The sequence below is a fragment of the Gossypium arboreum genome, chromosome 12 (genome assembly GCF_025698485.1).
Source record: "Gossypium arboreum isolate Shixiya-1 chromosome 12, ASM2569848v2, whole genome shotgun sequence".
Classification (NCBI taxonomy): Eukaryota; Viridiplantae; Streptophyta; class Magnoliopsida; order Malvales; family Malvaceae; genus Gossypium; species Gossypium arboreum.
Genome location: NC_069081.1, coordinates 99,956,760 through 100,025,524, shown reverse-complemented (window position 1 = coordinate 100,025,524; position 68,765 = coordinate 99,956,760). Strand labels below are relative to the sequence as shown.

General features: G+C 33.8%; 3 protein-coding genes and 1 long non-coding RNA gene across 4 annotated transcripts; 1 reads left to right on the top strand and 3 right to left on the bottom strand.

Annotated features, from left to right (window-relative positions):
• Positions 1 to 2,999: 2,999 nt before the first annotated feature.
• LOC108478638 (cyclin-dependent protein kinase inhibitor SMR6-like) lies at positions 3,000 to 3,666 on the bottom strand. Its single transcript, XM_017781108.2, has one exon. It carries the CDS (start codon positions 3,527 to 3,529, stop codon positions 3,194 to 3,196), a length of 336 nt encoding a protein of 111 aa, XP_017636597.1. The 5' UTR covers positions 3,530 to 3,666; the 3' UTR covers positions 3,000 to 3,193.
• Positions 3,667 to 25,528: 21,862 nt separating this feature from the next.
• Positions 25,529 to 29,332, top strand: LOC108476805 (AP-1 complex subunit mu-2). The gene is made up of 11 exons (XM_017779143.2): positions 25,529 to 25,909; positions 26,125 to 26,271; positions 26,411 to 26,473; positions 26,598 to 26,774; positions 26,890 to 26,993; positions 27,829 to 27,936; positions 28,064 to 28,160; positions 28,287 to 28,384; positions 28,504 to 28,645; positions 28,726 to 28,848; positions 28,974 to 29,332. Exons 1-11 carry the CDS (start codon positions 25,781 to 25,783, stop codon positions 29,070 to 29,072), a joined length of 1,287 nt encoding a protein of 428 aa, XP_017634632.1. The 5' UTR covers positions 25,529 to 25,780; the 3' UTR covers positions 29,073 to 29,332.
• Positions 29,333 to 42,771: 13,439 nt separating this feature from the next.
• LOC128285350 (uncharacterized) lies at positions 42,772 to 44,174 on the bottom strand. The gene is made up of 2 exons (XR_008275858.1): positions 44,044 to 44,174; positions 42,772 to 43,002 (listed from the first exon to the last, which is right to left on the bottom strand). It is a non-coding gene; the product is annotated as an uncharacterized LOC128285350 (long non-coding RNA).
• A 2,119-nt stretch (positions 44,175 to 46,293) lies between these two features.
• Positions 46,294 to 64,726, bottom strand: LOC108477593 (alpha-glucan water dikinase, chloroplastic-like). Its single transcript, XM_017780122.2, has 33 exons — positions 64,620 to 64,726; positions 64,008 to 64,313; positions 62,379 to 62,423; positions 62,128 to 62,237; positions 61,899 to 61,977; positions 61,724 to 61,815; positions 61,476 to 61,629; positions 60,731 to 60,952; positions 60,220 to 60,555; positions 60,018 to 60,125; positions 59,811 to 59,909; positions 59,575 to 59,715; positions 59,372 to 59,460; positions 53,056 to 53,190; positions 52,773 to 52,935; positions 52,600 to 52,689; positions 52,348 to 52,533; positions 51,993 to 52,055; positions 51,852 to 51,914; positions 51,702 to 51,761; positions 51,465 to 51,617; positions 51,221 to 51,304; positions 50,779 to 50,955; positions 50,550 to 50,656; positions 50,146 to 50,359; positions 49,968 to 50,071; positions 49,704 to 49,833; positions 49,397 to 49,522; positions 48,238 to 48,348; positions 47,661 to 47,933; positions 47,493 to 47,585; positions 47,099 to 47,214; positions 46,294 to 46,849 (listed from the first exon to the last, which is right to left on the bottom strand). Exons 2-33 carry the CDS (start codon positions 64,287 to 64,289, stop codon positions 46,645 to 46,647), a joined length of 4,410 nt encoding a protein of 1,469 aa, XP_017635611.1. The 5' UTR covers positions 64,290 to 64,313; positions 64,620 to 64,726; the 3' UTR covers positions 46,294 to 46,644.
• Between the last annotated feature and the right edge of the window lie 4,039 nt (positions 64,727 to 68,765).

Below are 68,765 nucleotides of genomic sequence, written 5' to 3'. Positions count from 1 at the left end.
TGGTTTGAGATAACATCTTGGAAGAGACTTTTTGTTTTCGTTCCAAAGCTCGAGCCATATTCATTGCAACTCCAAGGTTTTCCGGTTGTTGCATCTCGATATCAATTCTAAGTTCCTCTACCAATCCGGCAGTAAAAAGGTTTACTTGTTGTCGAGGTTTAAGATCAGTAGTCCTAGCCAGTAGAGATTGAAATTGGCGTTGATATTCCTATACCGTCCTATTTTGTCTCAAGTTTGCAAGTTCCCCCAAGGGGTTATTACTCATAGGTGGCCCAAACCTGACATGACAACACTCTCTAAAGCGCTCCCAATCCAGATTTGCCTCCTCTTCCTCGATTTGATCAAACCACAATTGTGCTTCTCCTAAGAGATGGAATAAAGCTAAGCCGACTTTGTCTTCTTCGTTGGTCCGCTAATTGCCAAATAAAATTTCGCATATTTTTAACCATCCTAAAGGATCTCCAACACCATCATAAGTGGGAAATTCCATCTTAGAGTATCTTTGCACCATGCCCCCACCGTGTTGCGAATCTGAATTTCTTTTTTTGCCTCCACTGCTGCCTTGTTCTTCATTATTTTTTTCTGAATTCCCTTTCATTGTCTTTTGGACCGAAAGAGATAAAATCGCCATCTGCTCCTCTAATGCTTGTTGCCTTGTAGCCATTTGTTCCATAAATGCCTCCACTTGGTCATCAAAGTTTTTCGTCACCCATGACGGTGACTCGATACTAAGTTGTTATGCGCCTTGGCGTAAGATCTAGTCACAGTCTAGACGAGAAAGTATCATTGCTTCGACCTATGGTTACTCAAAGGCGATTCGTCTTTGATGAACCCCTTCCCAAACTAACGTTTGTGATAAAAAATAAACTCCCCTTTATTTCATATTGGCGCCTTTTTATAGGTCATTAATTACAAAGGAAAATCTAATCTAATTCCTAATTTAAAGTCCGATAGAATTCCTAATTTAAAGTTTATAAGGAAATAGAAAACCTAGTAAAACTAAAACTCCTAAAGAAATTAAATAAATATAAAACTCTAATTCCTATTCCTCCGTTGATATTGTTTTCCAATGAAAACATCTATATCAGAAACTTGGTGAGCCATAGTTCATAAAGGGTTGGTATATTGATATTGAAAATTTTAAGCGACACTGAAAGAACTTAATTTTATTTTATTTTATTATTACAACTTAAAAAGATATGTGTCATAAATCAATTAAACATGGAAGCATGCTATAAAATTCAAATTCCAACATCCAGTGAGAAATGCAAAACACCACATGATTCTCATTGTTTAATACAATAAATTTATAGTGATTATGGGTATGAATCTTTTAAGTATCCGAATGTATTTAAGTTTTGATTCAAGTGAAGTTGATATTCAAATATACTATACAAATCTTATCTTATTTATACCATAACAACTTTGAATTTTTATTTGCCTAATTGGTTCTTGTTTAATTTTATATTACTTATTTAAAATTGATTTATCAAATTTGGATATTGACTGATTTAGATATCTGCTGAATATTATTTTTAAAATTAAATGTATATTCTAATAATAATTGGGTAATAAAAATTTGGATTTTAAATAAATTAAATGAAATTTTATACAATATTATGAGTGGGAATAGGATAACACGATTTAAACTTATGCCAATCAAGTGTCTACATAAACTTTAACTATTACTCTATGCAAGTTAAAATAAATTTAATAAAATTAGATTTGAATATTTAAAAGTTGTACCAATATTATATTTATGACTTTTATGTGCTACATGTTATATAGCAACTCATTTGTTTAAACTTCATATAGAGATTCTGCAATAATTGAAGCAAAAACTACTTCAGAGTTCAGAATAAGTAAAAGAAAAAAAATCATGATGTAATGTGGTTTTGGAAATAGCAAAAGTATCAAAGTAAATTGATCCATATTCATATTCTTGCATGATTAGGCCCATTGCTCCCTTGTCCCCTTCAATGATACAAGTGGAAAGGCATACTCAACAAGACAGAATTTAAATTAAAAAAAAATATGACTAACAGGTAGAGGCAATGACAAAGTAGCCACCATGGGCGGCAGACATTGCTGAATGAATAAAGAATAATATTATTATAAATATACAAGGTGTCGAGTCTGGACTCTCCATGTGGTGTCCAATAATGCCAGTATGCAGGCGGGGAGGTTGGTTTAGTGAAGAATCTAATCCAAAATGGATTGATTGGCAGCCTTTATTAGACGTGTTGGATTGCTTCAATCTCATAGCTCTAATCCCGAGAACGCTTTGTTTTTTAAGTGTACAAAATCAAACTCCAGATTACATGAACTCCCCTTCTCCACTTTTTTGAACTACGGGTTTGGATAGATGCTAGCTGCTTCACATTCTTCACTTATAAACAATTGGATTTTCCCACTTATTTTTAATTTTATAAATGAGTCTAAATTTTGTCATTTACTTTTTTAAATTTATAAGTACAATTTAAAGATATATCAATCTAAATAGAGTTAAAAATGTTTGCAATTAGTAGTTGTAGCAGAAGGATTAATTTTAGAAATGTAAATGCAAGTGAGAATATGGTCAATTATTGGAGGGGTTGGGTTGGAAGTGGAAAGAGCAAGGGAAAAAGGAAGTGGGTGATTGGGCAAAGTAGGAAAATGGATGTGGCTGGTGTGAAATGTGAAGCATCCATGCAGCATCTTCCTTACCCTTAGAAAAGGATTACTTACCTTTACTTTGGGTTTAACAACTTTTCGTGTAAGATATAAAGTAACCTTAGTTAGATGTTGACTTGAATGTATCACTTCCACGCATGAACATGAATAGTTTTACCTACTGTTGTTTCAAAAATACAAAAGCCCACATTACTTGTCTGAAATTTGGATGCTTTAGAATTTCTCGATTAAATTTCCAGTTCTAGTGGTATTTAGATTCAATACAGAAGCCAGAAAGAATACTACTCTATATAGAAACCTAAAAAGTAAAGTAAAGAAGCTAAAGATTTCCATCAATGTTATTAATTTATAAAGTCCCATGTACATAAACTTCTGACGATCATCACTATAAAACACCCTAAAACAGATGGAATTAAAGAGAAAAAGGAAAACTAAAAGAGTAAGAAAAGTTGATAAGCAGATGACAAGAGGTGGGGAGGCAATTAAAGCTCCTACAAACTTGGGGTTGATGAATTAGTCGTTAACTAGAGCTTTCCCTTTCGACATGGCATATAAAGGCATTCTCCAAATCGGGAGGAGTGAAGAACTCTCTAACACTTCTTCCATAGCTACACTTCAAAGAAGGCTTTGGCTTCCTAGGAGCAGGCGGACACGTCAAAGAGGTTTGAATTTTGGCACCTTCACCCGTTGGAGTGGTGGAACATGAGTCGTCACCTTGTTCATCATTATTTGTCTTCAATGGACCACTCGTGTATATAGGCTTCAATGGAGCTCGTATAGAAATCACAGCTAAAACCCATTTTTGGCCTTGTGAATCTAGACCCTCATCCACTTTTGGCTTCCCTGAAACCCCCATTTCCTTGGATCGAACTGAATTTACCCACAGCTTCCAACTACAATTATAGCTAGCCAGGAAAGAATAAGGGAATAAAGAAGGAGAAAAAAAGGAAAGATGTAATTCTTTTCTTTTCCTTTTGTGGAGAGAATCAAAAGGAAAGCAGAAGGAAAGTGGTGGGAATGGAAAGGGAATAGAGAGGTTTTGGTTAGCAAGAAAGGAAGAAAGAAGGTGAAGGGCGATGAGAGAAGAGAAAAAATGTTTGCAGTCAACTGCAAAGGGCTTTAAATAAACAAATCAATATCATCATTATAATAAATTCAAAGAAAGACGTAGCCATGAATGTTGTGTTTATACCAATCAAAACTTCAAAAAGAGAACCCGAGGAAACTCGTGACATAAGCATTGAAATTTATATAATTAAAAAAAAAAAACAAACAAACAAAAGCCCAAAAGGCCGAAAACAACTACTTGGATTTTGGCGCCAAATTGTGTGCGACAGACATGACATCTGATTTCGCATTTTCATTGTATTTAATTATGTTATTTTTTAAATTATATATATTTAATTTTTTTTCTACAATACAATTTTAAACTCATACATCCATTTAAACAATTATAGATCCTACCTGTAATCTGATCTCACGATCTCGAAAATATAGTAAACACCCTTAATTAATAAATTAAATTATATTTAAAATCTTATATATATTATGACACATTTTAATTATTATTTTATATAATCATTAAGGAAGTCGATTTTTTAAAACTTTCAACTTATTATTCATCGAAAGTTGATACACTCTTCAATGGATTGATATTGCTTTCGGTAGGAGTTTTATTTTTTGACTCTATTGAGAGTTTGAAAGTGTCTATTTCAAGTGGTAATATAGCAGTCCACAAGTGTCATATATGTTTTAGGGCACGTGCTCAAACCCTACCAAATACAAATACTCACATTTTTTTAATAGGTGATCGTATACCATACATAGCCTGATCCGATGAGACATTTCTATTTTGTTGACTCACCATCTTTTCAGATAAACTCAAGCACTTGAGCTATTGTCCAAATTGAGAGACAACTCTAAAAATTTCTTTCTAAAACCTCTCAACAATAATATAATTATATTAAGTCAAAATAATTTAATTTATACCATCGCGAATGTTATTTTTCCAAAAATTTTTAATTTTTCCTTTTACATTAGATGAGTTTGCAAATTTTATGTGTTTGATAACTTTGCCCATTGTAGTTTGTAAATTTCCTTTTTTAATAAGAAAAATATAATAAAACCTAATTCTCTTAATTTGATATAAAGGGGAAAAAAAAAGCCTAATTCTTTAAGAGGCTTTGTCAAAAGAAGGCTTTTTCTTTTCCTTTCATTAGCTGGAAGATAAAGCCTCATCCAAAGAAAGGAAATGATCCAAACAAAAACGTTTAAGTAAAGTTTAGTTATGAAGGTTTAGATTACAATTAAATAATTTGAATTTATTAGCAAAGTAGGCTTTTAAAATTTATTTTAAGGATAATGTTTAATATTTTAATTGAATTTGAATTCTTTCCTAAAATATGAATTTTAAAAAAATTCATCCAAGATAAAAAATTATTTAAAAAGATTTGACAATACATTCACATTTGTTTGGATAATAATGGTAAAAGTATTACAGAAGTTTTTGTATTAGTAGTCGAATTATATTTTGCCCCATTTATTTAAAAAAATGAACAAATTAATTATTATACGTTGGATCAAAGAGCAAGCGGGTCATTTTGTTAAAAAAATTATTCACTTCTTCTATTAAAAATTGGTCTTTGTATGTCAAAATGAGGCATGCGTGGCACTCCATGAAATGAATAATTGTACGGTTATTCTGTCAGTCACGCTAGTTTTTAATAGTAGAAATGGAAGAAATTTTTAACAAAAAGGACCAATTTGCTCTTTGATCTAACCAACAGGGACTACTTTGCCTATTTTTTGAGTAAAGAGAGCAAAATACAATATGACTCATAATACAAAGGTCTCTATGGTACTTTTATTGATACTAGTACTAAAAAAATTCTTTACTAAAAATAAAAGAGTAATATATAAAATTTTATGACTCAATTGGTTGATTTATTAATGCATTAACAAGTATTAAGATGTAATGATATGTGTTGAGGGGAGGTTGGACTCTCTCTTGGGAGAAGTCTAACGATGGAGATATTGTGTCAGGGGCATTTATGCTTGGTTTTATCCTTGACTTCTGTCTCCCGACTTCGTGGAGAGCCCTCGTCAGGTTCACAGAGTGGGATTGCCTCGCCCACTAAGGAAGCGTGTGCTTAAGTGGTACCATTCTTACCCACTAATATCATATAAAGGCATGAGTTCGAATCCCACCAAGGCCAAATGCTCACATTTCCTTGGTGGGTGAGGCGCTCCCCTTCCGTGAACCCACTGAAGGCTTTCCGCAAAGTTAGGAGACAAAGTCTAGGGATAAAACCGAGCACAAACTCCCCAAACACAATACTTCTATCGATGAGGAGTACACCTACTCCTAACAAATGACACTTTGAAAATTTTTCCCAGTAAAAAGTTTTGACCTCTCCTCAGTAATCCTTAAATATCATTGTTAATCTTTTTTAAGCCTCTAACATGTCTTGATTTTGGATTCAGTAACATTCTCTCGCCTAAAAATTTCTCCTTGAATAGCAAAAAATATTCAAAAAATCTTTTATACGATATTGAGATGGGTGACAAGGCTTGAACCTATGTCAAGTGGGTGTTTGACAAAAAAATTAATCACCATCCCATACAAATCATGATAAAATTCTAAAACTTAAATCATATAAATTATTATTTTTTATCATTATCTTACTCTAGATGAGAAGAAAAAAATGATTATGGCTAGTAATTAGTTCAAAATTTTTTTCTGAATAATGTTTTTAAGTTGTTATTGTTGTTCATATTGAGGCATTGGGGGGATGGAATGGATTGATTGTGTAGCCAACTCCACTCCCCAGTAAATATTAATTAAAAGGTGGGCACAATGGTAAAGAACCAATAGCTTTCAGTTGGCCTTTCAATCAACTCGTGTTTTAGTTTTCAATGCAAAAAGCAATGCATCATCTTATTGATTTCTTACAAACCTGATCCGAATGAAATTCAAATAAACCTCTTAGTTACTGAAAAATATAAGATTTCAAGGTTTATTATTATTATTATTATTATTATTATTATTATTATTGTATAAACAGCCTTAGGTTTGAGGTTCCAGGCATAATTTGATGCAAAATGCAGGCTGTCTGTCTCTGTCTTTACTAACCCATAGAATTTCAGTTGGATCACCTGCAAGTTGCCAAATTATTCCAAATAATTAAAACATAATCATAAATTAAATTGTGGTATTTTCAATCACTTTGCAATTTAGTACATGTAAAAAAATAATGAATACTAATGCAATCAATATCAATGATGAATATTTAAAACCCAAAATATAAATAACTCCAAAGTCAGCGTTCGCAAAATTCGCAGCTAAAGAGAAGAAACTTGTTGTACATTCGCTTCTTTAAATAATCCAGCTAGGAGCTTGGCATAAATGTCAACTCATGGTATAGCAGCAACTTGTTCAAAAACCAGGCGACTCGTGCATGACAGTGGCAAATCAACTACGTTGCTATGGAGAGATTGATGTATGTCCTTGTAGGAATTTTCTTCCTGTTAATGCTTCACATCAGCATCCCTTCTATGTCGTCATCAGCAGAAAATTTTCCAGGTACGTATTGTTTCTAAAGAAGTACTAGTAGCAGTATTGTATTTGAGATGCAAAGCACACCGTTTTACAACTGCCTCTTACCGGTTTTTTTCTTTATTTCTTGGAAATCGAAGGCTCACAATCTGTGAACAACACATGGATATCATCAATACGGGATTCCAGTTGGGAGCAGGGCAGGTTAATGAGGAAGTTACTTTTGAGCAGAAAATTTGAGAAGGCGATGGTTATAGCGAGGAGAGGCTATTTACTTCGAAACCGAAGCCTAAGAGGCACCAAAGTATCAAAGCCACCCTCACCTTCTCGAAGCTCATCAAGGATTTTCGCACACCGTGAAAATATTCACCGACACTAACATTACCATATAATTAAAAGCCATGATATGAATGTACCATGGACTTTTCCACTTCCGTTAAATCCAAAGCAAGTAGATTGTCAAGGGATAATTTAATTTAAAGTTGCTTTCCAGATCCATTTTTCAGGTTGATTGAATTGAACCATATGCAATGTTTTAATGTTGAAAACAAATTAATTCGTCGATTGCATAAGGTTATAGGTTACAATTTTTTTTAACATACACCTTGTCCTCTTTTGGGTATATTTAAAAGAATTGTCAATTTAAGGCATAAGATTCCAACTTAAAAGTAATTTGAAAAATCAAAGTTTTGGAGGAGAACACTTTACAAAGTCAATCATAAGGAGATATACGACAAAGCATGATAGAAAATGGCAAAACCAAATAACAAACATAAACATACTAAAAGGACTAAAAAGCATAAACATACTAAAATATCCATCCAAGTAGCAAAGTTAAAAAATCCAATTGAAATAACAAGTACCAATGGTATAATGCAATAAACACCTACATCCAAAAGTCTACCAAACATTAAAAGCAAATCCAACCCAACAAGAACATCCCAAGTACCAAAATAAAAATCACTCGACTGATGGTGGCATCGATATCGAGCCATAAGATGTGCCATGCTCTCCTCCAAAGCTGTAATACGAAGCACCACATCATCGCAAAAAGTGTGAACTGTCACTGTAAGTGCATCAACCTTGCTGGACATGACGGGTCAAGGTATGTGGTGAAAGTGGTGCGGCAAGGTTGGTATTGCCTCCTCATTACCTCATTGTTGCATGTGTCCTCCTTGTTTAATTGAAATTTGATGAATATAACTTAAGATTAATAACTAGATTAACTTAATAACCTGTGATCATTTACTAGTTTGACTGACGACAAATTAATTATATGCTAGGGATATTATAGCTCTGGTCCTAAATATCTAGTTATTGGAATTACTCAACCTTGAGAAATATGTCAACAATCAAGGTTTAATCTGTAAGTTTTACACCGAACTCAGATTAAGAGGGAGTTCATGGTAGTGAGGGTTTAAATCTTAAAAATCACCTATAAAATATGCACCAATTTAGATATTGCTAAGAACCTAAAAGATGTATCTCAACTTAGGTTACCAAGTTTAAGATTATTCAAGTTATTATATCAAGAATATTTATTAGACATAAGTTATTAATACCCATTATTGAAAAAATTTACCAATTATTATTGTTAGTTAATTTAGAATATTTCTCTCAAACACTAAGTACTTGTTAGCTAATTAGTTGGTTAATTTTTCAGATTAAATATTTACATTAATTAGGTAATTTGCTAGTGATAGTTATTTTCTTTAATTTTATTTTATTATTAATGGTTCAATTCTTCCTTTGAGTTAGACCCTCAAAGTTCTCCCATATAGATTTATTTCATTTTAATTCTTACTTGGCAACATGCACTTACAAGTATATTGCAATATTAATGGTTCAATATTGTGATAAGGTTTATTGAGTTTATAATTTTATTGAATTTTTTTTACCACCGCATCAATTTTATGTGCAAAAGAATCATTTTCATGTCGTGTCATCCATCACTTAGAATTTGATTTGAGGCCTGTCATTTAATAATTGTTAGAATTGTATGACTCAAATTTCTATTAAAGAAAATATAGTGGTAAAATTAGGGGATAGTGTAGGGCTTAGATGTAGTCGAAATTCCTCTTGTAACATTCAGTTTTCAACATTGGTTTTCTCCTCTTCTGTCCATGGTTTTTTTCCCGATAGGGTCTCCATGTAAAATTTGTGTGTTTTATTTTTCCTTTTCGTTCTGCTTTGTGATCGTTCTATATTATCATTATCGACATTAGTTTTAACAATAATCAACCATGAAAGGCCAACATCTAGGGAAACTACCATATCACAGTCATCCAAACGTGCTTCAGGCAACTCTCTAGTTACTAGTTCTTCTAAATGCAAGAGAAGTCCTTACAAAGGTCTACAAACCCAGGATCGTACAACCTTGCCTTTTCAAGCTCATTTAAATAAAGCTTGGCTCTTTATGCTCAGTTTTATAAAACTCACCTTTTCTCTTATATGGCTCAACTCTTCAAGCTTGCTCCTACAAAGGTCACATTATTAGGCTCACTCTTCCAAGCTCACCTCATAAGGCTTTCAAGCTCCCCTCTTCAAGCTCACTTGTACAAGGTTCACCTTATCAGGCTTGCTTCACTAAACTTGACTTTTCAAGCTTATTCTCTTATGCAAGCAATGATATAACCACTCCCATGCCATAAACAGTCATCCGCTAATAAGTATTGTCTCGAGGAAGGTCATTTTATAATCTCTTCCTTGACCAGTGGAAATTGTTATACATGTTGGATCTAATGCCCTTAGTATAGTATATTCATTTGTACACTTAATTCATGAATTATATTAATATCTTTTGTATATTTTCCTCAATGGTTTTTGCATACAAAGCAAAATGAAAGCGAATATTAACTCAAGAGTTGTAATAGTAGCTCATTAGTTGTTTAATGTTTAACTAATACTAATCGGTATTAAGTGGTTGGATCATAATACAAAAAGACAACTTATATTATTAGACAAACCTAACTATGTCCTTAATCTAATCGAAAATAGGCAAACCGATTGAAAGAATAATATGTTGTCCATCAAGTCCAATTTAGGAGATGTTTTGTTTTGGGTATCGGAGCCGATGACTCTTAGAAGATACAAATATAGATGTGACTAACTGAACAGATAGTAAATTGAACAAGACCCAAGTAGAATAGATCCTAAATCTGTTTATAGATTTATTCACTTGTAACATTCATAGTGTGGCATACCTTAATCTTAAGTGAGTGATGAACTATGTATGCGTGACTCGTATATTTTGATGTAAGTAAAAGCTTGAGTTCGAATAGATAAGGAATCAAAAACTGGAACGTTGGGTATATGACTTTTGCTAGACGTAGCATCATTCACAATAGTGGAATTCATAGCCTAAAACATGAGTAAATGATATCCTCTCATTGACATTGCATTATAGATGAAAAGTAAATGTGGCCACGGGTTGTTTGTTTTTGTGATGAATGACTTAATTACTATTTGATAGTAATTAACTTTTCATGAAGGAAGATGTAATGGTTACTATGAGAAAAAATATGATCATATTGGGAGAGTGAATTTATCCCAAAGAGATTAATGATATTCTATGAGGGTAACACACTTATAACAAGGCCATTGGACGAGCACTAGTCAAGTTGTTTTTATATGTCATTAGGGAGATCTCAATCATGATACTATAGTGGAATGACTTTGTAACTAAATGAATTTATAATTAATAGACTAAAAGTTGAAACTTAATTATAAACCATTTGAGCCCTAATTACATATGTTAAATCGGTTCCTCCGCTAACTTGTTGAAACCGAAAATGAACTGCATGCTAAATCAAATGAACAGAAATGAATAGAAATGGTAAAGTTAGAGAAATGTGACACATTTGGACATGAATATGGTTTTCTCACCAAATATGAAAATGACCTGAGTATTAATTTATGGTTTTTGGAATTATTAATTAATTGAAGTTCGAAAATAAAATAAAATTAATTGATCATAGTGAATCCATTAAATGTAGAAAAATTAAATATATTTTCTCATAGATTCTTTTATGATAAAGTTGTCATAATTTTAACGAAATTAGAATTGGGTTAAGAAACTTATTTAATTGGAAAATTAATTAATTTAATAAATAATGTCTATTTTAAGAAATAGAAAAAACATGTACTGAGTTGGATTAAATTATAAAGTGTTGAGTTAAAAATTTAGGAAGCACGTATAATTAAACTCAATACAGGAGAGGCCTGAATCCCCATGATAATACATATGAGGGGAAGCACACCTTATTGGATACCCCTCTCTCCTAGTTCATCTAGGAAGTTTTTTTTTTATTAAATAGACTTCTACTAATTTAACAAGGGTTTCACTTCTTCTTCTTATAAATAGGTGGCATCGGTAGGGCTAAAAAGACAATAAGTTTTACACAACTTTGAGATATTATTATTCTAAAAAGACAATAAGTTTTACACAACTTTGAGATATTATTATTCTACTCAAAAATAGTGAGAAATTATTTCTAAGTATAAATTCTATTTGTCAGAATTACAATTCTTCCGATTTTTATTAAAGAGAGATTTTTTGGTTTCCCACTGAAAGTAAAATAAATAATTTATAGTTTTATATTTTATTCGAATTCGTTTGAGCCCACACTCAAAGCAACTTGTGGTACAAGAACAATAGAGAAGGTTGTTTGATTGAAAGTCAAGAACGACAAGAATTTGTCTAACCGAAAACATATGTGCGAGTTCAGGTAATGTTTATTGATATAAATATCACAAACTGACTTGATTTTCAAAATTTTAATTTTTCATTGTGTAAGAAAACCGCTTTTGAACTGGATTTTTTCCAACAATTAGTATCAGAGACAAGTTGTTCTATGTTTATAGTATAATCCAATACCAAAATTTTCTCCCTTATTCATATGTGATTAATTTTGATAAGATATGACATCCTTGTAATTATCAGCATGTTTAGAGATATGTATGTAAATAAATGTATGCTATTATTTTATTATTATATATGATAAAGTAATTTTGCTAAAGTTGTGATTCCTAGAAAATGAATGTAATTATTTTTAAATTTCGGGTATGTATAATTAGATTGTAGACTATCATCTCCATGCATGATTTATTTATTATTTTAGAATAAATTATGTGAGCCTGAAACAAACATAGGACTTATGTAACCTATAATTTTTGGCGGAACCTAGAGAACCGATACACATCCAAGCTGATTGAGATGACACAAAATTGACCCAAACAAACTGGTAAAAGTCCGATGGTGATGATCAATGGTAAGGGCTAGTGGTGGCTAGAGACAGTGGTCGGCGACAGTAGAAAAACGATGATGACGTGAACCAATATTACAACGAAAGTTCGTGGTGACAAAATAGAATGCCGAAAGTATGTTTTGAGGTGAATTTTGTAATTTTTTCTAGGATGAAATCATGGAAACTTTGATTGATTAGGGTCATTTAAATTTTATGCTTTTATATGTGATAGCATGATGATATTTATTTGATTGCGAATGTATATTCATGCATATATGATAAGCATGCCATATAGTTTAGGAAAAGAATGCCACATGTACTTGTCATGCATATGTTGATCATTCATGACTGAAACTAGATGTTAAAAACCTTGCATATTTTTAAAAGGTTGAGTGGGAGAAGATCCCTAAACAAGACCTACGACCTCTATCAATGGTCTTTTGTGATGGCATAAAAATTAAACTACCTCACGGTAAGATTATCATGTGGACCTCACTGAGGAGATTTCTTGAAAGTAAGAAGTATATTGTAATAGTATGATAGTTGGTCAGCCCTGTTGTAGGTATTATCATAAGATATAACAAGAAGTTTTTCTTCAAAGAGGGTAACTAGTCACAGCATGTCACTCGGTGAGATTATCCCACAATAACTCATTTGTGGTACATGATGCAATAAGTGTTAAGTTGATGGTTATACACTTAAGATCTTCTAGTTAAGTAACTTCCCATGACGCTCTACTTATGTTAGAATGATTGCCAAACGTTAAATGATTATTAGTACGTCTGAATGCCTAAGGAATTAGGTTCATGTACTAATTGGATGGAAATCCATGTTCTTACTAGTTGAACAAGATCACCCTACAGTGACTTGATTCAATGGTGTAAGAACTATGGTTGCAATGACTTACTAATGTTTTCAATGTTTAATGTTAGACGCATGCATCATCCTAATGCATATCTTAATACAAATATATTAATAAATGAATATTTTATTTTCAGTTCAAAAATTACACCTACTCCCTTATTAAATATAGTCACTGAGAAAAAATTGAATGAAAATAAATATAAGGAATGGAAAAGGAACCTCATGATTGTCCTGAGCTGTGAGAAACTAAAAACAGTCTTTGATAATAAATGTCCTCTAACTACTTAAGCTGAGGCTAGAAAATGCTGAGAGGATTCTGATGAGATAGCTTGTTGTTATATGTTGGCAAGCGTCACCAGTATCTTTTATAAGCAACCTAAAAGTTGTAAGACTGCCAAAGCGATTCTAGACAAACTAAAAGACATACTCAAAGGTCAAGCTGTCTTGGCTCGATAGTCGACTAGTAATAGTTTGTTGAATGCCTAACAAAAGCTCAACACTTGGATCAAAGAGCATATGATTACTCTAATGAGGTACTTTGCCGAGGCTGCGGATAATGAGTCCAATCTGGACCAGAACACACAAATTGATATGGTGTTCAAAAGCTTGTCCAAGGATTTTGTAGGCTTTTAAGTTGTATATAACCTTGGGAACAAGAATCTAATGCTTACACAACTCATGAAAGAATTACAATTCTATGAGTTGATGTTGAATAGAGATCATCTAGTTCGAAAACTAGAAGCAGACATAATTGTTGCATCTTCCTTTAAAGGGAAGGGAAATCACACTAAGAAAAAAAAGGCTAAGTTCTTTAGGCCACCTAAAGTGAAAATGAAGAAAACCAAGAAGCCTAAAAACTTATCTAAGTCTAAGTGTTTCTTCCACAGTAAAAAAAATGGCACTTCAAGGCAAACTATAAACAGTGGAAGGACTACCTGACCACTAAAGGAAAATGTATAAAACTCTTTAAGGTAAAAGCTTGCTTAGTGGAAGATTCAATAGACCACTGGGTCATTAATTTTGGAGCCACTAATCATGTATGTAACACCCTTAACCCATATCCATCACCGGATTAGGGTTACGGAGTACTACGACACATATCAAAACAATTAACATCATTAAACCATTCATTTAATAATTTAAATAACAACATTCGAATTTATATTTCATTCATAGCATAATCACATTTATGGGCCTTAAATCGAGCTTACGAGCCCTAAAAATAGTTTGAGAACAATCAGAGACTAATTTGAATCAAAATAGAAAAATACGGAAAAACTTAAAAATTTTGGAAATAGGTGTCACATGGTCGTGTGGTTAGGTTGTGTGATAGAGCCCAAACCACGTGGCTTAGAAACATAGACGTGTAATAACTGTGTACAATTTGAAATATGGGTCACATGACCGTGTCTCAACTTGTGTGCCCACATATGTGAGTATTCGAAATAAGGTCACACAACCGTGTCACAGGCTGTGTTTGTTTTTGAAATAAGGTCACATAGCCATGTAACTTTCTGAGACCATGTGAAAAATCCTGCACTTAAAAATTAAAATGATACACGACTATATGGTGTGACTGTGTGTGGCACACGACTGTCTGACAGCCTATGTCTTAGGCAATGTGCACATAGAATAGCTTCCAAAATAAGGTAAAACAACACCAATTCCTTAGGTACCAAACCAAAACCAAATTGGCCATAAACATGTTTTCAAAACACATATAATCAAGCCTAAAATATACCAAAACATTCCAACCTAAGTGCCTAACCAATATGCCATCATTGGCACCACATATAAACAACATTTATCAACCAATTTAATTCATTCATTCAAATCATCTAACTATCAATAAACATACCAATTTTTTTACAAAATTGTCATCCAAAAATACCATTACACATACCTTAAATACACATTACCAAGATGTTAAACATACCATATATATATGTACTAATTTTGCACAAAAGTATATTTACAATCAAAGTACTAAAACATGCCTAAACATTTGTAAAATGAGCATCCTATATACATGCCACAGTTAACCACATTTCCAGGCTTCAAAAACTATTGATGATATATGACAATAGGTGTGAGCTCCACTAATCCGATCGACACACTTCACGTATTCAAAATCTACAGAAAATAATAACATAAACAAGTATAAGATATACTTAGTATGTTCATACGTTTCAATTCACTAACTTACCATACACATTTAATTTCTAATTGAATATAACCATTAAATAAAAACCTTATCACAACATGAATCAACAACTTTGAGTCAGTAAATATAAATATGCAAATACTCAAAATTCAAATCATGTTCACATTTATAAAACCATTTAACACTATATATTTAGTAATTTTCCATTGGAACTTCGTAAAAGACTTCAATATACAAGTCCAGAAAACAAATAAAACTCATATGAGCTAATCTGGTACAGAGATATATGTTTTAGGTTACCCATCCGAGTTAAACCAATGACAACACAGAAGAAATATAGCCTGACCAGGGCTATGTATATATGTAAGGTTACCAGTCCAGGCTAAACCTTTAAAATGACAACAGATTACCAGTCCAGGCTAAATTTGTGTCACCCGAGTCTGCAACAAATACTGGAGCTCGGTCTGGAACAAAAATCATTCAGAAACCTTGTATATGATACTTTTACTCATTCCATTGGAAATATTCCAAAAATCCAATTTGTTACTATAACTCAAATTTTCCAATTTGACAATATATATATTTGTATAATTAACATCATTTAATATCAAATTGTAAATTCAGAAAGTAGTACGAACTTACTTGTCAGATGATTCAGCTATCAAGGGCTATTCGGTAATTTTTTTCCTCGTACGTCCTTTACTCTTTGAGTTTCTAGTTTAATTAAGTCAAGTCAAACGAAATAAGCAATCAATTTATGCATTTAAGTCCTTTTATTCATATTTATAAATTTACCCCAAACTTTAATCTTTATACAATTTAGTCCCTAAACCCGAAACTATCAAATCAAATACAATTAAGCTTAAATCAAGCTAGCTGATTTTGCTATAACCTTGAACAACCCCTATATTTCTCTATTTCATATTATTTTCATGATATTTTACAACTTTAACATTTAAATCTTTAAACATCAAAATCACTAAAAATCACTTTATAAAATAGTCCTATTTAACAACCAAACTTAATAATTTATCATCAAACTTCAAAAACACTTCAAAATCATCAATGGCATAATCTAAAACATTTAATAGTTTTACAAATTAATCCTTGGGTTAGTTGGACCTAGTTGTAACGATTTCAAAAACATAAAAAATTACTAAAAACGAATACAAAATACATACTATGCAATGAAAATAACCAAGTGTAACACCCCTAACCTGTATCTGTCGCCAGAACAAAGTTTCAGAGCATTACTAGAATTTACAGATCATTTAACAAAAATTTTACTTCATATAATATTCATACCTCAAATTAATCAAATTTAATCATAATGTCCCTTATGTGAGCCACCGGGGCCCAAAATATTTATCGGGACTAAATGGAAACTTAGAAAATTTTTCGAAAATATTTAATTTTTTTTAACACTGCAGGGATCACATGACTGTGTGGCCAAGTCGTATGAGAGACATGTCCGTGTCTTAGGCCGTGTGGGTACTATGTTTTGCATAAATTAGAAGTTATAGTGGATCCACGATGATGTCATCTGGCTGTGTGTCACACACGGCTGAGACATATGCCCATATCTTTGCCCGTGTGGACGAAATAGGCCATTTTTCCTAGTCTTATTCCTTACCTAACTTGTCATCAAACTAACCAAACATTTTAGAATATCAACATTATAAGGAAAATTGGGCATATACCAAAATATCAAAACTCATATAGGCTAATATTTAATCAAAATAATCTATACATGCCATTATAACTAGAATCAGATTATCCAAAACTACCAATAGAACCGATGGATAGTGTGATATAACTCCAACAAGCTTCCAACCCATTCGAGCTTCCGATAATCGATTCAATACATCATATAAATAAACATATTACTATTCAATCAATAGCTTGGCATTTGCCTAAGCATCAAACAACAACACTTGTTAGTGCACTTACACATATTTCATATAAATTCAACATTGATATACTTATTTTCTTGACATGTCACACTTGAGTTTAATATTCGTCTCAACTTACATAATTTCCTTGTATCAACATGTCAAAGATAATCATATATGTACATGTCATGATATATATATATATATATCATTCTCTTACCATGTCATAATACATATCATTCTTTTACCTTTTTTTGTAATAACATATATCATTCATTCAATTATATCAATGTTTCATGTGCCATAATTTCCATGTATTTCACATATATTTATTCGGTAATAGTTCATAACGAACTTAACATAAATTAAATTCCATGTACATATACTTTCCACACCATGTATCTATATAACATGTACAAATCATTATATATATTTGGGCATATCTAGTAATAATTCATTTTGTATTCATATTGTTTCATATCGAATTTTACCAATTAAATCAATTAAAATATCGATGATTACTCGGGTAGTACACTCAAGGTGTACAAATCTATAATCATAGATGAACATATTCATCAAACAAATTCCATGTTCATATAGCATTATTTCATACTTCTATATATCATGTATCATCATTTTCATGTATTTCAGGAATATTCGAGATATAAATTCATTTAAACTCATATTTCTCATTTCGAGAGTTTATATCCGTTGAATTATTGAAATTTCGATGGATACTCCAATAGTACACACAAAGCGTACAAATCATTAACCCGTCAATTCCTTTCTAGAGGTACCTATTAGGGCAATTATTCCGAGCCACATATCATACAGCAGGATTACCAGTCTAGGCTAAATCCTATCTATAACGTACACTCTCGAGCCACATATCATACAACAGGATTACCAGTCTAGGCTAAATCCTGTCTGTAACATATGCTCTAAGAGCTTTGTTAGGATTACTAGTCCAGGCTAAATATTTTCAGTGAAAAATACTCTAAAAAGCTTAAATCTGGATTACCAGTCTTGGCTAAATCCAGTCAATTAGGATTACTAGTCCAGGCTAAATCCTAATTGAAACATTTGGTCATAAAAGCTCAATTAGAATTACCAATCCAAACTAAATTCTAATTGAATCATATGCTTGAGAGACTTATATCTGGATTACCCGTCTGGGCTAAATCCATTTTGCAACACATGTAGTTCCACTAGGGAAATCACCTTTATCCATCGAAATCCAATTTTCACACGAAATTTAATCATTTTCAATTATTTCCGACCATGTGTTCACTTCTTGCATTCATATCATTCATATTATATGCATGTACTAATATTTCACATTCAATCCAATATAACATACAATTTAACATATTTTCATGCTCAATTAAGTTACACGAACTTACCTGACTAAATTGCAAAAATACCAAGATTCAGGGGTATTTTGGAAAATTTTCATTTTTTCCCAGTTTTCATCTAATCTTGATCTAAATTAATAATTTCATTCAATTTATTAATTTAGACAATAAAAAAATTTATTTCCTTCAATTTGGTCATTTTTGACATTTTTACAAAATTGCCCCTAAAGTTTTACTTTTATTCAATTTAGTCCCTGAGCCTAAAACATGCAAATTATCCATTTTTAATGTAAACCATTGCTATCTAAATATTAATATATTTATTTTCCTCCACCTCCTCTCCATTCCACATCCTTAATATACATAATTCCACTATTTACTTATATGTTCATATCAAGCTATCCACTTGAGTCATAGTCACTAAATTATTTATATATTGAGTTATAGAATTCTAAATTAAGATCCTCTTGATGTTTTAGAAACTAGACTCAAATAAACTAGACTCAAATATATTTCTACCATAAAAATTTTAGAATTTATAATTTAGCCAATAATTACAGTAAAATCTTCAAATTTATCTCTGTTCTGCTGTTTGACAGCTTCGACCTTTCTTTACTAAAAATTTATTATCTCTTAGTATGGGATTTGAATGATGTTCCTGTTTATATCTCTTGAAAATGGACTCATTACGAATTTGAAAATATAAATTTAAACTCTCAATCATTTTTATATAATTTTTAATGATTTTCTAAATTCAAAACAAGTGAACCCGAAATCATTCTGACCTTATCTCACAAAATTTACTATAACTTATTATTTATAAGTCCATTGCTCACACTGCTTCTTCTATGAAAAACTAGACTCAAAAATCTTTAATTTCATATTTTATTCATCTTCTAATTTTATTTTCAAAAGTTTTTGTGATTTTTCAAAGTTAAACTACTGCTGCTGTCCAAAACTGTTTTAGTGCAAAATGTTAATTACCAAGTTTGTAACACTTTTATTTCCTTTCTCTATAATATTTCCCGTCACTTTCTCTTATTTTCCTTCACTAACATATCAAGAACATAAAACCTTATATAAGAAAACTCTACATTAACATCATTTCCATGCCTTTTCAACAATATCAAACTTAAAAATATATTGAAATCTTGATGTTCTTACCTTGTCTTATTAAATTCAAGCTTTAACTTAATTTTCTCTCTCCTTCGGCTTCTATTTCTTAAATCTAACTTGATATTCTAGCTCCCCATAGTCTCTTTGCCATCTTTCTCTCTTGATGACTATGAAAATTCTTTTGATTTCTAAGTGAAAATAGTGGATTTTTGGTGAAATGACCAAATTGTAAAGAAAGCAAAACTTTCTTTTTTTCTCTCTTCTTCTCACGTTGGTGCATAGGAAAGATGGTGATCATTCTTCATCTTTCTTTCTTTATATGTATACTAAATAAAATAATAAAATATTATTTAAAAATTAAATTAAAATATTAATAAACTAATATTTATTTAATTAATCTAAAATATCTCCAACATCATCGTTGTCTTCTAGATTTCTCTCTCCTTCTAATTAACCATTTTGCCCTTTATGATGTTTTAGAATTTCATCCTTGAGTCATCATTTGATTTGTTAAAATTATAATTTAGTCTCTTATAATTCTTCACCTATTCAATTTGGTCCTAATTCATCCATTTTTCTTAGTTTCTAGATCATTCCACCCTTAAAATATTTGCACTATTAGTCCTTCAAATTTTTTATATTTACATTTTAACCTTAAAATTTTGAGTATTTACTCTTGAGCAATAAAACTTTTCTCACTTTTACGATTTAATCCTTTCTTGAATTAATATATCATAATATACTTCCCAATGTTAACATAACTCAAAATTTCTCTTTTTGTCACTTTATTTTCTTATTTTACTATATCCAAGATAATATCTTACTGTAGAAATTTTCGGAGTATTACACCTTGGCCCAAACTCCTTGCTTCAGGAAAATGGGGAATTGGTTTTCCAAGAAAAAATGCAAAAGAAAGATGATGATAATTTTTTCATCTTTTGTTTTAATTTACTAAATTATCTAATTACAAAATTAACCTTTAAAAACAATCAATATTTCACTAAAAACCAACCCACAACCGTTCACTATCTAAAGATACAGTCTATTTACCATTGAAGGCCATACAAGTGAAGTTCTAAAGCTATTGAACCCATTTTACTAATAACAATTAACTTTCTCAACTTTTACGATTTAATCATTTTTACTTAATTAATTATCTAAACATAAAAAATTCTTAACCAAATTTTAATACGACATTACAGAAACTCTATAAATATTAAATAAATAATAAAACATTGACTTACTAATCGGAATTATGATCCCGAAACTACAGTTCCCGACACCATTGAAAAACGAGATGTTACAATGTATGTGTTTTTCTACAAGGGTTCATAAAGACAAAAGATCTTAGAGATAAAAACTATCATTGCGGACCAGAAATGAGACAACTATGGCAGCTGAAGTAGTGGGAGATGTGTATCTTTATTTTGATAATTTTAGGAAGATTATTTTGAAAGACGTTTTCTATGTACCAAGTTTCAAAACAAACTTGATTTTTGTTACATGTTTATATAAAGACGACTTGTCCATGACTTTCAAAAATAATTTTAAAATATTTAGAAATCGTAAACTTATCTGTAATGAATGGATGCCAAATAATTTCTATTTTATTACTTAAAACTGAAATTTCGAATAAAAGACTTAAAACTTTTCATTCTAATGAGTCGTGCCTTTGGCATTACAAACTTGGTCATATTGACCAAGAAATAATCACTAGACTTGTGAACGATGACACTTTGAGTTCATTTAAAGAATTTGATATTCTACAATGTGAATCTTGCTTGAAAGATAAGATGACTAAGCAATCTTTTAATGCAAAAGGAACAAGGGCAGCGAAACCCTTAGAACTTGTGCATACTGACGTGTATAGGCCCTTGAACGTCAGTGTAAGGGGTGGTTACGAGTATTATGTAACCTTTATGGATGATTATTTTAGATATGAGTATGTGTACCTAATACATTGCAAGAGTGAAAACTTTGATAAATTCAAAGAGTTTTGTGCGAGAGTGGAGAAACAACTAGGTTTACCCATAAAGACACTTCGGTCTGATCGAGGTGTGGAATATTTATCAGATAAGTTCTTAGGGATCTTATAGAGAATGAGATTCTATCCTAGTTAACCTCATCAGGCACCCCACAATAGAATGGCGTGGTAGTGAGAAAAAATCGAACGTTGTTAGACATGGTTCGTTTAATGTTAAGTTATTCGAAGTTGTCAATTTCCTTTTGGGGATATGTATTGAAAATGACTTGTTATATTCTGAATGATGTACCAACTAAGGCAACATCTAAAACTCTATACAGATTGTGGCATGACAGAAAGCCAAATCTAAATTATTTGAAAATTTGGGGATGCCCAATCCATGTATTGGATAAATATGTGAGGAAGTTGGATTCATGGACAAAATTATGCATTTTTGTAGGATATCCAACAGGAATAAATGGTGGTTTATTTTATAACCTGAAAGAGCAAACAACGATAATGTCAACTCATGCTACTTTTCTTAAGGAAAGTTACATGAATGACTTCATAACTCGTAATAAAGAAGTACTCAAGGAACTTTAGGAAAATACACAAAGCCTTATAGAAACGGTTCCAAAACCAACTTCTAATATTAGACTTGTAAATGATTAGCAACATAGGGCACATCATCACAGCGAGAAGGTCTCTCACAGGCCTAAGTTCTTCCAATCTGACGGAAGTGTTTTAAACACTGAGTCTATCAAACAGGAAGGTGATAATCCACTCACATATGATAAAGCTATGCAGAGTGTTGATTCCAATCTCTAAAAAATAACTATGAGAGTTGAGATGGATTTTATGGATTCCAACTCAGTGTGGGAACTTGTAAACTAACCACAATAGATCAAACCTATAGGGTGTAAGTAGATCTACAAGAAGGAAAGGAATGCAGATGAAAAAGTGGAAACTTATAAAACCAGACTTGTGGCAAAAAAGTTATACTCAGAAAAGAAGGCATTGCTTATGAAGAAACCTTCTCTCCAGTTACCATGCTCAAGTCACTCAGCATATTGTTATCCATTGCGACATCTCTCGACTATGAGATCTGGAAAATGGATCTCAATAAAACATTCTTGAACGACTATCTTGAAGAGAGCATCTATATGATGCAACCCACTAGGTATATAGTGTTGGAAAAAATCTTGTTCAAAAATGGTTTTCTTACACAGTGAAAAATAAAAATTTTGAAAACTAGGTCGGTTTGTGATATTTATAGTAACAAATCCTTTACCGAAATCGCTCATGTGTTTTCAGTTAGACAGATCCTTGTTGTTCTTAGCTTTCAACCGAACGACTTTCTCTGCTATTCTTGTACCACGAACTGCTTTGAATGTGGGCACAAATTATTCGAACCAAACACAGAACCAGAAATAGTTTTTTTCTTTTTTACTTTTAGTGTGAAAGCAAAATCTCTCTCAATAGGAACCGGTAGAATAGTTATTATAGAAAATAGAATTTATATTTGGAGAATAAAACTTTCACTATTTTCGGGCAAAATAACAATGTCTCAAAGTTCTATCTTTAGCCCTATCGGTGCCATCTATTTATAAAAAGAAGAAATGAACTCTTGTTGAATTGTAAAAGTCTATTTCAAATAGAAAAATGAACTTTTAGTCTAAATAGAAGTATAGGGGGTGACAATCTTAGCTAATTATATTAGGGTTTGTCGTCCCTTTCTGTAATGACCTGTAATGACCTGAAAGTCAAATGAACAAAAATGAATAGAAATGATAAAGTTAGAGAAATGGGACACAATTGGAAATGAATGTGGTTTTCTCACCAAATATGAAAATGACCTAAAAATAAATTTATGGTTTCTCAAATTATTAATTAATTAATTAATTAATTAATTAATTAATTAATTGAAGTTAGAAAATGAAATTAAATTAATTGGTCATAGAAAATGAAATTAAATTAATTGGTGATAGTGAATCCGTTGAATATAGAAAAATTAAATATATGTTCTCATAGATTCTTTTAAGGCAAAGTTGTTATAATTTTAACGGAATTAGAATTAGGTTGAGAAAATTAGTTAGAAAATTAAATTATTTAAATTAATTTTATGAATAATGTCTATTTTGTGAAATAGAAAAACATGTATTGAGTTAAAAGTTTAAGAAACACATATAATTGGATCCGATACAGGAGAGACCCAAATCCCCATCATAATTCATATGCGGGGAAGCACACCTTATTAGCCTTTTTCTGTCCTAGTTCAATTAGGAAGTTGTTTTTCTATTAAATAGACTTCTACTAATTAAAAAGGGTTTCACTTTTTCTCCTTATAAATAGTGAGAACTTATTTCTAAATATAAATTCTATTTTTTGGAATAATAATTTTACTGGTTTCTGTTAAAGAAAGAATTTTTGCTTTCTCACTGAAAGTAAAGTAAATAATTTCTAGTTCTGTATTTGACTCGAATTCGTTCGAACCTACATTCGAAACAATTCATGGTACGAGAGTAGTGGAAAAGACCGTTCGCTTAAAAGCCGAGAACGACAAGGATTCGTGTAATTGAAAACACATGTGCAATTTCGAGTAAAGTTTATTGTTATAAATATCACAAACCAACTATTTTTTTAAAATTTTAATTTTTTCTTGCATAAAAAAATTGTTTTCAAATAAAAAATTTTCAAACAATACATAAATAATTACCTCACCCAAGAGACCTTCGCCAACTCAATCACCTCGATTTCAACAAAAGACTTACTTAGTCAAGGGCTCACCATTTTTCAGGAACTACCACTAAATTTGATCGAGATTCGATGAAACCTTTCCCATCACATCTGTTGCATCCCAACACACATTAAAAAAAACCTTACCATCAATTACATATAACCAAACTAATCTCATCTCATAGAAGTTTAGTCACACCTCATCTTGGTAAAGCATAACATGATGTTTGCATTAAGCCTATATAATTAAGAAACTACTTTCCCTGATTAGGAGCCAATGATCAACTCCATTAAAACCACCATTTATATAAGGCCCCTCCATCACCAAGAAAGGGGAAGTCTTTTTCTTCCTACTTACGCTATAATGTATTTTTGGAGAAACACTATATCTAATCATCAAACTCAAACTTTGTATCAATAAATATCATACAAATTGTTTTGTGTTTTTAATTAATCCTATATCTAAATAGAGTATAAGTTATATTGTTTTTAATTATTGTAATCTTTTATATAAAATGAAAAAGTATAACGTGTAATCTATATAAATAAAACATAAAAGAAAATTTTAATTGAATACATAATAATATAAAATTAAATTAATTTTATTTCTACTAATATAATAAATTTAAAAACAACAAATATTAGGTATATCGATAAAACACATCGCACTCTTAAAATAAGAAAGTGAATTGAAACTTTAAAACAATATTATTAAAAAGACAATTATATCAATACTAAAATTGACCTGAAAAATACTTAAAAGAAATATAATAGATTTAAAAGGCTATAATTTTGGGATATTATAAAAATAAATTATTAATTAAGAGTTTTTCAGGTTTTCACCCTTTTGGAAAGTAAGAGCTTGGACTCTAATTGAAGTTGAGATGGGTAAAACACGGGGGAAAAAAATTACTGGCGCGTGAGATTTCACCAAGTAAAAAAGAATGCAAAAGTGGCGCCGTTTTGGAAAATCTAACTGTAATTATTTGGGGGAAGGAGGCAGGCAATTGCTAACCAAGTCACCGTTGTCCCATTTTCCCAAATCATGATTCAGCTTCAACGAGCTCCCCCGACTTTACACTTCCTTCATTTTGATCTTTCCTCTCGCATCCATCCCTTCCTCTGATTCAATCAGATCTTGAGAAAATCCCTGAAATTCACCCATCTCGTCTGTATCATATTAATCAATTAATAGAAAAACCGAAAGAACAAAGAAATGGCGGGGGCGGCATCGGCACTATTCCTTCTAGATATAAAGGGCCGCGTTCTGGTGTGGCGTGACTACCGTGGCGATGTCTCCGCTGCACAAGCTGAACGTTTTTTTACCAAACTCATCGAAAAAGAGGTTCCTCTTTTCCTTATATATATTTTTTCTCGGAATTTTGATTTAATTTTTGTTTTCCGGTTTAGGATAAACCATATTATTCAGTTAATTGATTTAATCATTCTCTATAAAAAAAAGTTTGAATTTTCCTATTGCACTTCGAATCAGCTTTCAATTTTAACGAGGCAGAAATGGTTAGCTCATTGTTGAATTTCTTCTTCGGATTTGGCTTTCAGGGAGATCCGCAGTCGCAAGATCCAGTGGTATACGATAATGGAGTAACTTACATGTTTGTACAGCACAGCAACGTCTACTTGATGACTGCAACGAGGCAGAATTGCAATGCTGCCAGTCTTCTTTTCTTCCTGCACCGTGTAGTTGATGTAAGCGTAATTTGGTAATTGCAGTTTCATTCATTTTTGTGATCAAAATTTTCAACTGAACTGAGTCGGTTACCTTTGCTATTTTTCTTGATGGTCTATGATCTTTGATTCTTTTTATCGATCTGAATTATTATTCCAGGTTTTCAAGCATTATTTTGAGGAGTTAGAAGAGGAATCGCTTAGGGATAACTTTGTTGTAGTGGTATGTTGAAATCAAACTCTTTTTCCTTTTGGTAAAATAGTTCTACCACTGGCTGTTGGATGGTATTGGTTTGTAATTTATGCTAAAATGGTTTATAATTGGCTATTTGTTATGCCTTCGGCAGTACGAGTTACTTGACGAGATTATGGATTTTGGCTACCCTCAATACACAGAAGCAAAAATACTTAGTGAATTTATTAAGACTGATGCATATAGGATGGAAGTAACACAGAGGCCTCCAATGGCTGTTACAAATGCGGTCTCTTGGCGTAGTGAAGGAATAAACTACAAGAAGAATGAAGTAGGCGACTCTTTTCTATGGTTATTCTTTTGAGTCATTTATCGTTGTCTCCAAACACTAGATTATGAGGATTTATTCCAAACACTAGATTATGAGGATTTATTCTTCATTTCAGGTTTTTCTGGATGTGGTTGAAAGTGTGAACATCCTCGTCAACAGCAATGGACAAATAATTAGGTCGGATGTTGTTGGGGCATTGAAGATGAGAACTTATTTGAGGTGTGTTTTCTGATATTTTGAAAATTTATGGTTTGTCTTACGGAATATACTTTATCTCAAATCTTGATTATATCTTTTACTCAATAATGTACATGAATTTTTGTGAGCAGATTAATTGCATGCCTGATAAAGTGACAATTCTAAATAATGTATCTAGTGTAATATTACTCGTAGTTCTACAACTATTGAATTTTAGAGTGAATATGTAGCAATTTTGTAATCTGCAAAGTTGAAAATAATAGGTTGGTGTATGTAAATTTCATAGGTGGTTGAGGGGAGTGGGGCAGAAGGGAGGTGAGGTGATGCTGATTAATTTGGTAGAGGATTGATATGATTTGACCTGGTTCCAAATGTATAGCTTCCTAAAATCTGGATAATGCCTCCAATCCCACATTTAGAAATTGTGAAGATCCACTATGGTATATGTAGAGGCTTAAATCAATAACTACGAGGTTTGTTTTGTGGGACAAAACTGTGAGATCTTTGGGTCAAAGCTCACAGTACCTCTCTAGTTTGGTGCCTGCCCTGCAAGGTATTGTGGTCATCTTTGACCTGAAGGATGCACCTCATGAGTGTGGGTTAAGCCTCATGAGAACTGGTGTCTTTCCATCTCTCTTTTGCACCCTTGTTGACGAAACCATTCATTTGAACTTTCTGTTTGATTGTCATTCATGTGTGTTATAATTTAAGCTCTGAAACATTGTCTGTTGTAGGCAACTCAAAACTTCATGCACACTGTTATGGTCCAAACAATTGATTTTTGTCTTGAGTTTTATGGTATAAAAAATGTCTTTTCATGTCTATTTATTTTATTTGGTTTCAATTTGTGTTTCAGTGGTATGCCTGAGTGTAAACTTGGTCTAAATGATAGAGTATTGCTTGAAGCACAAGGCCGAGTGACAAAGGGAAAGGCAATTGATTTGGAGGATATAAAGTTCCATCAGTATGTAGCTTAACATTCTTTTTCTAGTTGAACACTTGCTCTTATTGTACTCTTTTTACCTTTGGGTGCAACAGCTACAGAATCTAACGTTGCAAATTTCTCGCCTATCAATAATGCTTTGGTCTAGGTGTGTACGTCTGGCCCGATTTGAAAATGACAGGACTATATCCTTTATACCTCCTGATGGGTCCTTTGATCTCATGACGTATAGACTTAGTACTCAGGTGGACGTTTGGCAACTGAATTCTCATTCTGCCTTCTCTCTTTCTTTCTGCCAACCAGTTATTTCTTGACAGTTAATGATGACAAGTATGTCTGCTCGTTTTTTTTTTTTTTTTTTGTTTAATTAGGTAAAGCCTCTCATCTGGGTAGAAGCTCAAGTTGAGAAACATTCAAGAAGCCGTGTTGAGATTATGGTAAAGGCTAGAAGTCAGTACAAGGAGCGTAGGTATTGGGTTTTGTCCCTATTCCTATATTCTGGTCTATTTAATTTCAAGGATCTGTAGGTGAGCTTATCTTAGATTAGAGATTACTAAGCACTGACAAAGATATAATGTTTCTTTACAGTACTGCTACAAATGTTGAGATTGCGATGCCTGTGCCTACTGATGCTTCCAGTCCAAATATTCGGACATCAATGGGATCTGCAGCTTATGCACCTGAAAATGATGCATTAATGTGGAAAATAAGATCTTTTCCTGGTGGAAAGGTAACATCTACCTATTACAGACTTATTAAAAGCTCTCTGTCTAGCCATGGTACTTATAATTTTGAAATTCATAACATTAGGAGTATATGTTGAGGGCCGAGTTTACTCTTCCTAGCATAACAGATGAAGAGGCAACTCCAGAGAGAAAAGCTCCTATTCGTGTGAAGTTTGAAATTCCATATTTTACCGTTTCTGGGATACAGGTATTCCCTTCAGATGTTTTTTTTTTTTTTAATTCTTAATGTTCTTTCAATATGCTTTAATGGAATTTCAGGGGTTGTGTTTCTATTGGTAAACTTTCTGACTCGCACATATTGGGGTTTCGTAGGTTCGATATCTGAAGATCATTGAAAAAAGTGGCTACCAGGCTCTTCCATGGGTACGATATATTACAATGGCAGGCGAGTATGAACTAAGACTTATTTAATGCCAGTTCCTTTAATATTGAGAGATCCAGTTCACCGCATTTTTCGAGAGTTAGAATGGACATAAGGATACAAGGAAAGCGGTTGATAAACAAAAGCCCTTGTGAAGAGCATGAAAGAGTGGTTCCTCCTAAAAAAACAAAGCACTTTTCTGCTTCATATTTATAATGTATGCGTTATAATTGTTTTATCTAAATTAGGTGTGAGAGTTTATAATCACCAACATTTTTCCCTTATCAAACTACAAATCGACTACTGTGAATTCTTTTCTTTTCTTCTTTTTTTTTTTTTTTTTTTTAAATTTGTCAATGATTTATTGTTCGAATGTATTGAGGGAGGGCAGTGGGGAATTCTTTCCTGCCATTTTGGCCGTTTCATGCTTCTTCTGCCTATTACAACTTATCATTTGGGTTACCGAAATACGACATTTGCTACGTGGGGACTTCAAATATGCAGCGTCGAGATATTCGAACGCTATTCGAATTAGATTGTTTGGTTAAATTGATACAATTGAAAATCGGTAACTTGTGTGTTGTAGTATATGATATATATATATATATATATAATCAGTGAACCAATAAAAATTGATTCAGTTTATAAAAATAGGTGAAAATCATATTAAAGCAATAAAATTTTGGGTTTTTTGCTACTTTGATTTCTAATTATCTTTTCGAGTAATAAAATTTGAATGTTTAATCTCTTAATCATATTTTTAAGTAAAATATATGCTTTTTGTTGATAAGTACTTGATTAACTATATGTGATATTTAAAAGTTTATAATTGAATTATTATTATTATTATCGTGGTCGTCGTCATTATTCAGTTTTGACTTTGGGATGTTTTTTGGGTTAAGAAAAGGAACATAACATTACTACAAAAGTTAAGTAATTGTACGATCCATCATATCTCCCCTAGCATTAGCAGCTAATAAGGACAAAAAGGAATAAGGGGGAGAGTCACAGACAAAATAAATCATCTGGTAGGATAACGTCTCGGGGAGATGAAGACCGGAAATTACTCTTTGGTCGGGAAAGGAGCATTGTCCTTTCTTGAAAGATATGTTTGAGACTCCTAGAAGTTATTATGGTAAGGAGCATCTTGTAATCATCAACAAGTGAAGATGATATTGGATTAGAAGAGTTAACATTAGATATAAAGTGGATAATAGTAGTGGCATCAACTTCAACATCAAGGTGCCCAATGTTATGATCTAATGCTAATTTAAGACAATCTTTAAATGTGCATAATTCCACTTCAACACTAGTCGCTATGGGTATGTTTCGAAAAGATCCTATTAGCCAATTTCCATTATGATCTTTGATTAAAGAATTTGCACTCGCAGTTCCTAGATTCCCTAGTGATGACCTTCAGTATTGAGTTTAAACCGACAAAGACTAAGGGATCCCAATAGACTGTAATGAAAGATGAAAGATTTCTGCACTTGACTGAAGGTACTATAGCAAAAAATTGAGCAGCACCTTCAATCGCTCTTTTAGTCAAACCCTCCATTTGTCGGTGGCCACCAAAAATAAAGGTGTTGCGTTGAAGATAGATTTCCCAGAGCATATAAGTGAAAATTATTTTCCATAGGATCTTAGGATTTGAACACCAGGCTTTGGAATTGAGGTTGAACAGTAACCATTCTTCCCAGTTACTAAACTATGTAAACAGGAAGCTACCATTTTCAGTTAGAGAGGCCCAATGTCATGCTTCCACCTTGTATAGTCATGATAGGGTAGGATGCTAAGGGGCCACCCATGTATAAAGCCAGGCAAAGGGTAGAGGAACCTTGGGAGGGTAGTCCTTTTGTATTTAGGAAAGTGTCATCATTTCAGCCATCTTTATGTTTTCTAGTAGCATTACTATAAAAACATTCTAGCATCTCTATAGTGGGTGGATAGTCAGTAGTTGTTGGGCCGAGCCACTAATTAAGGTATGTGCTAGGTCACCATTGAGGGTGACCCTTACGACCTATTGATGGTGTGGATAAGTGTGCTTTTCTATAACCCGTTATAATGTTTCCTATATAATAAACCCATTTTTCCCTTCGGGGGAACATGAGGTATACTAGTGGTATTCGCTATGCCCAGCGAGATCAGATTGTGGCTCAAGACTAACTTGTGGCTTGCTTGTCTTTAACAAAAGTGTCATCAAAGTGCCTCATTGGCTTCCAACTGAGTGAACAAAGTTGAGTTTGTGACATGTGGTGCCAGAGCTAGCAAAATTGTGTCATTGTAAACTAAAACATGGTGACAACATGAGGTAGTAGGTCAAAGGACCCCCATATAAGTAGCTCGGATGATCACAAAAAAATTTAGGAATCGGAGGCCGTAATGGCCACCTTGAATGCCTACATGGTCATGAGTGACCGAGCGGAGAGTTATTTGATATAATGAGCACCTTTGGTGATGAAGTGAAGGATGCTTTGAACGCAATCAAATAGGGATTTGAGGAAGCAATTGAAAATCTTAAAAATAAGATGGGAAGCTATTGGGGCCATTAAAAAAGGGTTTGAGGAACTCAAGGCCCAAAGGAATTTGATTCAGATGGCTTTGATTCAAATGGGTTTCAGCTCCACGGATAGAGGAAAAAGGGTCAAGGTGCCAGAACCACGTTGCTATGAAGGGTGGAATACGAAGGAACTTGTGAACTTTTTGTTTGATATGGAACAATAGTTCAAGGTCATGCTCATTGACTCATATGAAGGCAAGATAGTAATGGTTGGGATGTATCTAACGGATAATGGTGTCATAATTTCACCTTATAAGGTTATGATAGGATAGGATGCTAAGGGGCTACTCATGTATAGGGCCATGGAAAAAGGTAGAGAAAATTTAAGAGGGTAGCCCTTTTTTATTTAGGAAAGTGTCATCGTTAAAAAATCTTTATGTTTTTTGGTAACATTTCTAAAAAATATTTTACCATCTTTGTAGGGGGTGGACAACCGACAATTCTTAGGCTAAGCCACTAGTTACGGTATGTGCTAGGTCACCATCGAGGGTTGCCCTTACAGCCTATTGATGGTGTGGGTAAGTGAGTCCTTTTGTAACTCGTTGTCATGCTTTCTATATAATAAACTCATTTTCCCTCTGAGAGATCATGAGATATGCTGGTGGCATTTCCTATGCCTTACGAGATTGAATTGTAGCTCGACACTAACTTGTGGCTTACTTGTCTTTAACAGGCTATTGAGATTGTTGATTGCCTTAAGTGGAAGTGTCCATCCAAGCACCTCGCGGGGTTGCAACCGAGTGTACAAACTTTTATGGTATTACAGTGAATGAAAATATTGCCGATTTTTTCTTACTTGATGTTGTAGAACGGGTAAGTACTTGTTATGCTTAGCCCTCGACTGGTTAACATAACTCGTGTAGGGAGAATCTTAGAACCACATTTCCACAAGAAAATATGGATATTTGATTAAATTTTGGCTTTCCAAATAGAGTCTTGGAGCAGATTATTAGCACACGATTGTTAGGGAAAGTTACCGGAATAGAGATCGAATGCAGTCTCAAAAGCGAAGAAACCTATTTTCAAAGAACCCCAAACTAATTAACCTAGACTAAGCATATCAGAACTAGGTGTGATAAGAAAAATATTAACGACTTTTAAAGGGAGAAGAAGGGAGAAAAATGCGTTACTTAGGATTCTAAAATAGTGTGTTTTTGTCAGAAGGTCCAAAGATTCTAGATGGACAGAATTGTGCACATTTGTAGGATACCCAAAAAGAAAAAATGGTGGTTTGTTTTGTCACCTGAAAGAGCAAACTATGATAGTGTTAACTTATGCTACTTTCCTTTAGGAAATTTACAAGAATGACTTCAAACCTCGAAGTAAAAAGTACTTGAAGAACTTTTAGGAAATACACGAAGCCCTGTGGAAATGATTCTAGAACCAACTCCTAATGGTAGACCTACAAATGATCAGCAACATTGGGTGCTTCGTCCTAGTGGGATGGTCTATCGTAGACCTGAATTCTTTGAATTCAGTGGAAGTGTTTTTAAACACAGAGTCTACCAAATAGATAATGTTAGGGACGACAAACCCTAGTATAATTAACAAGGGTAGTTGCCCTTTAATCCTAGTTAGACTAGGATGTAGTTTTTTTTTATTGAAATAGACTTCTACAATTCAGCAAATGTGTCGCTTTTTCTACCTTTAAATAGATGGCATCGGTAGGGCTAAATACAAAACTTTAAGATATGGTTATTTTAGCCGAAAATAGTGAGAATATATTTTCTAAGTATAAATTTTATTTTCCGGAATAATAATTCTACTGGTTTATATTAAAGAGATAATTTTTCTTTCCCATTGAAAGTAAAGGAAATTATTTTGGTTCTATGTTTGATTCGAATTTGTTTGAACCCACGCTCAAAGTAATTCATGGTACGAGAATAGCAAAGAAGACCGTTCATTTGAAAGTCGGGAATGACAAGGATTCGTCTAGTCAAAAACACATGTGCGATTTTGGTAAAGAGTTTATTACTATAAATATCACAAACTGACTTAATTTTCAAATTTTTAATTTTTCACTTTCCAAGAAAGTCATTTTTGAACCTAATTTTTTTCCAAAAGTCATTTTTCTTTCTCATTCTTAGACAGTGCCATTCCTGCAAGGTCCTTGGCCATAATAGACCTTGCACGCACCCTTCTAGTTTGGGTAGTGCCAGAGGCAATTGGCACTCTTCCAATGTTTTGTACTTCATCGCTATCTGAAACAGACAATGTTTTCTCAAGCAATACCTCAATGGATTCTTCCTTTGTTTTTTTTTTCGACCCTTTCTTCTACTAAAGGTTCTCTGATATTGGTGCTGAAAGCATGAACCTTGATAAGATTGGTTGAGGCTGAAGAAGGTTCAATGGTTGAATAGGAACAAGGGTAGGATTGGCTTCAAGATTAGATACTTGGGATGTTAAGGCATGGATTAAGGCTTCAATTTAAGGACCTGGTTTGGTAAGGGGGTTGGAGAATATGTCTTGAAAGACAAAACAATAGGTTCATCAGGAGGGTTTGGGTTTGAGAGACATTGGTGACAGTAGTCTCAATAGTTTTTGGTTCCTTCATAACATTTGATTTACCAATGAAATCAATAAAATTGATGGAAGGGATTTCATGAAGGTTTTGAATGGGCTCAATCTTAACAAGGTTTTAGGGAGTGAACACTCCCTAAATTGTCTCAATAGTAGCTTGAGTTTGGTTACTTAATCTCTAACATCGAATTGTTGTTGAGCCTTCTGGTGACTTTTAAAATTTTCAGTGATGATCCTCTTTGTGCAAGCCATTGAGGAGAAACGATGAAAACTTTGAATCGATTATTAGGGCTTAAAAAAATGAACAAATTTAGCCACAAGTAAGCTAGAATATCTATGGAGAACTTGTAAAAGACCAAAGTAAATAATCAAATATGACAAGATGACTGTTTATACAGGGAAAGATAATCGTTACTTCCCTATTATTACACATCTATCCTGAGTTATTAGAGAGAGAAAATCTTTCAAATTTTCCTACCAAAATTGCAGTTGGAGAAAAAATATACTAAATTATTCCCTAAAAATCAGCTAAAAATTGGGAATAAAATCTTCAAAATGGTATCTAATATAATCGTTTGGATGCATTCTTAACTGTAGTTACTTCATGCGAGACATACACCAACTAAGCTTCTCAAGCTCTCAAACTTGTTGGCACCTAATGCTTTAGTGAACAAATTAATTAACTGACTTTCTATAGATAAATATCTCAACTCAATCGAACCATTCTCTATTATTTCCCTAATAAAGTGGTGCATTATATTGATGTGTCTGGTTCTAGAGTATTGTACAAGGTTTTTTGATATGTTTATAGAACTTGTGTTGTCACAATAGGCTGTGGAAATCGAAAATGCAATCCCAAAGTCCTTTAGCATTTGCCTTATCCATAACAATTGGGAACAACTACCTGTTGCAATGTATTCTACTTCTGCTATATACAATGAAATAGACCATTGCTTCTTGTTATACCATTAAACCAGATTACTTCCCAAGTAAAAACATCCTCTAGAGGTGCTTTTTCAATCATCCATATTCACAACCCAGTTAACATCACTATATCCAACTAAACAATAGAGCTATCTTCAGTAAATCAAATGTCCAGATCAATAGTGCTATGGACATACCTAATGTTCCGTTTGGCTATCTTAACATATGATTTTCATGGATTGGTTTGATATCTTGCATATACACCAACACTAAAGCACAAATCATGATGGCTTGTAGCGAGATACAAAAGGCTTCCAATCATGCTTTTATAGGTGGTCTGGAGGAGTCTACCCCCTTAGCATTTGTACATAGTTTCTCATTAACAAACATAGGTGTCTTAGCTAGTTTTAATTAATCAATGCCAAAATCTTTCACAGTATTTCTGATATATTTCTCTTATGATAAAAAATGTACCATGTTCCAATTTTTTGATTCGAAATCTAAGTAAGAAGGATAGTTCCCCTACCATGCTAATTTAAAACTCATTTTTACATCAACTTCACAAATGAATCTTTGACAGCAACTGAAATAGAACCAAATACTATGTCATCAACATATATTTGTGCCATGGTTGTAGTCCCTCTACTCTTTATGAACAATGCCTTATCCACAGAACCTCTTTCAAATCATTGGCCAATCAAATAATGAGACAACCTCTCATACTATGCTCAACTCATATAATACTTTTCTCAATTTATAAACATACTTTAGACAAGATAGATCTTCGAATCCCTTAGGCTGAGAAACATACACCTCATTTAGAAATTCATTCAATAAAACCCTCTTAACATCCATTTGAAATAGCTCAAGTCTAGCCACAAGAGTAAAGATTTCTTCAAAATCATTGCCCTCTACTTAAGTGTAACCTTGAGCAACAAGTCAAGTTTTGTTCCTTATGATGTTAACTTGCTCACATGTCTTGTGTTTGAAGATTCATTTAGTGCCAATTATGCTGCAACCAGATGGCCTAGGTACTAGATCCCATGTTTCATTCTTCTCAAACTATTGCAACTTCTCTTGCATGGCTTGAATTCAATCAACAACCTTAAGGACCTCTTCAACTCATTTTGGCTCAATTTGAGAAGTGTAGTAAGCCAAACAAAACATGCTTTATAGTTTAGTCTAGGTTTACCTTTTGTTTTGATCCAATCATGAACATCACCAATTATATCAATAAATAAGTGATTCTTACTAACTCTTTCTCAAGGTTAAAGTGGCCTATCATCATTAGACTGATCATTGACTAGATCAGTAACTTGAACATCTTGACTTTTTGCTTCTAACTTTTCTTTAAACTTAGCAATGCTAATGGGAGAGGGCACTTCCTTTGCCTCTTGTTTTGATCCTATCATGATAATCACCAAGTATATCAATAGGTGAGTGATTCTTCTGAACTCTTGCTAAAGTTTGAAGTGGCTCATCATCATTATACTGATCATTGACTAGATTAATAACTTGAACATCTTGACTTTCTGCTTCTAATTATTTTTTTAGACTTAGTACTGCCAAGAGGAGTGAGCTCTCCCTCAGACACTGAATTAAGAGTTTTGCCTCCACCAGCATCACTGTGAATTTCATGAACTCTAGCATCATCAACCACTACATTGATTAACTTTATGATCTTCTTAGTACGTTTATTGAACACCCTATAAGCTTTGCTATTAATCGCATAACTAAAGAAAATACCCTCTTCAGATTTTAAATCAAATTCACCTTTGTGGTCTCTGTCTTTTAAGATGAAACATGTACTCCCAGAAACATGGAAACACTTCATAGTAGGCTTGTTTCCCTCCCACACCTCATATAAGGTCACGCGAGTCTTTGGTCTAATCATCACTCTATTAATCATATGAATAACAATGTTCACTACCTCAACCCAAAAATAATGTGCAATAATCTTGTTGCTGAGCATAACTCTGATAATTTCTTGCACAATCTTGTTATTACACTCCATTACACCATGTTGTTACGATGTCTTTAGTGTAGAAAATCAATGGCTAATTCCTTGTTCATCATAGAACTTAGAAAAATCATCATTTTTAAATTCACGTCCATGATCACTACGTATTCTGCTTATCATGCCAATTATCTTTCCATGTTCATTCATCAGCCCCCTGTACAGTTTTTTTAACTCATCAAATGTATAAAACTTTTCTTTAAGAAACCTTACTCATATATTGGGAGTAGTCATCAACACACACAAAGACATATTTCTTTCTTCCAAGGCTTTTTATTTGCATTGGATCAAACAAATCAATGTGCAAGATCTCAAGTATAGCTTTGTTCTGAACATTTGTAATCTCTTTATGCTTCTCTCAATGTTATTTACCTTTCATAAAATTGCTATACACTTTGGGAATGATCCCTGTAAGTTTAGGAACACTTTGAACTGTCTCATATCACACCAATCTTTCAAGCTTTCAAAGCAGATATGGCCAAGCTTCTCATGCCATAGCTCCAATTTTGAAGTTATAGCACTATTGCAATTGTAACACCCTAACCCATATCCATCGCTGAAACAGAGATTTGGAGCATTATTGGAGTTTACAAAACATTTGCAGATAAATCATGTCAATCACTATTCATTTTCTGAGATTATTCATAACTTCCTTTAAATGGACCCTCAAGGCCCAATATGAGCATTGGAATCAAGTCGAGACTTAATCGGGAACTTTAAAAAATTTTCGCGAATTTTTAAAAATTTTCCAAGGTGCAGGGCTCACACGCCCTTGTGGTCCAAGAGACACGCCCGTGCTACAAGCCGTGTTCGACCTCGTGTAACCCTCTGACTTGTGCCACACGACCGACCACACGCCCGTCTGCTAGGCCGTGTGGTTAATTAATTTTCTTCGAAATTAGGTGCAGGTTTCACATGGCCAAGACACACGCTCGTGTTTTAAGACGTGTAGCACACACAGCTGAGACACACGTCCGTGTCTCTACTTGTATGCTCAATTCTGAGCATTCTATTTTCTAAAATTTAAGATACAGGGGACATACGGCCTAACCACACGCCCATGTACCAGGCCGTGTGTCACACATGGTCTAGACACACGCCCGTGTGTCTGCTCGTGTGGAAAAAATAAAGTCATTTCTAGCTTCATTTCTCACCCAAAATTTTTACTAAGTTCCTGCACCAAACTTACATCCAAACGCCAACCAATCCAAGCATTGAATTCAAGCAATTTATAACATCTAATATGATATATTGTTACAGATATTCATGCTTTTAATCTTACCTTTATAAGTGTACTGATTTAACATTTCTCAATCAATCAATAATAAACACTTATGTTATCTCCATAGAATAAACTTAATACATATATACATATACCAAAACATAATCATTACTAGCCATTCCAATGGCTAGATTACAATAATCATTTACATTTACATGCCAATATGGCCAATTTAACCTATACATGCCATTATAACCATAATTGATTTACCATATGTACCGAAATAGGCTGATGGATAGTGTGAGTGATCTTTGCCAAGCTTCTAATCTAACAAGCTTCCGATTTACTATAAAACAGGGAAATAAAACTAAGTAAGCATAAAATGCTTAGTAAGTTCGTATAACATGGTACTTAACTTACCATTCATTCTATTTTAAGGTAACTATGTAAGGCATATTCAATCAATTTGACCTTAAGCCCTACACATATCCTCATTGCCCTTATTCCATAATAACGTCAAAACATATATGGGCTCAACAATGATCAAGTTTCCAGGCGCATATGCTTTCCAAAACATGTATTCATTTAACATGTATAAATCATCTATTTATATTACAAGTATAATTTCATAATAGTTCATTTTGAGTTTAGATTATTTCATGTCAGAACTTACTCATATCATTCGAAATATAAAGGTCACGAATAGTACACTCAAGGGGTACAAATCTATAATCAAGGATGAACATACTCATCAGATAAATTTCATGTACAAATATCATCATCCCATATTACCATATATCAATCATCTCATGTTTTCATATATCAATTGTCATGTATCCTCATTTTCATGTATTTCAGACAAATACGTGTAATAACTCATTTCTTATTCATATATTCTCATGTCAAGATTTTTACCCGTTGAATTTATTCAGAATATCGATGGATACACAGGTAGTACACCCGAGGTGTACAAATCAAAATCCGTCAATTCATGTCCAATGGTACCCATAAGGTACAATTTCAGAGAGTACACTCTCAAGCCACACATGTATACAACAGGATTACCAGTCCAAGTTAAATCATGCCTCCAATATATATATACTCAATAGAGCTTAGTCAGGATTACCAATCCAGGATAAATCCTTTCTATGACACATGCTCTAAAGAGTTTGATTTGGATTACCCGTCCGGGCTAAATCCAATCCATAACATATGCTTGAGAGGACTTTTATTAGGTTTACCAGTCCGCCCAAATGCAGGACCTCATTCATTTCGAGAAATCGCATATCCATCGATATTTCATTTATTCAAACAGGATTTAACATTTTTCAGGCATTATCAGGCTTGCGATTATTTCATACATCTATATCATTCATATAATTCAAATAAACACGTTCCACATTCATTTCCAGCATATAAGTAACATTTTTATCTTTTATCATTTATCATTTATTGGGCATTATTATTGATCAGCCTTTGTTAGAAATATTTTTAATGTCATATATATACAATATTTATAAAATTCACAAACACAACATTTAATTCAAGCATATAAACATACACAATTTAGTTACAGGAACTTACCTCAACAAATGTTCGTGTACATAAAATCTACTAATCCGACATTTTCCTCTTTTCCTCGTTCTAGCTCCAAATTTGGTCTATCTAGATCTATATGAGTAAATTTAACATCAATTTATCACATTTCATATTCAAGTGGACTCAATTTATATCCTATGCAAAATTATCATTTTGCCCCTAACTTTTCCATAAATTCTAATTTCGTCCCTAGGCTCGGAAAATAAAATTTATGCAATTTACTCTCTATTCAAAGCCTAACCAAAATTTCACCATAAAATTTATAGCACATATATCTATAAAATTTAGAATTTTTCTTCAATTTTTACAACTTTACATTTTAGTCCCTAAATCATGTTTTCATCAAAAATCACTTTGTAAAAGTTATTTATCTATCAACAACCTTTCGTTTTCTACCATAAATTTCAAATTTTCAGCATATTCATCTATAACCTAATTTCTATACTTTGATAACTTTTCAAATTGATCCCCCCAAATAGATAGATTAAGCTATCCTGATTTCAAAAATATCAAAATTATTAAAAACGAGACAAGAAAACTTACCCAATTTGGCCAAGAAAGCTTGTTTTCTCTTTCCTAGGGTTTCCATGGAATATTTAGGGAATAATATGATATAAAACGATTTTTATTTCTATTTAATAATTTATCATCTTTTAATTATTTTGATTTCCAATTTAGTCCTTAGCCTTTTTCTAATTTTCTATGGATGAATCATCCAAAAATATCTACTAGCTTTTCATTAATGGTTTAATTACCATATAAGGACCTCAAGTTTTGAATTTCATAGCTATTTAATCCTTCTAGCTACTAGAATTCAACTTTTACATTTTATGCGATTTGGTACTTCTCGTAATTAAGCACTTAATCAGTAAAATTTTCTTATCAGAATTTTCACACGACATTTCTAACATAATATAGACCATATAATAAAATTAAAATAAATTTTATTTTCGGCTGGAATTTGTGGTCTCGAAACCACTGTTCCGATTTTATCGAAATTGGGTTGTTACAGTAATGGATAAACAACATCACATTGTAGCAAGTATCAAAGGTATGGCCACCCTCCATGATCACTTCATCAGAATCATTAGTCACAATACACTTATTTTTAGTGAAATTCACAAGCATACCTTGGTTATATAGTTGACTGGTGCTTACAAGATTGGCTTTGAGATCATCCATGAGTAGCACATTCTTCAATATGGGTGTGCCAGGAATAGTCAAGGTACCTCTAGCAAGTATCTGGCTTCTATTCTCATCACTAAAGGTCACTCTTTCAATAGGAAAATCTCTAAACTCAATGAGGCATGTTTGGTTACTTATTATGTGTCGTAAACAAGCACTATCAAAATATAAATTTCCATCAATATTGGACTTTAAGAAACAATGACCAACTATGAAATATTTAGCTTCTTTCTTCATCCATATTCGTTTCTACACTTTTCCAACTATAATGCCACGGGCAGTGGGCACTATCTTAGGCACTAAATTCCTCCATCACAAATCATGTAACACTTGAAAAATCATGGTTTGTATGACCAAGAGCACCAAAATAGTGACAAATCACCTTATGGGAATGAAAATTCTTATAAGATGGCTTGACTAACACCAACTTAAAGCTTTCACCAACTTCTTGTAAACTGGTTTCTTTACCAAAGACTGCGGGACTTTATATTACAATATTACCTTTATTAACAAAGTCTAAACTTCCCTTACCTTGATCTCTCTTCCCAACTGCCAAAATCTCATCAAGTTTGTTCTTGTTGGTAGTAAACTTCTCGAGCATAAGTTTCGTTTTAGCAAGCTCTTTCTTGACCATCACAATGTTGTTTAATTCCCCTGTAAGGAAAGCTTCTTTAGCAGTTACTTGTTTAATTAATATTCCATTTTCATCCTTCAATTGTTTGTTTTCTTATGATAATTGAGTATTGATCTTATATACCATTCTCCATTTGCCTAACATCATTTTATAAGTTTTTAAGAAATTCTTATATGTCCAAACATTGGAATCTTTATCAAAATCCTCTCCACAAATTGTCATGCTAGTGAAAGTAATAAAGTTATGATGATCTTCTTTTGAATCAAATCCACTAGAAGAGTCTTCATCACTCCTAGTTACATAAAATGACTTTTTATTTTTCTTTTTTTTTTTTAGAATGTTAGCACACTCGGATTAGATATGATTAGATCCTTGGAACTAATAGCATTTGTAACGTCCCCCTACCCGAGACCGTTGCTGGAGTCAAGCAGGAGACATTACAAAACTTATCATAGCACTTAAACAGTTTTTGTAGTAAACTATCCATCTGCGTCACGGTCGCTAAAAAAATCATATCTCGAGTTATGAAACTCGAAATCCAATTCTGTAAAATTTCCCTGAAACTAGACTCATATATCTACTTACTAATTTTTTTCTAGAATTTTTGGTCAGGCCAATTAGTACAGTTTATTAGAAGAACTCTCCCCTGTTTCAGGGTTAAGCTACTCTGACCCTTGTGCACTACGAATCAAATTTCTTCCTGTAAAGAAATCCAATGACTATGCCATTTGTTTCAATTAAAAATAGACTCAATAAGGAATCCATAAAAATAAAGTTTGAGTCCTAATTCTTAATACACAATCTATGGTGAATTTCTAAAGTCAGAACAGGGAATCCAGAAATTGTTCTAACCCTATTTCACCAAAACGTAAATATCTCATAAAACACAACTCTTTTACCTATTTTGTTTCTTCCATATAAAAATAGATTCATTAAGCTTCAATTACATATTTTATTCATCATCTAATTCACTTTATACTATTTTTGGTATATTTTCAAAGTTGGACTACTGTTACTATCCAAATCTATTTTAGTATAAAATGTTGATAACTAAGTTTATAACATCTTCATTTCTTCTCTCTACAACATTTACCAACAATTCCTCTTATTACTCTTCACTAACATATCAAAACATACCATACTTAAGGTTTTGGTAACATTTACAAAACATACCAAAATATCATTTAACAACTTAGATACTTTCAAAATAACTTAAAGACATCCTAGGTACAATGCCATTTTCCAAAAAGATAGAAACTTCACCAATTTGAGTTTGGGGATCGGCTTGTATGCTGAGTCCTTATACTTTCGTACCTAGCCTGCAAGACGAAACAAACCGCATAATCGAGAATACTCTCAGTGGTATTTCTATAAACAATAGCTTAATCAACTTTAAGACATGGTAATTCAAACACATTATTGCTATTATTCAATATGAATCAGTACTTTAATAACCTTTACTTTATTTACCCTTATTAACATAACTCGGACACTAACGGATACACGGATCCAACCCACACTCCGGGATAAGCACATAGTGCTTCATCGAACAAATCCGAACTTTAACATTATAGTACACAAAGTACTTCATCGGAACAAATCCGAACTTTAACGAAGAGTCGACACATAGTGTCTCATCGACTCAATGTCGGAATATCCCAATACTTCCAATTCCTATGACATGTCAACTATATCCGACTAGCCCGACATCGTTAATAGGGTATTCAAAATCACATTCATTTCAATATGGTAAAAATACTTACCTCATTCACATTTTCATACAATATAAATATCAAATATAGCAATAACGATTAAGCTCGGTTTATAGAAATACAAACCACTATTTATCGAATTTAATCGATATTTTCGTTCACTTTCTCTTTTCCTTCTTTGATGACGTATTCGATTGCTACGTTTGCTACTAACAATCATACAATTAAAAATCATCAATATACTAATTCATAAAACACATTTTCACTTTCTATCAAACTTTTACAAAAATTCCAATTTCGTCCTTTTTCCATTACTAATCTTTTTTTCTTTAACTTAAGCTTCATATTCTCTTTTAATCAACTCATTAACAATTTCTAACTCATAAAAATTCATTATAAAACATAAATTTTGAGCTCTATTCAACTTAATCCCTATTTAAACCTAACTTAGAATTCTTTTAATAAATCACTAAATTTCACTTCTAACTTCAATTCCTATCAATTTAACCCATAAAACCTCAATTTATTCAACTAAATCAATATCTAAAAATTTTCTATTTTTCTTCATTTTAACCTCATACATGTAGAACTTTGAATTAGACATCCATAAACATAAAAATCATAAGAAAATGAGCTAAAACAACTTACCAATTAAACTTTAGGGCCTTAATCCTCAAATTTCCCTTTTCTATTTCTTTCTTTCTTTCCTTCTTTCTTTCTCACGTTTGCTCTCTGTAACTCTTTCTATGTTTCTTTACTCATTATTCTTTATTCATTATACTATATTATATTATTATTAACCTATAATAAATATATAATTAACATGTGTAATAGCTATAACATAAAATATCTTATAGCTATTACACATATATACCAACTATTACACATGTTATATCATACATTCACACACATGGCACTTAGGGTCTAATTGCTAGATTAGTCCCTTTTACTAATCTTTAATCTATAATTAAACTTTTATACCGTATGCAATTTAGTCATTATTCTAAATTCAAGCTACTTAACTTAATCAAACATTAAATAACCATTCAACTATAATTCATAAATATTTCTAATAAATATTCATGAATAAATTTCACGGAAACAGTACTCAAGACTCAATTTCCGATACCGTAACTTTCGGTTCATTACAGCATTGCACGTCCTTCTTCTTATCCTTCTTATAATCTCCTTTAACCATTACCCCATTTGACTTGTTTTTGGGAAATTGACATTGACTTCGAACTTTTTGAATTTCCTTACCTGTTTCTTGAAAGTCCTATTGAAATTCTAAGTGAGAAGAGCTATCTACTCATGGTGATCTTTTATAGTAGCATTATAAGGAGTTGGCACTTCCTCATTTACCTAAAGAGTAATGTTTTTGTCCCCTTTTCCTCTATTGTGTTTAGCCTCATCTAAATTCATCTCAAAGGTCTATAAAAAAACAATCAGTTCATCAATTGCCAATCTCTCAAGATTTTTGGCCTCCTCAATAACTGTAACCTTAATTGAAAATCTTTCAGAGTAACTTTTTAGCATTAAAATATTCTTCACCGAAAGCAAAAACCTGATTTGATAAGTCAAACAGTTCAACATAAAATTCTCCAATTGTTTCTGACTCTTGCATCCTTAAGCTCTCAAACCTTGATGTCAATATTTACATATTTGATTGCTTGATTGTGGATGTTCATTCATGAATAGTCTCTAAGAGATCCCAAGTAGCCTTTACAATCATGTACTTTCAATCCTTTTAAACTTTTGCGTGTCAACTACAAAAAATATTGCATATAAAGCTTTTGAGTTATTATCTGTCACTTTCTCTTCCTCAATGGTCCATTGTGCTTTTGACTTAATAACCCTTCCACTTCTTGTATCCATTTTGAGTGACACTCATCCAGTCAAAACAACACACCATGTCTTCTTATCACTTAATGTAAACCTTCAAACGTGCTTTCTTATAAGCATAATTGCCAACCTCTAGTATAAGGGGTCTTTAAGTAGATGAACTTTCCATAACTTGAATCTAGCAACTCCTCATATACCAATTGAAACTCAAAATGCTGTTGATGTATAAGCTAAGTACTTAGAAAGAGTAATAAGAGAATGGACACTCATTCAGCACCAAATAAACATTAATAAACAAACAGGAAACGCAAGAGTTGTTTACACAGTTTAGTTTCCTTATGTCTGTGAAGCCCAACTCAATAAGAAATATTCACTAACTTTAACACTCGCAACAAATTACCCTAATCTATTATACAACCATGATAATTTTCTTCACCTTTACACATTAAAAAATAATACTTTCACCACTAAATTCGCTCATGTGAATTCAACAAGTAAAAGCACAACAAGGTTTTACTATTAATATACATTAATCTAATAAAGTTTCTCACAAGAAAAAATTAAGTACTTATTCTCTTTTACAATAACCTATACAAGAATTATATAAAATATTTTAAAACTTAAAAACATAAGATTTATATCAAATCCTTGAATGAACCATATTATAAGATGAATACACTATAATAATAAAGAACAAGATAAACGTAGATTCTTGACAACTAAACAATCAATGTTGTAACTCAATCTAATAGGTGACTAAATATATTATTTAAAGCAATCTCCAAAATATATTTCCTCAAATCATATAATTTTAAATCATATAATTTTATTAATAGATGAAATATATCAATCAGTTAAAGAGTTTCACACTCCATTGACACTCAATTTCTACTTTTATATTTTTCAGCATTTCTCTTAGAAATTTAGACTCCATTTTGGGAGGGGGGATACACCCCAAATTGCGCCACCACATAAAAATTAACCCAAAATTTCCAAAACCATTACGGCGTATGAAAATAAATTAAAAAATAAAATTAAACAAAAGTATTGAAACAATTATAAAATAAAAAGTATCTTTATTATTTCACTTGAAAAATAATCAATAGTATATGGTAATACTACCTTGGGACAGGAAGCATAGTATTTACTATAAATTACAAAATAATAATAATAATAATAATAATAATAATAATAATAGCACTGAATCGGCCACCCTGTAAAATGGCATCTGATACTACATACCAACTTTTTACTTTTGTGGTTTTAAATAACCCCTCTTTATTCTTTTCCTAATTTTTGCTTTCATTGTTTTTTGTTTTCCTGCTTCCTTCTCCTCATTTGCTCTCTTTTCCCCGTCACTTTACAAAGGCTTGCCATAAAGAAGAAATAATATAGAACAAAAAGGGATCACATCTGGGGTCTTGTCTGGACAACATAAACCTTACCATCCCTAATCACACCTTCAATATCTTGCGGGGATCTATAAAGTTCCTCTATAGCCTTTCCTGCCCCTGCAATGCTAGACAGGATAGATTGTTGGAACTTGCCATCGTTTAGCAATGGGTCACATGAGTAATCAACCACTACTTTCTCTTCTTCATCCATGGGCACACTGCAAATAAAATCATTTGTCAGGAATGTTGAAAATTGGGAATGAATGAATGTTTTCAAGTACATAGCTTCCAATCTATATCTCCCAAGAACATAATGTTAAGACATTGATCACCATTAACTGAAAATGGTTAGCAGAATCTCGACCCCTCCTTTCGGGGCACTAGTCTGACAAAATGAAAAACCTAAACAAACACAGAATAAATATATACATCACTGTCTTTGTGCAGAGAGTTCGGAAAGAGATTACCTGTCATAAAGGCCAGCACCCGCGTAACCTTCTAGATCTTCACCATTTGAATCAGAGCGGAAGATAATGGAACGCCTTATGAAGAGAGCAATTGGTTTGCTCGGGTATCCCAATACCTGAAACGTTCTAGAAATTGTTAATGGATATGATAGCAGCATTGTGATCAAATATAGTTTTATTTCATTAATATGATAAAAAGGTCATTGTAGTGATAGCTTTCTTCTTCTGCTTGCATTACATTATTATAGTTTTATTTCAATAATATGATAAAATGGTCATTGTAGTGATAGCTTTCTTCTTCTGCTTGCATTACATTATTAATTCCATATTTTTCAAGCTATGGTATCAAAATTTACCTAAAATCTCCAATTAAATCTGTGCAGACATGTTTTACCTGAGGAGAGCTGAGATTGCTTTTCTTGCAAACAAAACTCAAAGCACGACCTGGATAAGCTCCAACCAGAGTTTCTCCAAGTCCCTTCACCACCTACGTCATGGTACAAATAATTCCATTTTATTTCCCCAATGAGCATCAAAGAAGATGATAACTGGTGGTACATACCTCAGCATAGATCTCTGATGAGTCCCCTGAAGAAGGATTAGTAGTATGGATAACAAATGCATAATCAGCATTGATTATTTCCTGAACCAGGACAGCCATGCATAGGTACTCGTGGTCTAGTTTGGCTTTCCTGGTGCTGAAATATGCTCTCTCATTCCATTTTGAGGCCCAGACCTTCGTTATAGCAGTCCATGCTTGCTCCCACCTCTGTTCACCTTCATCTCCGGGGCAAGGCATTCCAGAACTTAGCATCTTGGTCTTCAGCTCTTTCACCTGAAGGTTATAAGAAATTGAAATAAATCTGACTAGTTCCCTCCCAAAGAAATCTCTGATTCAAGACTATCAGCTTCTATCAAGAAAAGAAAGCACGGAAATCTTTCACAAAAAGGGGAAAAAAAAATTCTGATTTTCATGGAGATATAGGTAATAGGGGGAGAAGGGAGATTTTTCTTGGTCAAACAGAGAACTGAACAGAACACTGTCACAAGCTATTGTGACTGCTTCTAATGATGCTACCAAGTAGGAAATGAAGGCTTAGCAGAAGAAACATCGTAAGCACAACAGGTAAAATGCATACCAATTCGGGTGGTGCTGCCAGTTGTAGAACCGTCTGACGAATCTCCCCAAGTGCATCAAAGTCTCCTTCTCCCAACTTTTTCTTCAAAATTTGCAACTTCTCAACCACCCTCTGAGAAATAAAGAGGAAAGAATGGGATATAACACCGGTCAGATAAGGGGACTATTTTGACAAGAAGAGAAGCTAAATACATATTGACACAACAGAACTATCTTGACAAGTAGAGGATCTGAATGTGTATTGACACAAGAGAACATATTTTGCATCAGCAATTTGATTTTTATTATTCTGGAATAATCTTTTTTTCCAATCCTTTGCAACTTTAAGTGCTCTAAGAATTTTCACACCCCAATCTGAAGCCAGAGTAGTTATATCAAATCCCATATCTGCCCTTTCCAGAGGTTTTTTTCCCCTAGTAATTTTAAAGATAAGTGCTAAGTATCCAACCTCATACCAGTTAGAAATAGGTGCAGGGCCAAATCCACATAATACTCCCCATCAAATGTAGCTCACAGGGCCTACACGTAGACAACCTTGCTAGGGGGCATCAACCTCACATGGGGTTAGGCAAGATTGACAACATGACCAAATTTGGGCTCTAATACCATATTAAGCATTCACTCTAAAACCAATTGACAATACATAGAAGCTATGCTAGTTAGACTCGAGTCAGTGTTAGGTACGGGTCCAACAGGTGTGTTTAGGCTTGTCTAAGGCTTTCCATGCATTTGGAGGATCCTTAGAGGTTATATTCCCATATCTATATGTTAGACACGAGTACTTCAAAAAATATGAAGAGGCTGAGAAAAGGGGCTCAACTTTAATATAGGACCAGAAGAAATCCAATATTTAACAAATATGGAATAACACTGGTTAATCTTTTCTTTTATTCCTTTCCATTTCATTTTTTCTTTTTTTTTGGGGTGTTAATTAGATTAACTTGAATATCAATTATTTACTTGCGAGATTTGTTTCAGAATATGACATCTGGTCACACAACAATATAAATCCAAGAGCTTGAACCTTATTGATGCAAGCTCAAAGCTGCTGAACAAAATGGTAAACTTGAACCCCTGAATCAGGTCATTGTAAACTAACTGCATCTACAGAAGCATTAATAAAGCAGGGAGACAATATCCAAGTTCAGAATGAGAACAACCTGGTTTAGTTTATCTGCAAGAACCTTCTCAAATACTCCAAATGGAAGGGCAACTGATGTGGGAATCCCAACCCAAGATGGAACTTTTCCTTTTAGATATGAGATATTGCGTGATTTAGCACCGACCTAGAGGACCAAAAATGTCCCCATGCATAAATTAGACATACACCATTACAAACATAATTCAGAGCTATATCATGCAAGGAACTTTGAAAAGTTCAATCTTCAATTTCATTGCAACTCTGTAGGTTAAGAAGCAAAAAATAAAAGTTCGGATATAGAGTGAATAAGATTTTGCAAGTCTAACCATTTCAGGTGTAAATTCCTCTGCTGATATGGCATATTTACCACCAAACTGCTTTCTAACCAAAGTAATAGATGATGGACCATCTCCCTTCAAGTTACTTGAATCAGCTAGGTCACCCTCCTTCACCTCACTAAGTTAATGCATGAAAAAGAGAACAAAATTCAAATTACCTTTGCTTATGTGAAAACGAGAAATTTGTTTAGTCGTGCGTCATGATATTTGATGGATTAGACATATTCATGATCAAGATAGAGATAGCACTACCTATAAACTACATCTGCAGATGAAGGTTTTAGGCGTAATAATTTCCCTTTGTTTGCTTGGAGGTCAGCCAGAATTTTAGGATCAAAGCATGTAGCAAAGCAAACCTGCAGTTGGTATTAGCCCAAATTTTTTACTTAGTTATCAGCTATGGAAAAGTATCAATGAACCAGGTAATCACCTTGCAATTTCTTGCTCGGACAGAAACATGTGATAAAACATCAGGCATGTCAGGTGTCAATACAGCAACTGTGCCATCTGGAATTTCTTCTTCTCCTTTTACACTTTTTGCCACTAAAATAGTAGGCCGGTCATAAGATTTATTCTGTACAGCAAGCAGCTCTTCTACAACATCAACATACCCAACAACTTCAACTGGACTGATAACCTGCCAACTGTCCCATGACATGACAACTTGCATTAGAAAGTCCCGGCTGTAGATAGTGACAGGCTCATATTTCTTTAATCCTATGCCAAAATTTGCTTACATGAATCAAGCCTAGGTATAATTGCATAAAATATTGTTGCACTGCCAGTATTTTCTAATAACTGAGTCAGTTAGCAGTCCAATGATTACATGCCTACCTTCCAAGATGAGCAGTCTCCCTAAGAACAGGATCAAGTCGATTAATAAGCGAAGATAAAGTTGCAGCTGATCCAGCACGGATAACTTCTTCTGTAAATATGTTGATCTGGAAAAAATTCAAAGACTCCACTTTATTTTCCAATTTTCGTTAATAAGTTTATCGTCAACTAACAGCGGAAAATTTAAAGCAAGCAATCATTGTTGAGATTTAAAGAGGTAATAACATACAGCCCATGGATCTACTTCAAGCAATGATCCAAGATATTCTGCTGATGGTTGCAAGATACGCTGGTACCACTCAGCCTTACTAGACAGTCCAAGGCGAGTTCTATCCAGTACTGACTTCGCGTACAGTGCCCAGTGAGCACTTTGACTATTGCACATGCTTATGGCATGATGCCATCCCTACAAGAGTAATGAAGTAGCAGTTAGCATCCATGATAGAGAACTTGTATGATGACAAGCCATAATTGAAGTGTTTCCATGGAGCTCTACAAACTTTCTCTTTTGATAAGTACAACAAGACGGGCAACCCATTCACATTAATATGCTAGCACTCAATTCTCAATATTAGCGACTAGAGGAAGGACGATTGATTTAGTAATCGATATCATTAATCAAAATTTCCCCAAGAAATATAAACTTAACACTGTATGACAAGGTATTTTACCTTCAAACAATAGATCAGATCCTCATTGTCATCAGATGAAAGTGCAAGGTTTTCTAGGATGAGAGTGATGAAGTACATGATTTTCTGCAAGAAGCACAAGAACCTAATCAAGCTTTCATATACAAAAATATATATAACAAAGACCCCCACAACATCATGCAATAGAGGTACATATCAGTAAGAGCATTGCACAGAAATACTAAATGTTTGATACAGCAAATATGGTGAAGACAACAGGATTTACCTCTGGTCCAGCATTGTTCAGCTCCTCATAAGCTCTTTCAGTAGCTGTCCTAACAGTAGAGTCAAGGGCAATGTCTAAAAACAATAGATCCTTCAGACGATCACTAGACTTCGACAACAATGGCTGAAGCTCTTGACGAGCCTCAAGTAGACCCTGTGAAAAAGGGGTTGAAAGACGATATGTCAGAGAAAATAAACAGGTAGAGTTATTCCAGATCTCCAATCAAATGCTACAAACCTCAATCAGGGCTTCTACATTTCTGTCTTCAACATGTTGAAGTATAAACTGAAGCAATTCCTGTTATAAGTGTAACTCTAATTTATGGTCACCTTTTTTGGGAGGAAAACCTCACATTTGAAAGAAATCTGAAGATAAACTTAAACTTACTGGAAATCCAGAGGGCAAGCCAGCTACAGGGTTTATTTGCACCCCGACCATGAAACCTTCACCCTGCAAACAAGGAAAGTATTTGTCAAATGCTGACAATAATACACTGTCCAGACAATTTTACCTTCTTTCTGACATTACCTCTGCTTGGTAGCCCATGCAATTAGAAATAGCAGACTCAAGATCTGCACCAGAATGAACAGCCTATGCGTACATCACAATTAGAATGAAATTATTAATATAGTGCAACATCCTATATATGGCAAATGAAAAAAGAATTGAAGAAAATTAATCCAGTATGAGAGAGTAGATAAACATAAACTTATGTCTAAAACAAGACAACAGGAATCTCTATGATAATGAGATAAAAGTACAGCCAAGGAACTTAGGACCAATGTATCAAGGATGCCTATCATATATCCTCCTTCACCATAACGGTGATGAAAAATCAAGAACATTATAATGAAGAAAACTATCAAGGTTTAAGAAGACAGACCTTCAAGGTTCTCATATAATGGCCAAGATCACGCAATAGACCATCCTTCTGATCTCTCCCAAAACTTGGGTCAGAATGGATAGCACGATCATAACTTAAGAGGCGTTCCTTAGTTATTCCATTCTCAGTTAGAGTCTTCCAGTAGATGCTAATGTCAAAGTCACTTTTAATATAGTCGATCAGTGCCTGCAAGCATATTTTTTTTTAGCTGGAGCGCTCTTGGTGAATTTTGACTGAATACACATCTCATACCTGACAGATTACAACGTCATCTGGACTAGTATTATTATGCAACTTCTGGTGCCATTCCTCCATCATCCCTCCCTTGCAGTCATTGTTCCTCTGAAATAGATAGATAAAACCCCATGTAAATATACTGTTAAATTGAAAAAAAAAAAAACAAAAACCTGTTCTTCAAGATTGACCTGGATGACCAATATTTCATCCCTAATTCTTTGCCCCACATCCCCTTCACCTCCACGACCAACAGTAGACATAATCATGCGCAAAAGCTCGCGATGCTGTGGATGAGTAGTGTAAGTACTCTGGAGCAAGTCAGTGAGTCTATCCTGCGCCTTACTTATCTCCCTGCAGAATGATATACAATAACAACTACATTTGCATTAATAAAATTGTCATGCATGATAGCAAAAAAATTGTAAACAGAAGTTTCACTCATAATCTCAAGTCAATTAATCTCGTCTGTACCGTGGTTTCACATTGTAGTTTTTATTCCATATGAGCTGCCTCGTAGCCATAAACCTCATCCACACTAAGATCCCAGCCAGGCCCAATTCGCCAGTATCTTTGGCTTGATCCATTAAATCTGATGCAATATTAAACCTATAAAGGGAAATAGCGAGACTTATTCCTTGAAGAACAATGGACAGCTGAACATAATTAAACAGAACACAGAACTAGAAAATTTGGATATGCAGCTCATGCAGATAAGAAGTTAATCACAAAGCTTAAGTTATCCAGTGAAAATATGAGTTAACCAGATGAAGAACCATGCTACTGTTTCAGTTTTCATGGTTTAGTTTGTTTAGTCCATATTTTGTGTTCTAGTTCATTTTGAACTTAGTTTAGTTTATGTTTGATGTAATTTAATGGTGATAGAGCTGATCACCAGCTTTGTTTATGTTTGCAAGCAAAATCACCTAGTCCCTATGTAACTAGTGGAGTTAGGTAATGTTTAGGTGATGAATTTATTGTTTTTTTTTTTACCAGCCAATGTCTGGTATATGTAATGGCTTTAAGCCTATGTTTCTTTTGAATGAAATCATCAGATTTTCTTCTATATGCTCCAACACATTTCTTGCTTTCAATTCTGTTCTGTTCTTTTAAGCTCAAAATTCATCAAACTTTAACTTCAAGTTTTTCTTCAGACTAAGCTTCATACTTCATCCGGATAAAGTGTCCCAAAAACACCAACAATTGGTATCTAGAGCCAAATTCTTAGTGCACCTGTAGAACCATGTCTTCATCAGGATTCTCACCAGCGCCACCACCAGTGTTCAGTGGAGAAAGATACCACATTTGGGTGGTTAAGATGAGGACCTATCTCCAAGCATTTGATCTATGAGAGGTGGTCAACTCAGATATTGAACCAGCACCATTGAGAGCAAATCCAACAGTTGCACAAATCAGGCAACATGCTGATGAAAGGACTAAGAGGCACAAAGCTATGTCCTGTATTCAGAATTGTGTCTCAGATGTGATCTTTACAAGGATTATGGCTTGTGAGACACCAAAGCAAGCCTGGGACAAATTGAAGGAGGAGTTCCAAGGTACTGAAAGAACAAGGCAACAGCAGCTTCTAAACTTGAGAAGGGACTTTGAGAACTTGAAGATGAAGGAAGAAGAAACTGTCAAGAAGTATTCTGACAGAATCATGGCTGTAGTTAACAGCATAAGGCTCCTTGGTGAGCAATTTGATGAGGCAAGGATTGTGGAGAAAGTGCTCTCTACCTTACCAGAAAGGTATGAAGCAAAAATATCCTTTTTAGAGGATTCAAGAGACCTAGCAAGCATCTCCTTAACTGAGCTCATTAATGCCCTCTATGCTCAGGAGCAAAGGAGAGCTAGCAGGATGGAGGAGCACCAAGAGGGTGCTTTCCAAGCTAAGACGAAGTCTGCTTCTAGTTCCTCAGCCTACAAAGGCATGAAGACCTCGAAAAATAGGCCTAAGCCTGATGCTGCAAGAGGAAGAGATCAACTCTGCAGATTTTGTAAGGCCTGGTCATCCAGAGGCCAAATGTTGGTTCAGACCAGATGCTGTATGTCAACATTGCAAAAAGAAGGGGCATGTTGAAAGGGTCTGCAAACAAAAAGGCAGACCTGGCCAGAATCAAGCACAATACAAAAATGCTGAAGCTCAAGTGGCTGAAGACAGTAGTGACCATGAAGAGTAGGTCTTTGCTGTTTCATGCTTAGTTGGCCAGAAGAAAGGTTCAAAAGGCTGGTTGTTGGACAGTGGCTGCACTAACCACATGTCACCTGATGCAACCATCTTTAAGACTTTGGATAGAAGCTGCACGACCAAAGTGAAAGTTGGTAATGAACAGTTCATAAAAGCTGAAGGAAAAGGGGCTGTGCTGATATGCACTCCTACAGGCAATAAAGTCATTCCAAATGTGCTGCTTGTGCCTGAGATTGACAAAAACCTTCTCAGCATTGCTCAATTGCTTGAGAAAGGTTATTCTGTTGTGTTCAAAGGTGAAGAATGCCAGATAAGTGATCCAAGTGGATCCAAGTTCATGTCAATCACTATGACTGTTAAATGCTTTGAAGTCAGCTGGCCAAGGTACTTACGCTCAGCTTGCATTGCCTCTACAGAAGATTCCAAGCTTTGGCACCAAAGGCTTGGGCATGCCAACTTCAAATCAATGACTCAGATGATCAGTGAAGACTTGGTTGAAAACTTCACCAACTCTGTTGAGGAAGAAGAGGTATGTGAGGTCTGTCAATTGGGAAAACAAGCAAGATTGTCATTTCCTACCAATCAAGCATGGAGAGCCTCTGAGAAGCTGCAGCTTGTACACGCAGATGTGTGTGGCCCCATGAAGACTGAATCATTGAATGGAATCAAATACTTCATTTTATTTATTGATGATTACTCCAGGTATTGTTGGGCATACTTTCACCGGAATAAGTATGAAGTACTCTCAATATTCCAGAAATTTAAAGCTGCAGCAGAAACTGAAACAGGTTGTAAACTCAAGACCCTTAGGTCTGATAATGGAATAGAGTATACTTCATCCGGATTTAATACCTTCTGTGATGAACCAGGCATTAGACACTAGCTCACCAACACTTATACACCTCAACAAAATGGTACAAGTGAAAGGAAGAACAGGAGCTTGATGGATATGGCCAGATGTTTACTGTTTGAGAAGAATTTGCCCAATACCATGTGGGCTGAAGCAGTCAATACTGCTGTCTACATTCAGAATAGGCTTCCAACCAAAGCACTTGCTCACAAGACACCTTTTGAGGTCTGGTTCGGGTTCAAGCCATCATTGGCTCATATGAAAGTCTTTGGTTGCCTATGTTACAGCCAAATACCAACTGTAAAAAGGGATAAGTTGTCCAAAAGAGCTCTTCCTGGTATTTTAGCCGGATATAGTATGGTCAAGAAGGGCTACAGGATCTTGGACCCTTTAACAAACAAAATTCAAGTAAGCAGAGATGCGATCTTTAATGAAAAAGGATGCTGGAATTGGGAAAAGAATGAGCCAGAGGCTGTTTCTGAAGAGCTGATGGCTGATCATGCTGAACCTAATCAAGTTAGTCCTGAAATGGACATTGATGACATGCCAATCAAAGGCATTAGACCTTTGGCTGAAATTTATGAAAGAGCACAAGTTGCCATATTGGAGCCATGCAGTTTTGAAGAAGCTGAAGCTGATGAAGGATGGAAACAGGTCATGGTTGAAGAAATCAAGATGATTCAGAAGAATCAAACATGGGAGCTAGTTGAAAGGCCTACCAACAGAAAGATCATTGGTGTTAAATAGGTCTATCGAGCCAAACAAAATGTTGATGGCAGTTTAAACAAGCTGAAAGCCAGACTTGTTACCAAAGGCTTCAGTCAAAGATATGGCCTGGACTACTTGGAGACTTTTGCACCAATAGCCAGACTTGACACAATCAGATTGCTAGTTTCTTTAGGAGCACAAAAGCAATGGGTCATTCATCAGTTAGATGTGAAGTCTGCATTCCTAAATGGCTTCCTTAAAGAAGAGATCTACATTGATCAGCCTCAAGACTTCGTTGTGTCTGGCAAAAAAAAAAATGGTGTACAGGCTTAAGAAAGCATTGTATGGCCTGAAACAGGCTCCTAGAGCCTGGTATGCTCGAATTGACAATTACTTGGTCAGTTTGGGATTTAACAGAAGTGGTAGTGAGCCAACACTATATGTCAAGAAGAATGAAGCTGAAATACAGCTTATTGTATCCCTCTATGTCGATGACCTTTTGGTGATGGAAGAGATCAAAACATGTTGGCTGAATTCAAAGCCAAAATGAAAGACATGTTTGAAATGTCTGACTTGGGGCTAATGACATACTTTTTGGGAATGGAGGTGCGCCAAGCAGAAGGGAAAATCTTCTTGGGACAGAGAACATTTGCCTTGAAGGTTTTTTCCAAGTTCTCAATGGAGAATTGTAAGCCAACAAGCACTCCTATTGCTGTTGGAATGAAGCTATCAAGCCAAGGAGATCATGAACCAGTCAATGAGTCTATCTACAGGAGCCTAGTTGGTTGCTTGTTATATTTGATAGCAACTAGGCCAGATATCTTGTTTGCTGTGAATATGTTATCAAGGTTTATGCATTTCTGTAATGTCCAGCACTTTCAAGCAGCAAAGAGAGTGCTAAGGTACATCAAAGGCACTCTTGACTATGGTGTGTTATTTAACAAAGCTGAAAGTTTGAAGTTGAGAGGCTATACTGATAGTGACTGGGCTAGTTCAAGTGATGATATGAAAAGCACCTCTGGATATGCTTTTACCCTTGGCTCAACCATGTTTTGTTGGAGCTCAAGGAAACAATCGATGGTGGCTCAATCAACAATGAGTTGAATATGTTGTACCGCCAAATGTAAATCAAGCCATTTGGTGAGAAAAATTCTAGTGATCTTAACCTACATCAAAGGGAGGCAACAGAGATCTTTTGTGATAACAAGTCTGCTGTTGCAATTGCAAAGAATCCTGTCTTCCATGGTAGAACGAAACACTTCAGCATCAAGTTACATGTGATAAGGGAGATGGAACAAGCTCAAGAAGTGGAGCTGATTCATTGCGATTTAGAGGAATAGGTTGCAGATATCTTCACAAAGGCCATTGGTGTGTCAAGGTTTATAAAACTGAGAAAGAAACTAGGTGTTACAAGCATGGAAACTAAGGAGGAGTGTTGAAGTTAGTTCCCATGCAACACATGCAGCAACAAAGGTGGATATGCAACTCATGCAGATAAGGAGTTAATCACAAAGCTTAAGTTATCTAGTGAAAATATGAGTTAACCAGATGAAGAACCATGCTACTGTTTCAGTTTTCATGGTTTAGTTTGTTTAGTCCATATTTTGTGTTCTAGTTCATTTTGAACTTAGTTTAGTTTATGTTTGATGTAATTTGATGGTGATAGAGCTGATCACCAGCTTTGTTTATGTTTGCAAGAAAAATCACCTAGTCCCTATGTAACTAGTGGAGTTAGGTAATGTTTAGGTGATGAATTTATAATTTTTTTTTTTTGACAAGCCAATGTCTGGTATATGTAATGGCTTTAAGCCTATGTTTCTTTTGAATGAAATCATCAGATTTTCTTCCATATGCTCCAACACATTTCTTGCTTTCAATTCTGTTCTGTTCTTTTAAGCTCAAAATTCATCAGACTTTAACTTAAAGTTTTTCTTCATTCTTTATCTGGATTTATTACGTTGTTGCTCAAGTTTCAGACTAAGCTTCATACTTCATCCGGATAAAGTGTCCCAAAACACCAACAAATTTACATGTGAAAAATATAAGTCATCGACGGAAATTCAAAGATGACAGACTAATATGCTGGAGTGAAATTTCAACCAAATATGAACCCTTTTTTTTCCTCAAGGAAGTATGACCCCATTAAAAAACACATGAAGGAGCTAAAATGATGCACACCACCTATATATTGCTTAGACTCGGGTAAGAATGTCAAACGCTAGTATATTGGAAAAGAGAACAAGGATGCATGGATCCTTCATGCAATTATAGATAATAATTCCATGAAAATTAATCATATTATCATAAATAATATTTATTTATCATATATAATATATTTGTGTAAAATATAAATAAAAATTTGTATTTTCATTTTTATAAAAATTTAATTTAAAATGCTTTATTTATCAAATCTATATTACTATTTAAATAGCTGATTGAGTTGGTGTCGCAAATTAATCTGACATTATCTCAATTGGAAAATGACTAAAAAATCATTATTTTTACGAAATAAGTTAAATCGTTAAGGGAAAAGAAAACTGTATTCACCAGCAACTAGAGCAATTCAATTAGTAAATTTGAAGAATCTGGATAAGCTTGGTAACTAATTTGGATAGATTTAGAATTTTTAATCAAAGTGAAGGTAAGGGAAAGGATAAAAGTGTATATCTACTTCTCTCACAGGTTACATCTAGGATTTTGTTCAGGCCCTACTGGTTCACAAAAGTAGGGTGCGTTCAAAGGAAACGAACAATCGGTACGCAAAAGGATGACATTAAATAGTTTTTATTTGAACTCAAGTAACTAGCTTTATCTGTAAGACTGCAACATGCCCATAATGTGACAGGTTGTCCGCCTTTTCTAGGAGAGGAGTGAAAACTCTGAATGAGAAGGAATCCTATAGCCATTTCATTGTAGACTTCCAGAAGCTGATAGCAGACTATCTTAGTATTGCAAACTACAATAACTAAATTCCTGATAACAGTGCAATATCATAAATGAGCTGTAAAACCAAAATGAAGTCTACATCCCAGAAGGTCGCTGACCTGTGCATAAAAGACTTTTGTGCCTCACTCTCCATTTCAGCTATTCTATCCAACAAAACCTTTGAAGTACCTTTGCCATCACCAGCATCCTTATATTTTCAAGAAAAGGCCAGTTAATCATACAGGAATATACTGATTAAAAATAACATATGCAGAACATGGACAAAAAATTTTCCTGGTTGATATCATGAATAAGAAACAACCTTTTGATCTTGCTTGAATCTCTGGCTGAAGTCCACATAGAAGTCGGAGCCATTATGTTTTATCCACTTCTCTCCAGACAGAAGAACAAATGGCATCCCTTTAAAATTACCGGCCTCAATCTCCAACTCAATGCATTGAACCTAAAGATGATTTCAGGATATGAATACAGGAAAAGTTTTTTATAATACTTCATTCACAATGAAAATATGATAAGATTGAAATCTACTTAGTGAACCTGTTTGGGAAGATCATCAAAAGAGCATGTTGAAAATGTTGATTCAGCAGCTCCACCTAAAGAAACTGAACCTGGAGGGAGAACAGTGCGAGGTGGTGGCTGAAAAATGTTTGCGTAAACTAGTCTCAGATTTATATGAAAGAAAAAGTGAATCAATTCCAAAGTCCAAAGTCTTCCCGAGGAGCGTAATAGTTAAAGGGATCTTACCAGCCACTCTCCAGCCTTTTCAGATAGAGCCCAGTGAAGGGTAAGCGGTTCTTCAAAATCACTAGCTATGTGAATCTTTATCTTATCAGCAGATTTGGTGACAAGCACCTGGAATATTCGGAAGAAGTCAAAACTTTAAAATATTTTCCATGTAAGCATCCCTAAAGAATGAAGGCAGTCAGAGAAACACTAGTTATCTTACCAAAACCTCCCTCTCACCAAATTTGTAAATTTTCTTGTTCATAACAAGGCTGCTATCCAGTTCAATTTTCTTAGCAAAGCTTTCAACTGCTGTCAATGGTTTTGGTTCAACTGTTATACTTCCTTCTGCAGATTTCACTGAATGCTTATTAAGAAGCACCATCAGGTCCCTCTGCTTGCGCTGAGTCCGTTGAGCACTAAAATATCTTTTGTTCTGCGGTGGCTTTGAAACCTTTGTCTCTATCTCTCCTTTAGTAATCTTCTTTCGAATTACATCAAGAGATGCACCTTTTTCTAGTTCGAATTGCAACTCTTTCCTTGCTTCATCAAATTCCCTCTGATTATTGAGACATTGCTTTAGCCAGAATTTAGAACATGCAATGACTGAGACCTCATAACCAACCTTTTAAAAGTAAATGGGCAATCACCTAGTCCAATTTGCTTTAATATAAAAGGGCTTTAAAACAAAAAAGGACTCAAAATATCCAGTTAGAAAGAGATTAGAAAATTACAAGCTGTTGCTCTGGGGAATAATTTGGCTTCCCTGCTTTCTCCCATCGTATATAGGATTGTATTTGGACAAGATCATCGGGTATCGCGTTTTTTTTTTCAGGAATAGCTGAGTCCTTAAATTCTTGTCCACCTTTTTTTGTTAGCTTTGTCCGAATGTCATCCACAGAAGTACCCCTGGCTATTTCCTCCAACAGCTCAGCACGAGCTGCTTCATATTCTTCCTATGAGAAGCGGAAGTTATTTGAGATAAGTGAAGAAATTGAAAAAATCCAGAAAAAAAATACTATTTCCTACATGTTCGGAATTTAAAGGAAGAAAGAAAGCTTTAATTCATGACATGATTGTTTGTGTGTGCATTTATAGATGACAATCCTGCATTTCTCTGAAGATTGCTCCACTGATTGAAAAGCCTAAAATGAAATAACAACAAGAACCCTTCATACTTCTTAAATTCTAACTAAGGTATTGCAGCCAAAACAGTTTATTATCCAAAACTGGGGCATGCCAAAAAATTTTATCAGAAGTTGCACAATAAATTGCTCCACTCCACAAAAATATTCTGTTTAAAGCACATCAGTGGAGCTCTTTATGCAGTATATAATGAAAAATTAATAGTAAGTATTAATCAATTCAACGAAATAAGGAAACAACAAAAAAGGACCAGAAGAAGAAGAAATGGAAATGTAGGATTAGCTTTAACAATATGAACAAATAAACTATATAATTATTAAACTTATTACTTGCCTTCTCTTTCTCTCGGGTGTACATCTGTTTACCCTTTCGCTCCCACCTAAAATATGCTTGAATCTGAACAAGATCTTCAGGTAATGAAATATTTGAAATCAATGTCACCTTCCAAGGTAACTTCACATGAAAGTTCTGACCATTATTTTTTATCCTACAAATGGAAATAGAGAAGAAAAAAAGTGAAATCATTTTAAGTAGCCTTCTAAATGGCATGAACATAATAAAAAGAAACAACAGATACTTGCCATATATTTCGGGCTTCATCAAATATAATAAACTCTATAGCTTGGATGCTAGGATCATCAATTTCTAACTTTAAATAGGAACTGGAGCCAGACTACAGAAAAGCAATTTGTAGACAAAATAAATTAGGATAGTCAAAAGAGAACTTTTGTGATTGTCTCATTTATTGGTTCTTACCTCCACAAATGGAGTTCGTAAGGCCTTATTCTTGTAATTTTTGGTCCCTTCCGGTTGACGTGAAGGAAGTACCCAGTTTCTGTCGAAGAAAAAGAGAGGGGGGTTGGGGGGGGAAGAAAAGAAGCATGGAACAGAGCTTTCTCAAACCGTGATAATGAAAATGAAACACAAGATAAACACTTGAAAGTCACAACCAATGTAGACTCCTAACTGGTACAAGTGAACTTACTCGTTTCCATCGCATATCACACCCCAGTGCAAGAGTAAAGAGTCGCTACTGTAAATGATTCTAAAATTTACTTGTGTAATAGATCCTGAAGCAGGAGTACTAGCATCAACCTGCTCAATTAAAAAAGGGTGAATCTTGTGTAACTATAAGACATGAAGTAGCTAAAAATACCAAGCTAAGGTCAAGTGAACTAGTGGTTTATACGGAGTATATGGGGTAACTAAAATTATTTATAACCAAGCAATTACTACCTGCAATTCAGTATTCCCATCAACATTGAATCTTGCAAGGTGCTGCTGCATCAAAGTAAGAATGCATCAAAATTTTTAGATAAATAAAATAACAAATTTGTTTGCCACTGAATTTTGCTAGCACGTGCAAATTTCTGAAAATGGAAAGTGCTTCAGATATAATTTGTTTTCCTTCATACAACAAATAAGGAAAAAAAATGCTTCTTTATGCATCTCCACTCAAGAAAGAAACAAATACTTTTTTTTTTTTTTTAAAAAAGATATTTCAAGAAAATAAGGAGCAAGATTTTGATTCCAAAGAATAATAAACGAAAATACTTAATCAATAAACTTATGTTTTATAGATCACAATATACTTGTTTCATGCAATTCATGGTAAGAAAACCTAAAATTGCTAGCCAAAAGAATCATAGTTTCCAAGCCCAAATGCTGAAATGTAAGTTGTAATAAGTAGGTCCTGGATTTCAAGACCTGGAGAATTACCAAGGGAAAGAATCCCTCGTCTTCAAACTTGAAAAAAGAAAAAAAACCAAAGTGAACTAAGTTTGATAGAAGGTTTAAAACTAGCCTTATCTTCAAATTTTGAAAGTTTGATAGAAGTATTAATAAAACTAGCATAGCATGCACTGAGAACAACTGCCTCAATGGATAAACAAAACGCAAACTGCAAAACAGTATTTTAGTTAGCAAAGCTACACTTTGTTTTATGCCAAAAAACACAAAAAAATATTGATCTTATAAATAAAGCTCAAAAAGTTAAAAATAACTGAGAAAATTCATCCTAAGGATAATTTTTATGTGAAGTCTATTGTTGCCAGACTATGCCCACTAGGGGATAATGTCTGCTTCAATGGTGATCTTCTCTGTCTAATGAATGGGAATTCTGCTTTGAAATTGTTCGCCCTGCACCCACTCCAAGTGTATGCTTCAATGGGAATAGAGTACACAAGGGTGCAGATAAAGTACATTACATTGTCTGTCTTAGGGATCGGGGACTCCATGACTTTGGCACTAGATGTTCCCGAAATACGTACTATCAGGTCAGCTGAATTCAACAATAGGGGAAGATGTTCCTTGCTTATATAGCCACATTCCAACTCTTCGCTAGATGATATGTGCTAATTTTCCCCCTCAACACCACTGTCTCTGATGTTTTGGATCTGTACCAACCCTTGACAAAAACACAGTCTACACCCTTGTCTAGGGGCCTAGTGTTGAGGTGGGAAACCATCCCACATTGACTAGGTAAGCATTGTACTGTGGCTATATAGACAAGGATTACCTTTCCCTTTTATTGACCTATTGAGTTGCCTTTTCTCAAAAATACAACCATAAAAATGATCTTCACCTCTACCTCCATTATAGAGAGGCTAAAGAAATTGGTAAACAAGTCAGGAAGAAGAGCAAGAGAGCTAAAGTTGGGCCTACAGCTCTAAACAATATTTACCACCCATGCTTGTCAGCATGATTTCAAATTAAAGACAAGAAACTTACAGGCAATGCGAGAATCTCGCGAGCGCATGTGTATATATAATAATATTTAATTATATAGAGATCCATTCTTTAACAAATTAACTACCATTATTGCCAAAGAAAAAAAAAAGAAGCAAAAGTAGAAATGTTTTTTGCCTCAGAAGCCAGATTAGCAGCTAATACGGCTTGAGGGATGAACGTAAAGGCCCGTCGGCTCCCCATGGCTATTTTCTGCTTCCTCTTACTTATCAATCTGTTGCCATAGAACTTTGTAGAAATCCAAGACCTGCGCTGCTGGGCCGAATTACTCAGGGAAGCATTGGCACAAAAGGATATGTTAGGGACGCCAGAAGAATTTTTGAGTTTGCTTTGATGCTTTAAAACCGTAGGACGGAGGAAGTGCTGCTGTATCAAAATCTGGCCAACGCAATTACTCATCTTCCTAGTTAAGACTTGGTATTCCTGAAGAATTGGATTCCAAACGTTACTTGAAAACTTACGTGAAAAAGTTCAACAAGCATTTTTTTCCAGAATGATGTAAACTCAAAAATACTAGAATAACATTGTTGATCGCATTATTTCCGAATTCATGACCGGAGCAAAAATGAAAGTGACGATCCAAGAAAACAAAACAATTCACCATTATACTTAATAATGACAATTCTTCGATAATTTCCCAAAAGAAAAAAGAATCAAATCAAATTTATGAAATGCAAGTAATAATATTAAACTAGTAAGATTGTGGGAATGAATTTAGAAAGAAATTACCTTGAAAGAGTTGAAGATCTGGATGAGAAAATTGCAGTGAATATACGATTAGATTCTGAATAAAAAAAGAAAGACTTGTTCTTTCCTTTTCTTTTCTTGCGATTAGCAAATGGATTAATATAAGTTTCAGTTGAGGCTTTAGCGCCAGCGAGTGGAATGTGGGAACTGTCGAAATTAGGCTTCCTTCATTTGTGTAAGGCGATTTATCATCATGGGTACACACATTGCAGGTTTCCCTAGGGACACGTACCAAAAAGTTCGGAATTGGGAATCGTCATTTGTCACGTTCCAAAATCGGATTCACGTGGGGTTCGTGAAAGGTGGCGACTTATATGATATCTTAAACTCTTTGGTCTTCTAAAACCTCAAATTATGTTATTGCTCCTTGTATTATGTATGATTGTAGATTTAGTCTCTCTCTATACTTTTAAGTTGGTCTATTCTAACCTCTAGATACACATATCAATTAAGCACTAAATATAGATTCAAATTATTACAACACAAACGAACTAAGAATTAGAATAATTATGAATTGGAACAATTCAAAATACGAAACTAACTAAGCGGACTAAAACTCAATACATGATAACAACTCATGATAGATTTAATTATGCATGATTGGTCTCGGACCTAAGTACTTAAGTCCTCTCCTTTACCAACTCTCAATGGCTCGTGGAATTGATCAATTTTAGTCCTTATACTATTTGTACTTCAAATTTTCAATATTGATCCATACAGTGGCAGTCAAATCGTACTTTTGGTTTAAGTCCTACTATTAGTCCTATACTATATATGCATGAAATTGTACATTTAATCCATGCTCTCTAATTTGATCATTTTTAATCCTTATACTTTTTCAAATGTTGAAATTTCAATCTTAAGGCAAATGATAACACTATTAAATTCATAATTGTTTTTCTATGTATAAATCTGTGAAAATAACAAGTTGATATGACATTATATATGTGTTAATGTTTTCACCACATAATGTTTTAGAAATAGAACTTAATAAATTTAACAACTATCATTTGATTAGGACTGAAACTTAAAAATTTAAAAGTATAAGAACTAAAAATAATTATATTAAAATACAAGGACTAAATCTATAATTTACATATAAATAATGGATTAATATCAAAATTTAATGTTCTAAAATGGATAAAGAAGAGGAATCACGTGGGGTCCGAGAACGGTGGCGACTGGCGACTTGGGATATTCTTACTCTTTGGTCCTCTAAACGTCTTTATCTTGGGATGGAATTTATGGTAATTACACTTTTTTTTCTTTTTCATTTTACTATTTTGGATTTTTTAAGGTTAAAATAACAAAGTATTATTATTTAATAATAATCACTAGTGTCTGTTTCTCTCATGAAAAACGTATAGATTTTTTTTTTTACTTTATTTTGATTTATAGATAACTTTTTCAATACAAAAATATCACTCCATTAATTCAATTAGGTTCACTATTTTAGTTTTTAATCTGACACGTTTATTTTAATGAATAAGATAATACTTATTTAGATAAGTGATTAGAGTTTTCAACAAACACCTTAGGTAAGATCCCTTTAGTACAAGGAATTAAGCCCAATGTTGGAGTTGATCCAATGTATACAAGTTTATTTAGATTCGTATAGAATTCTAGATCCGGACATGCTTCACTATTTCGACCATTGTTATAGGTGGAAAGATAACTTCAAGCTATAGACATTAAAGCCCAAATTAGCCTGGAAGAAGCCCAAAGATGTGGCGCACTAAGTAATTGTTTTGACTCTTAAGGCCATTTCATCTTTTTCCATGTATTAGGTGAATCTTAACCTACCAAAATATATTTAGTGTCAGATAGAGGATGGTTTAGTAGAATTTCATGGCAAAGTTAGTGAAGCTTTCCATGGCATAGCTGATGCCAATAATAGTGTCGGTGAGAATTATTGTCACAGTTGTTGAAAGGGTTTGTTGAGCTACACATACTACTAGTTTTCCATTGAACTATAATAGATTAAAATTTTCAAAAAAATAATAATTACAAAATGCATAAAAATAAAAATCAAGAAAATAAGAAGCATTCATTTTATAAATTATAACAATAAAATTAGATAATTAAATTAGCTTTAATCTAATTAAAATAACTTTTAATCGATTCAACACTTTTTAGAATGAAAAAAGAGATTATTAAAATAAGAAATAGATAATGAGACAAAACTTTCTTTGTATTTAGAATGTGCAAAGAAATCATTAAAATCCAAAGTAGATTATTGGAAGCCCCATAATCAAAACAAGTGGAATTCTTGGTATAGTGCTATGCGGGGCTATCTTAGCATAAACTGGTTAAGTTGTTTTTGAAGTGAAAGCTTGGTAAAAAAGATGAAAATAGCACTTTAAAGTAGCCTGTTAAACCTTTTGACAAATTTGACATACATTTTTAAGCTTGTTTGGCGAACCCTTCTAACCGAAAAACATTAACTCTAGCATATGATTGTTTTTTCTAACCATAACTTTGTTGTTGTTAAGGTCCTCGGTGTTGATTTTGCCATTTTCCAGGCCTTCTAGGCTAGAAAGACCCTAAAAACTGTGTTGTGTTTTCCTACTTGTTAGCTATATTGGACAATATAATTTTTTCTATAGAAAGTTCTAACTTCTTTTTCTTTTTGGAGTAACATACCAAGAAGTACAAAGCATCATATCCCACTCCCAAACCATGCAAGATATAATTAACTAAATCATCTTTGGAAATTGGATTGAGTGTAGCAGCAAGAACCTGCTTCTTTTGTACATATTTCATCATTGAAAGGTAACCTTCAACCATTGTTTCGAATTGCCAACGTAGCTGCGTAACACGTGCTCGGAACTACGATACAAAAATACGTTCAAGTATGTGCTAAGCGCCTTTTGCAGTGGTAACGTGAGCTATGTTTCCCAGATTTATTCACTGACTACATACTTGATGTAGAGAAGAACCAACTTGGCCTTATTTCATATCACACACTCTGGATTTGGTGTAGGAGGAGGAAAGAAACTGTTAGTCGAGCTCGGCGTTCGTGGTTTAGACTGTTGAAAAGTCAAATTAAAAAAAAAATGGGTGTTGAAAAGTCAAAATTGGGAGGTGCAAGTGGCACCGAAAGAAAAAAGTGATAGGCAAGTTGTTTAAAGTTGAATGGGATAATTGCAATTTTGGTCCCTAATTTTTTAGGCCATTTGCAAGTTAGTCCCTGAACCTCAACTATAAATAGGCCTAACCATTTCTCATTTCAACCATCCCAACCAATCTTTCTCTTAGTTTTCTCTTCTCCCATTTGAGAATTCTTAAGGAATTCTATTTGTTTGTAATATTTTGAAGATAGTAAAGTTATCATCCGGTGTTAGTGCACGAGGACGTAGGTATAATTTATCGAACCTCGTTAAAACTCTTGTGTTCTTTTTGTCCTATTTTTCTTTCAATATTTGAGGGTATAATAGTAGTATTTAATTGTGCTATTAAATTACGTTAGAAGGAATATTCGACTAAGGAAAGACTTGGTATTTAAGAGATCCTTGTGATCCACCTCTCTTCCCCGGAATTGAACTTTGTGTGATTTTTAGTACAATAATTTACACGCTCCGACCCTATTGGAACAACAAGTGGTATCAAGAGTGAAGGTTAATCGTAGTATGCTCTGTGGTTGCGCTTTAAACCGATCTTCCACATCGTAAAAGATTTCCTTAGGTATATTGAAAGATTATGGAGAAAACGGTGGTGCAGGGAGCTTCAACATCGCTCATATGGACAAGACCGACAATTGCAAATGCAAGATTGGCCGTGGAGATCTTTGATGGCACGGGCCATTTTGGTATGTGGCAAAGTGAGGTTCTAGATGCCCTTTTTAGCGTGGTCTAGACATTGCCATTGATGAAGAGAAACCAGATGATGTACAGAGAAAGATTGGAAGGCGATCAATCGGTTGGCATGTGGCACAATTCGATCATGCCTTTCTCGAGAGCAGAGGTATGCTTTTTCAAAGGAGACTTCGCAAATAAGTTGTGGGTGGCACTTGAAGAAAAATTTTGAAGAAAAACAGTCAAAATAAGCTCCACTTGAAGAAAAGATGCTTTCGCTTCACATACGTCCCAAGTACCACAATGAATGATCATATCACCAAATTTAATCGTT

What these genes read in the sequence shown, in the direction of transcription:
- LOC108477593 (XM_017780122.2), bottom strand. Translation starts at nt 64,289, where the DNA reads ATGAGTAATTGCGTTGGCCAGATTTTGATACAGCAGCACTTCCTCCGT. An exon ending in AAAAGGCTGGAGAGTGGCTG is followed by an intron (nt 59,910 to 60,017) that starts GTAAGATCCCTT and finishes AACATTTTTCAG; the next exon opens with CCACCACCTCGCACTGTTCT. An exon ending in TTGCAGATAAACTAAACCAG is followed by an intron (nt 48,349 to 49,396) that starts GTTGTTCTCATT and finishes TTTATTTCTCAG; the next exon opens with AGGGTGGTTGAGAAGTTGCA.
- LOC108476805 (XM_017779143.2), top strand. Translation starts at nt 25,781, where the DNA reads ATGGCGGGGGCGGCATCGGCACTATTCCTTCTAGATATAAAGGGCCGC. An exon ending in GAGGATATAAAGTTCCATCA is followed by an intron (nt 27,937 to 28,063) that starts GTATGTAGCTTA and finishes GCTTTGGTCTAG; the next exon opens with GTGTGTACGTCTGGCCCGAT. An exon ending in GATCTTTTCCTGGTGGAAAG is followed by an intron (nt 28,646 to 28,725) that starts GTAACATCTACC and finishes TCATAACATTAG; the next exon opens with GAGTATATGTTGAGGGCCGA.
- LOC108478638 (XM_017781108.2), bottom strand. Translation starts at nt 3,529, where the DNA reads ATGGGGGTTTCAGGGAAGCCAAAAGTGGATGAGGGTCTAGATTCACAA.